This window comes from Ahaetulla prasina, chromosome 4, assembly GCF_028640845.1.
Source record: "Ahaetulla prasina isolate Xishuangbanna chromosome 4, ASM2864084v1, whole genome shotgun sequence".
Taxonomy (NCBI): domain Eukaryota; kingdom Metazoa; phylum Chordata; class Lepidosauria; order Squamata; family Colubridae; genus Ahaetulla; species Ahaetulla prasina.
The window spans coordinates 54,039,384-54,111,472 of record NC_080542.1 but is presented as its reverse complement, the minus strand read 5'-3'; the positions used below and the strand labels follow the sequence as shown (position 1 = coordinate 54,111,472).

At 40.9% G+C, this 72,089-nt stretch overlaps 2 protein-coding genes across 13 annotated transcripts in view; one reads left to right on the top strand and one right to left on the bottom strand.

The window, feature by feature from the left end:
• The window catches only part of EZH1 (enhancer of zeste 1 polycomb repressive complex 2 subunit), a 20,384-nt gene extending 8,339 nt beyond the window's left edge, over positions 1 to 12,045 (top strand). For all 12 annotated transcript variants that reach the window (XM_058181216.1, XM_058181219.1, XM_058181217.1 and 9 more), the window contains 13 exons: positions 294 to 460; positions 1,370 to 1,461; positions 3,331 to 3,514; positions 3,926 to 4,122; positions 4,216 to 4,307; positions 4,684 to 4,724; positions 5,197 to 5,322; positions 5,433 to 5,611; positions 6,093 to 6,188; positions 6,943 to 7,024; positions 7,212 to 7,292; positions 9,183 to 9,267; positions 9,389 to 12,045. In XM_058181216.1, the coding sequence (XP_058037199.1) occupies positions 294 to 460; positions 1,370 to 1,461; positions 3,331 to 3,514; positions 3,926 to 4,122; positions 4,216 to 4,307; positions 4,684 to 4,724; positions 5,197 to 5,322; positions 5,433 to 5,611; positions 6,093 to 6,188; positions 6,943 to 7,024; positions 7,212 to 7,292; positions 9,183 to 9,267; positions 9,389 to 9,449 (1,483 nt within the window). In that variant the 3' untranslated portion in view covers positions 9,450 to 12,045. The remainder of the gene's footprint in view (positions 1 to 293; positions 461 to 1,369; positions 1,462 to 3,330; positions 3,515 to 3,925; positions 4,123 to 4,215; positions 4,308 to 4,683; positions 4,725 to 5,196; positions 5,323 to 5,432; positions 5,612 to 6,092; positions 6,189 to 6,942; positions 7,025 to 7,211; positions 7,293 to 9,182; positions 9,268 to 9,388) is intronic.
• Positions 12,046 to 12,985: 940 nt separating this feature from the next.
• Positions 12,986 to 70,824, bottom strand: CNTNAP1 (contactin associated protein 1). The gene is made up of 24 exons (XM_058183813.1): positions 70,731 to 70,824; positions 68,800 to 68,901; positions 67,284 to 67,477; positions 53,518 to 53,665; positions 52,704 to 52,907; positions 44,091 to 44,275; positions 43,710 to 43,853; positions 41,602 to 41,875; positions 34,835 to 34,984; positions 33,883 to 34,054; positions 31,716 to 31,822; positions 31,513 to 31,632; positions 30,968 to 31,171; positions 29,705 to 29,861; positions 29,471 to 29,598; positions 28,044 to 28,211; positions 26,821 to 27,039; positions 23,344 to 23,583; positions 20,859 to 21,095; positions 19,002 to 19,129; positions 18,642 to 18,735; positions 15,947 to 16,183; positions 15,065 to 15,115; positions 12,986 to 14,886 (listed from the first exon to the last, which is right to left on the bottom strand). The coding sequence occupies exons 1-24, from the start codon at positions 70,804 to 70,806 to the stop codon at positions 14,630 to 14,632; spliced, it is 3,996 nt and encodes a 1,331-aa protein (XP_058039796.1). The 5' UTR covers positions 70,807 to 70,824; the 3' UTR covers positions 12,986 to 14,629.
• Positions 70,825 to 72,089: the final 1,265 nt, after the last annotated feature.

Sequence of the window (72,089 nt, the reverse complement as noted above, 5' to 3'; positions counted from 1 at the left end):
ATCTGATCTTCATAATACAGAATTCCTGTTCGTATTTTGCTATGTCAGTTTTGCTACCTCAAAAGTGTTCAGTTTTATTTGAGGTGGTTTTATTGCTTGAACAGTATGTTAGCTAACATATGCCAGTGGGCCTTCAGACTGTGAAATCACAAGTCATTCTCTGTAAAGTAACAATTTTAAGTACATAAGTACAAATTGTCAGAGTAGCTGCAGCCGGTCTTTCTATTCTTTGCAGCAACTTCGGAAGGTCTCTATATGACTTTAAATGACTCTTCCCCACCTCATTTCTTTAGATACAGGGAGCTGACAGAAGAAGAATCCGACATGAATGTGCTCCCACCCCAGTGCACACCAAATATTGATGGGCCGAATGCCAAATCTGTTCAGCGTGAGCAGGCTCTGCATTCCTTTCACACACTTTTTTGCAGGCGCTGTTTCAAGTATGACTGTTTCCTCCATCGTAAGTTCCTGATACAATACTCTACCTCTTTGCTGCTTATTCTGTACAACACTTTCATGGGAAATGTTAGCAGATTCTCCCTGCCTTCTGTAAAAGATGCATGCACAACAAAGTTAATTCCACTTTTCAAAGTTATCCTAGAATGTCTACCTCCATTTACCCTCCCCACTGCATTTTTTTAAAAAAATCATCTTACTTACCCTCCTATCTATCACACTAAAGTATCCAGAATGGCTTAGAACATTTGTATAACATCTATCATGATTTAAATCAGAGGTCTCCAACTTTGGCAACTTTAAGCCTGGCAGACTTCAGCTCCCAGAATTCAGAGCAAAGCAAAGCTGGCTGGAGAACTCTGGGAGTTGAAGTCCTCCAGGCTTAAAGTTGCCAAGGATGGAGACCCCTGATTTAAATTATACTCAGTTACAATATTAAAGCCCCATAGATATTCCAATTAAAATCCAGGTGGGTTAGCCATTGAAATGCCAATGTCTTCCTGAAATGAAGTCATAGCAAAAACCGGAGAACTACTTGTATGCCTGCCTAGTAATGCTAATTAATCTATAACGTATTATTATTACCTAACAAACTAAAGTTAAGCCTATTATAGATTAATTAGCATTACCAGGCAGGCATACAAGTAGTTCTCCGGTTTTTGCTATGACTTCATTTCCACTCTGAAAATTCTCCCTTCCCCGTCCCATCCACCCCTCACCCTTCTGTGTATCTGCATGTTTAATGCTCTGCTGACTTTAAAATAGGGTGAATCTAATCCTGGGTACAAATTCTTGCAAAAATTATTTGACTAGTAGAAATTATTGCCTCCCTGAGATTTGAGGTTTTTTTAAGAAAAGGGACATTTTTCTAGGTTCTTATTCTAACACAAGCAAGATGGTTATTCTTTTCCAGCTTTTCATGCAACTCCAAATGTTTATAAGCGGAAAACTGTGGAGACCAAAATTGAGACCGAACCTTGTGGATCAGACTGCTTTTTGTGGTTGGTATGTTGGATGGGGATTGCTGGGGGTGCAAAACCAATATTATAGCCATTCATTTAATATATAGTAAAAGGATTATTATGCATCCTCCACTTTTTGTTGTTATCAGATATTGTACATTCTCAGGTAAATGTTAATACCTTCTTTACTCACATTTCAAACCTGTTCACCTGATCTGATTGTGTGAGCTCCAGACCATTAAAACTTATGCTCTTTGCCTCCCAAAATGGCTGTGGGGGAGAAGCCTTTGCTTCCCAAAACAGCTGTGGGGGAATCCTCAAGATGTCTGGGGGAGCTTCCAAAATAGCCAGGAGGAAGCCTTTGCCTCCCAAAACAGCGGGGGGCGGGAAATCCTCCAAAATGGCTGTGTGTGTGGGGGGGGAAAGCCTTTGCCTCCCAAAATGGCTGTGGTGGTGGGGATCCTCCAAAACAGCTGTGTGTGGGAGGGAAGCCTTTGCCTCCCAAAACAGCTGTGGGGGGAGAATCCTCCAAGATGGCTGCTGGTGAGGAAAGCCTCCAAAACATCTGGGGGAGGAAAGCCTTTGCCTCCCAAAACGGCTGTGTGGGGAGGGAAGCCTTTGCCTCCCAAAACAGCTGGGGGGGGGGGAAATCCTCCAAGATGGCTGGTGGTGGGGAAAGCCTCCAAAACATCCTGGGGAGGAAAGCCTTTGCCTCCCAAAACGGCTGGGTTGGGGGAAGCGTCCAAAAGGGCTGGGGGTGGGAAGCATTTGCCTCCCAAAATGGCTGGGAGGTGCGGGAAAGCCTCACCTTCCAAAACAGTGCTGGGAAGGGAATCTCCGGAGATCTGGGCAGGCACAGGCAGCGGAAAGTGAGGAGAAAGGTAGGTCCCAGCACATGTCTCCCGCTTGCAGGGCAGACCCGAAAATCAGCTGGCTGGCGCGAAGCCTGCGTACATGCGCAGTGGAGCTGAGCTGGGAAATGGCTCAAGTGCCTGCAGAGGGGGCTCCACGTGTCACCTGTGGCACGTGTGCCATAGATTCGGTCCTAGGGCTTTCAGACCTGGAGTGCAAAACTTCAGATGACCAGCAGGTGGCAGAAATAAATTCATTTTCTGCATTAACTTGCCAGTTAATTGTGATCCAGATTTTGCAGTCTGGATCTAGGAAACCCTAAATTTCTACACACGCACTCCCTTGGGGGGGGGGGGACCTAAAAGGGCATTTAGTCAAAAGAAAATAAATGCAATTATGACATTGTAGGAAGGAAGGATAACTTGGTTTCATACCATTTCCCGTCTTTATAGTACATTTTTCACCGCATGATCCTCAACTTTTTCTATCAAACATAGATTTTGTTTCAAAAAAAGAATCTGCATCTGAAAGATACTTCAAAATGACCATTTTCCTATACTAGAAGACCACAGTAAAAAACACTGTATCTTAGACACCTTCAGTTTCTCATGTATTCAATTTTCCATATAATTGAGTACATTATAATCGATCTGTACTCTCTCTTGAAAACTGCTTCATATTTCCTAATGCTAAACAAAATGCAAAGGGTCATCTCTTGCCCATCTCTTCCTCCTATCCAGAGAACTTGTTAACATTTTAACTGTTCACTGTGATGCATCACTTTAGAAGGAAATGGGATAAGAGTTTGAATCTATGGTGAATTGTGTGAATGTTCCAAGGATTTTCAGCTTTATCAGTTTACAACTGGGCAAGTCTGGTTAAGTTAAGATACATCCTACTAAGATTATCTAGGAAGAGTTTGAGTCTTTTAGCCCCAGGGCAGTGGACAGTGTCCTCAACCCTACTAGTGCCACCACCGTCATATGGATCAATGTCTTTCCTGGTTAGTTGTAATATATGAACAAGGCTGTGTGCTTTCTAATCTGATCTTGCTTTTTAGGAGGGAGCCAAAGAGTTTGCCATGATGCATAACCCTCGGTCAAAATATGCTGGACGGCGTCGGCGCAGGAACCCCAATCCCAGTGCCACTGCCTCCACCAGTGCTGCAGCTTCTACAAGTGCCGAAGCAAGAGAAGGCGATAGTGATAGAGATACAGGCAACGACTGGGCATCCAGTTCCTCAGGTGGGTGCGGTTCCCCTGCTCATGGCTTACAGAAAACAGGTATGGAGAAATCATGGCCTCTTTCCTCTTAGAAAGTGATGTGCTCCAGCAGGCTCAAGTGCAAAGAAGAATCATTTCTTCTGCAGAATCTGTCCTGATTTAATTTATACCAGAGCTTGCTGGCAGTCTATTTTAGTGCCAAGCATAAGCTATCTATCACTGTGTTGAAGCACATGCAGAATGTCTCTTTGTCTTCATCACAAACAGTCCTTGCCCAGCTGAGATTAGTAATCCTGTGGCAAATGATGCCACTTGGCTGATAAACATTTTTGAGATGTCTTTAAGAAAACAAGATAGTTGTCCTGTTTTGGATTTGGTTTTTGAGTACATGCATACTTTCCATTCATCTATTCATTTCTTTTCTTGCTCCAGAGGCAAACTCACGTTGCCAAACTCCAACCAAGCCGAAGATGAGTCCATCCTCTTCTCAGCCCTTCATGTCTGATGTGCCTCTGGAGCCTGTGGAGTGGACAGGGGCAGAGGAGACTCTCTTCCGTGTTTTCCATGGAACTTACTTCAATAACTTCTGCTCCATTGCTCGACTTCTGGGAACCAAGACATGCAAGCAGGTATGAGCCTTGGTAGGCCAGGACGGGGCATGAGCATCTGGCTCCCTCACTTGGAACTCTCATCTTCAACAAGTTGCATTTCTTGCTTGGCAGGTCTTTCAGTTTGCTGTAAAGGAATCCTTGATTACAAAGCTACCAGTTAATGAGCTCCTGAATCCCTCCCAGAAGAAAAAGAGGAAGCACAGGTATGTGTTCAGGGGAATCTAGTGAACAAGAAGCCATGCAAGGAATAGTTCTTGGGGTACAGAAGTTCTTGGGGAAGGCTTAATGACGGGGGTTGCCGAAAACTGGCATAGTCTTATGGACTTCTTCACCCACCCACCCTCCATTCCGAAAAAGATCTGAAGTGTATAATAGTACCCTGCTCATCACTCTCAATTTTGTATTGGAAGAGCTCCTGCCTCTTGCCAGGTTATTCCTTCATCTATAAGGTCCATTTTTTATATGAGTGATCTAGAGAGGAGGCTAAGGAGAGTTAGAGAGAATGCGTATTTTAGAAATCCAGCATTTTTCTGCCTCCAAGATTAACATTCTTTTCTCTCTTCTGCTTACCCAACAAAGGCTCTGGGCTGCTCACTGCAGGAAGATCCAGCTTAAGAAAGGTAAGGCGCTTCCTGACGGGTTCTTCTTATTCCCATCTCCTTCTGGGAAAACAGAATGGAATATAGAAGGTTTGTCAAAGGCTAGTCGGGCCAGGCTAGGCCAAGAAACCTTAGCATTCCCTTTGTCTCTAAAATTTTCTCCAGAATATTCCGATCAGTAGATGAGACACTGTTTCCTTATTAGCTCTGATGTTTGTATTTAATTGGAGAGATATTCTTCTTTTAGTACTAAGTAGCAGAATTCAAAATTCTAAATGAGGAAATTCTGATTGCTGACTTTTGACATTTTGACAAGCAGCTTGAATAATCCATGCCAGCACTATTTTCTTGTCATATCCCAGTACTTACTAGACTGATAAACTTGAAGTGGCCTTCTGCACTAGAAACACTGCCTTGCACTGTTTTGGGACTATGATATATGCAGCATTCATGCTTTCTAGGCCCAACTCATAGATGTTCTTTCTTCCTGCAGACAATTCATCTACTCAAGTGTTCAACTACCAGCCCTGTGACCATCCAGACCATCCTTGTGACAGCTCCTGTCCTTGCATTATGACACAGAATTTCTGTGAGAAATTCTGCCAGTGCAATCCTGATTGTAAGAAATGAAGCTATCTACCAAGCTGCCAAATTATGACTAAGATTTCTAGCAATTTTTTTGTGTGTGGGGGGGCATCCTTTTAAGTATGTGTATGTTTCCTTTGCAAGGCCAGAACCGTTTCCCTGGCTGCCGATGCAAGACTCAGTGCAACACCAAGCAATGCCCCTGCTATCTGGCTGTGCGGGAATGTGATCCGGACCTCTGCCTGACCTGTGGGGCATCTGAGCACTGGGACTCCCAGGTGGTTTCCTGCAAGAACTGCAGCATCCAGAGGGGTCTGAAGAAGGTATGTTTCAGTCCTAAAACGGGAGGAGAGGAGATCAGAATTATGAGCCTAGTATGGGAAAGTGCTACTTGGGAATCGCATAGAACTGATTTAGCTTCGTGTTTTATTTTGCTTCTCTAGCTAATGGGAGAAGCTGTAGGAAGGACTCAGACCCAGGTAGCTCTTGATGAGGAGTGTTGCTTTTACACTACTCATTTTCTGAGATTTCAGCCATCTTTGCCCACCTCCGTAACTGAGGACTGATTTTTTTAAACTGGACCCTCTACGTATTGGAATAGATAGAAGATAAAGTTGGCTATAATATACCTTTATTTGGAGGTTTTGAAGATAGCCTTCAAAGAAAAAGGATACCTTCTTATGGCTGGTGGCTTAGAATACGGTATCCATTTGTTTGTCTCTTTTCTCTCCCCATCTTGTAACACTCTAGGTTTGTTCACTTCATCTACTTCATAAAATATGCTTCTGCCTCTTTTCTTCATAGCACTTGCTGCTGGCCCCATCAGAAGTTGCTGGATGGGGAACTTTCATTAAGGAGTCTGTGCAGAAGAATGAATTTATCTCTGAATACTGTGGAGAGGTGAGTTGGAAAAGTAAAGCAGGACTCTGCTGCAGGAGGGCAGGCTTACGGCAACTAACAAATGCAGGAGGGTAAAAATGCCCCCGTTTTTATGAAAAACGGGTCCGCTTTTGGCCTCCCAAACCCCTCACTCGTCAAGTTTTTGCCCTCCACAGCCCCCAAGAGCACGCTGCAGGCCTCCCAAACCCTCCGCAGGCCCTGTTTTTGCGAAAAATGGGCCGATTTTGGCGAAAACGGGACATGCGGGACAGGGTTTCAGGAGGCCAGAAATGGCTGTATTTGGTGTATAAGACACAACACCATTTCTACCCTCTTTTGGCAGGAGGGGAGAAAGTGTGTCATACTCCGAAAAGTATGGTATTTATGCTGCCATGGAGGAAAATTCCCCATAAAGCTGTTTTGTCTGAAAAATTTAGATCTATTTCCAGGAAGAAATTATTGCATTCATTGATTCCTGTTCAGAATTGAGCAATACTGGGACAGTCCCACATTCATTTATCATTGCATTGCCAGAAATCAGAGCAGTGTAGCATTTTTCCCTTTAACAACTATAAATGGTTTGTTAACAATGTAAATGAAACCGATGTTTTTCATTGAAAACAATTTCTACTTACGTTAATTACAAGACAGCTAAATGTTGTCTGCTTTGGAGGCACTATTTTCAGATCTCCCAATTCTCTTAAATTTTGATAAATGTCTGACTTGGTCATCTTACGGCAACTTAATTCTTGTCCATTGTGTTCCCTTTTCCCAGCTTATCTCTCAAGATGAGGCTGACCGTCGTGGCAAGGTCTATGACAAGTATATGTCCAGCTTCCTCTTCAATCTCAATAATGGTAATTGACTGCGGTGAAGTAGAGCCATTAGTTCTCTCTATGATATGATCTCCAGTAAGGGGTGATGAAACAACTTGGAGGGAGCAGGCTCTAGAATTCTGTCTTCCATGGCTTTCAAGGGTGGTTCTACATAAGTACTGTAAGTGAGCTTTTGCAGAGTCCTATGAGCTCTTTTTTTTCCTGACAGATTTTGTTGTTGACGCCACACGCAAAGGCAACAAAATCCGCTTTGCAAACCACTCCGTCAATCCTAACTGTTATGCCAAAGGTGAGTCTTTTTTAGAGCTCTGCTCTCATTCTGACACAATGGACTCCAATTTGGAATCTTTCTAGACAGATGTTTCCTTGCTATGTTTTTCATCCCAGAATGCAAACTTAAAACATAAGCATGACGGGAGTATGTCCTGGATCAAGTATATTCAGCTCCTTATAAAAAAAAAAAAGAGGGTATGTTCCAGGGATGGGTTCCAAATTTTTTTACTACTGGTTCTGTGGGCGTGGCTTATTTGGTGGTGGTCATGTAACTGAGTGGGTGTGGCCAACTTGAAGACACTCAGGGCAAGGTGGGACACCTGTGAGTGACATCAAGTTGGCCATGCCTATTCAGTCACATGACTGATGCTGCAGAGATAGGGCAATTTCTCCAGGGGGACAGCCAGGGCTTCGCCATCTCCTCTTTTCCTCAGAGGAGCTGCCTTCAAATCCTTGCGAAAGGGGACACACACACACACACACCCTGCCCTGTTGCCTCTTAAAGTCTATCATTAAGAGCTGGAAGACATTTTCTTAGATCTCTGACGCTGCACAATGACTTGGGGGAGAGCTAAGAAAACGTCTTCCAGCTCTTAACAATCGACTTTAAGAATGGCGAGAAGCAGCAGCAGAGGCAACAGGGGCTTGTGTGTGTGTGTGTGTGTGTGTGTGTGTGTGTGTGTGTGTGTGTGAGACATCTGGCCGCCCTCCCCCAGTACCGCTGCTGCTGCTTCTACAAGTCTCACTTCCAGCACAGCAGCTCTGTCTCCCCGAAGGGCGGCCTGCCCACCCCCTAGCCAGGCCGAAAGGCAGGCAAGCATGGCAGGGCCACGGGGAAGGGAGCTAGCTAGCCGGGTGGCCCCAACATGCTTGCCTGCGTTCCCGGTGGTCCCTGTGGCCAGGCCTGCTTGCCTGCCTTTCTCCCTCACCACCGCCTCTTACTTTCCACGGCGGCTGGTCCAGAGTTGGGAAGGCAAGCTGACCTGAATTTTCAGAGGCCCCCAGCCATCCACCGCTGCTGGAAAGCGGCTGGCCAGGAAGCTTCCAAAAAGGTTTTTTTGCCAGCTGCTTTCTCTACAGGCTGCCAGAAAGTAGTGACGTCATCCCCATGTCCTTTGCACATGTGCATACCATTGGACTTGCAAGGCAATGGGATGCACATGCGCAAAGAACATGGCAGTGACAAACATGGCAGCCGGGGGACTGGTTCGGGGGCGTGGCCAGCCAGCCATTACTCCTGGTTCTCCGAATGCCAACAGATTTTTTTCCCGAACTGGTACGAACCGGGAGCAACCCACCACTGGTATGTTGCCAGCCATTGTAATTACTGATTTTCTTTAAAATTAGAATATAAATATCTTCACCAGAAAATCTGGTCTCAGAGAAGAATTCTGTTCATAGAAGTGGTGCTTCTGTCACCCTTAATCATAAAAAAGGCAAGGGCAAAGAAACAGGCCCCTAAATGAGAGATTAGATGTGATAAATGCTTACACAAATAAGTTATTTCTTATTTTTCCTTAATTCAGCTCCTCAATTGCTAGTAGGCACTGCCGAGAATCACATTCACATTCTATAGAATTACTTTGTAGCGTGGAACTTGCAGTTTAAGAAGAATGTAACAGCAATAACCGTACTTGGTAGTAACAATCAATCCATTCACACATTTCTAACTTATTCCAGGATGCAAAAAGGGTTCTTTAGATCATGTAGCAACTGCATCTATGCTAGTTGAATACGTTTGCGTTCTCAAGTGTGAATATAATGCCCCCTCTAGTTTAGCAAATGACACAAATTTGAAGTTTTGTTTCCTGAAGGCTGGGAATGAGTGTGACAATGGGAGCTTTGATGGGGTGATTCTTGTGAAACTCTGGGCAATTGATTCAGTCTCTTTCTTGCCCCAATTCAGTTGTGATGGTGAATGGAGATCACCGCATTGGGATCTTTGCCAAGAGAGCAATCCAGGCAGGGGAAGAGCTCTTTTTTGATTACAGGTGAGTGCAATCTAAGTCGGTTTTCAAGGTTTCCAAGATATTGCTTGGTATGGTATCTCATATGGATATCTTCACAAAGACCACAATGCTCTTATTCACAGCAGTTTCATTTCTTTCCCAGGTATAGCCAAGCAGATGCTCTCAAGTACGTCGGCATTGAAAGAGAAACCGATGACAACTGATTGAAATTACTGGCCCTCGGGGCTCCGAGCCAGTATCACCACAACCTAGTTATGCTGCTTTCTTTGTTGCTATATATGTTAGAAAGGCTTCATTTCACCTGGATTCCTCTTTAGAGAAAAGAGAAGTCCAGCTTTTTCAATGGACTTGAGATGCTGATTCCAAGGTCACTTGACTGGTAGCTGAAGAGTTCTGCTGAATTACTATTAGGAGGAAGATGAGGAAGTGATGAAAAGGCAAAGTGGTTTAAGACCATTTTGTATACTGAACCTTGCTAATCAATTTGATTCATTGGTTTAAGAAATTATATGAGCTGAAGAAAGAGCAGAGATTATCTCAACACAAACATCACTTGCAGAGAAAATCATAAAGTATTATATAGAGGCCAGGGGAGGAGATCAATTAATGTTAATTGATTAATTATGGGTAGCATTTGCTCCCAAGCCTCTATAGTTCATTTCCTTCAGTTAGTGACCTGTTACATTATTTTCTAATCCTTTTCTGTTTCCCTCTTGGGCTTCATACTAGCACTTTCAGCAGTGAATTTTTTTTCTTAGTTAGTTGAAGAACTTGCACATATTTAGTTCTGCTCTTCTTTTAAAATATTCAATTGTTTTTGGGTTTTTTTGAAGCCACAAGAGGTATGCTTGGTTTATATATAAAAACAGAACAATTGGGTACATGTGACCCAGGAGAGTATAATAGTCTTTTTAAGAGCAATTTAATTCGTCATCCACTTTCAAAATATGTCCTCCCCTCCCCCTCCCCCATTTATGTCCAAAACAATCAATTAGCATGCACTTTAGAATGACTTGCTCAATGAAGACGGGGAGTTGGGCTCCCTGTGGGTTTATAGGGAGTGAAAATTGATTCCACCTCCAGTGTGAATTATTGTAGACACTGATTTTCTCATAGGTTGATATATGAGAGCTACCAATCAATTATAAAACTGGCTTATTATACTGATAAAATGTGTTTGTTGGTGCCAGCAGTAGTTTGGATTTTCTACATGGGTAAGTCCCCTTGTGTGACATAGTAACACCAATGTCAGTCTTGGATAAGAGAAGGGAGACAGAAATGTAGTTTATGGAACTTGGCAGGGTGTGTGTAGAATGAGGTATACACAATCATGTATTAGCTACGCAAATAGCATTATTTGGCCTAAGAGTATTCATTTGCTTCTGATTGTGCTAGCCATGTAATTGTGAAAGTGTTAGCACTTCTGTGTACAACATTCCACCTGTTCATTTCCTGGGCCGAAAGTGAGCCTGGAACAAATGAAACAATGCTAAATAGTATAGTTGAGCAGATGTAGAGTGCCTTTACTGCTGGCTTAGTACAGCCTGCTGCCTACCATAAGAGAAGGAGCTTCTGGGAATGAGTATACAAATATGGGGGAACATGGTGTTAGTACAGCCTGCTGCCTACCATAAGAGAAGGAGCTTCTGGGAATGAGTATACAAATATGGGGGAACATGGTGTTCATGGTCCCTTAGAAATCAAGGAATTGAGTGGCAGCAGCAAGACCTCCACTACCCTATTTACTACTGCTTCACCTTTTCTAGCTGCTTAATAATTGTGAGAAAAATATCTGCTTAGTGTAATTTGTATCTAGTATGAGTAAAACTTAATTGTTTAGAGCGCTTCTAAATACTATAGTGAATTTAATTTCGGTGTGAGAAAAGAATGCCATATAATTGCTAAGTTTAGCTTAATTTTTTTTAAAGTCATCTTTTTGTCACTTGCAGCTTCCTAGAAGAACGCATTCTGGAGACTCAGTTTAAAGTTGGAATGCTGTATTATTTTCTGGGAGAGCTGCCAGCCTAGTTTCTCAAAAAGCATCCTTAGGCACCTGGTTGGGTTAAAAACGTTAAAGTCTTCTCAAGGGAACCTAGTACTGTAAGAGACATTAATTTCTGGAAGAAAGTAATTTGAGGGACAATATGAAAAATGGTAGTGGACCTTTTGTTTGATTAAGAGTCATGTTCTTAGTTTATGTTTTTGAATTGGGAAGAAGAGGGAAAAACCAAGGTGCCTAGTTTTTAGCTACTGCGGTCATAGCACAGTGATGCAGCTTAACTGTTTCTGGCAAAGTTGTAACCAGGCTTATTGCTTAGCTGTTGTCTGGCATCCATACAGTGTAGATACAAGAAGAGGGAAAGGGAGTCCCATGCCTGCAGACCTGACTACCACCTGCAGGCCAGTAGATACTGCAACACTGTACTTGGTGTTCTGTACGATCTCGACTCACAAAAGCATTTGGTTGGTCTTTCAGCTGATGGATGTTTAGACTTCACCTCTGCATTGCATAACATATTTTATAACTCAAACATATATTGCTTAGTACTTCTGATATATTGCAGTTATTGAAGATTCCAGTTACTTATATAGCAGCAAAAACATGTATGCTTCCCCCATCTTGTACTTCATTGAACTGCTTTTCTTCTAGTCATGGTGGTTCAGGAGCCAGCGGCTGCATGGCACCTCCATCTTCTGATTGCTTATGACTCTTAGCTTTGCTGCTGGTAACTTATGTGCACTTTATATTATCGCTTGTAAAAGTTTGTCTTAATAAAGGTGTAGTGATAGCTAAATAAAGTCTGTCTCGTGTCAAATTTATTGGTACTGTTGGAGAATAAGCTAGATTGGCAAACTAATTCCCATACATTCAAGTAAAGGGGGGAGCAAGTTATACACAGCAGATCATGTACACAGTACTGTTGCAACGGCAAGGCTACAGGCTGTTCGAGAACATCCGTATCTAACTTTAATCCTTACAGGTTATAGTTGATTTTGACGATGTTCAGAATTCTTGAAAAACCTCACATAATAATACATATTTTTAAGGCTATCATAAATAGTGTGCAAAAGTCCAAACAAACACAAGCAACAATAACAGAAACTGCTGCAATCTAGGTGTCCAGATTTTTGCAGCCTGAATACTGCAGTCCTAGTCCATTTGTATAATTACAGTGGCATCAATTATTTTTGCATTTAAATTCCCTGTATATGAAATGCAGCTTTACTTTTGAACAAGGCTTTGGCTGCAAAATGAATTGTGTCCCATCCTAATGCACAGTTGATCACTGTTTTGAGTGGGGTGGTCCAAGCTGATGGTCTAAGTTCTTATTCCTTTATTAATTTAGAATACTCTTTCACAACTAATTTTCCAGAGGTAAGCCTTGCAGGAGGAGTGTGTCACTTCTATAACTTTAACTCAATAAATCCACTCAGCCGATAGCAACAGCATAAAAGGCATTCAAATGCTTTGCAAAATATTCTCAGAAAACTGAGTACAACAGTGACATTTTCTTTAATTCTCAGAAATGAATATTCCTCTAAAGAGCCATCACAAAAAAATGCCCAATCTTGCAAGGTTACCATGAAAAGTCATCTTTAGAAATTATCCTGCAGGCTCCCTGCCTACCCACACACCTACCCCAGAAAAAGCTAACCCTTCAAAGTAAGCACAAGCTTCTCCAGACAGTTGGCTCTCACTAGACATGGAGTAATCTTGACATGGGCGAATTTTTCTCCTTAATTATGAACAACCAGAAAAGTGAAACAGGGTTACCACAAGCTTGGGAGATGTTAGTTCATGTCCTCACTTAAGCAAAGTTAGTTTTAGACCAGTTACTCTCAGTCTAACTCTAGTGTTGGGAAGATACTCAGGAAGGACTATGTGCAAGTTAACTTGAACACACACAAAGGTTGCAGTATACTACGGTAGTAATAATTACTGTTAGTATGAAATATGATTGCTGTTATTTTTGTTGGTAAGTCTATTAAAATACATATGTTGCTTGGAGAAAAACGAATTCTAGCCATAACCATTCAAAATGCATTTTTCCCTCCCCAACCCACATCCATATATATATGGATAAATTATCCAGATAATTTATCACCCTGCTTTTTTCCTTTATTTTTACAAGTTAGTCTTTACTTTTCTCCCAAACAACTCTTTAGAAAAAATAAACTGCCCAGGAAGATGCCCAGGCTTTTGAATAAAATAAATACATTTGGCCATTGTTATAGAATCTTCTTATAATCCACAAGTAAACTTAGGGAAAGAAGAGGGCTGGATGTTATTGGTAATAATATCCCGCCCCCACCATACAACAGACTACAGAGCACAGACTATCACTTCACTTTTAACAGATCAGGATTTTGTGTTTTATACAAACAATACCATTAAAAAATTAGTCCTTCTAATAGCTCACAACTAAAACACAAACAAAATGTAGAAAGAATTTTAAATTCTCAAAACCCCTGATTTATGAAGCAGCAAGTGGTAGCAAAGTGCAAGTGATTCTTTTTTCATGCGCTATTGCTATACATACATACGCATTTTTATATATATCAGCAGGCAAATATACCTATATTGCACATTGTTTTCTTTCAGGGCACAATATAATGTGCCAGGCTCTAGATATGCTACATTACATGGCTTGACTAATGGCTTTTTTTTATGCTAAGCAATTAAGCAGGAAGACTATGTGCTAGCGCATCGCATATGAGAAGGCCAGCATGAATTTTGCATTGCATTTTCCCAAAAGAAGTGTATATTGACAGTCATGTCTCTCTTCGAATTGTGGAAGGAGCCCTGGAGTATAGCTATAAGTTGCTCTAACAAACTGGAGTTGAAACTGCAGGAAACGGTATGCTACCAGTCACCTTTGCCTTCCCATCCCATTGTAAGAAGAAACTGCAGGACCAAAATGGAGAAAGGGGATATGAAAAAAAAAATGGGCCCAGAGGTAGGGGAAGGGTTACTACTTGAGGAAAAATAGGTATCGTTTTGGCAGCTACCCAGGCACCAATTAAAACTTTTCAAAAGATACAAAACATATCCAGTTGGAATCAACTGAGGCATTATGGAAGTCCCATAAATGAATGAATAAACAGATAACTAAATACAATTCTGAATGAAATGGAGGGAGGCAGAAATATCTTTGATTAGAGACTTGCCAGTAAGGACTATGTCCAACTGGGAAATACAGAAACACCACAGGATGTGCAAGTTGAACAAGGCGAAGCACCAGGCAGTTCATCACGCCGTGAAGGGTGGAGGCAGAAATCAGTCTCCCAGCAAGTGGCACGATTGGCAGTTTGGGTTTGGTCTTGCCAAGAGGCTGCAGCCAGCACCAACGAGTAGAAGATGAATCCCTTAGGCTCCAGTTGGCTATTCTGTTTTGGACTCTTCCAGGATCTGTGGCAAGTTTTGATCTTTCCGAGATGCAACAGGCTTAGCTGCAGGGAGAGTGGCAGATTCAGCACTGCCACTGCCCCTGGTACTCCCCCCACCACTACTACTTCCACCACTGTTGTAGTCCTGGATAGCCTTTGGCTCATTGGTGTGGTAGGAGCCCTTGTAACGGTGATGGTGAAGGTACATCAAGAGAAGGGCTGCTGCCAACAGCAGAAGCAGGAAAAAGATAACTGGGGAAAGAAAGGCAGACGTAGGAAAAGAAAAGAAAGAATTAGAATAACTGGGGCGGGGGGGTGGGGGAAGAACCAGAAGTAGTTGCAGATGAAACCTAACAGGGCTTAATCTAGCCATCTCTGGGCTCTTCCCATAGCTTTCACTCCCTTTTCACCTTCCACCTTGATAACTCACCTCCAATAATAACTGCAACCCAGCCGTCGTCATGGATGTACAAGAAGTCCACTACAACAAGCATAAAAAACATACAATTAAAACTAGATTTGATACACTCCTCTACTTTCAGCTCTTCGATCTCATTGACTCAGTCCATCCATGGATGGTTTCCTCAGGCCAATCACTCTCTCTCTCTCAGCCTAACCCACCTCACAGGGTTGTTGCTGTGGGGAAAGTAGGAGGAGGGAGGTGTATGGGATGTAATTGCTACCTTGAATTATTCCCGGATTTTGAGAGCTATCTCATCTCCTCCTAGCTATCCCACATACTTTTCTGCCAAGGCATCTGGAGAGGGGCGGGGTGTGTGTAGCAGGTTCTTCTAGGAAGAAACTCTTTGCCTTCCACGTGCAGAATACTTTCCACCTTCAGTCATCCTGCCTGTTATCCCAAGATGATGCACATGCTTTGTTCCTTTTATTTGATGATTGCCACTATAGGAATCCCTCTCCCCTAGTGTGCAATATCATTGCATATGTTTGAACAAAGTTCCTCACTCAAAGGAAACAATAGATGTACCCTTTAGTAAAGTCCTTGCCTCAAAAAAAAAAAAATGCACACTCTTCATTTTGGGGATTATAGAGTTGGCACTCCAGGATAATCCCAAAGGTGCTTTTTCAGCAGGCAACTGGACTTTCTGGTTTTTCTTTGAAGAAGTTTTGCTTCTCATCCAAGTCGAAGAAGCTTCTTGGATGAGAAGCAACACATCTTCAAAGAAAAACCAGAAAGTCCAGTTAGCTCTTTAAAAAGCACCTTTGACCTGAATGATTGAGAATCACCATAGACACTCCAGGATAGGAACTCAGGCCCAGCTTTTTCATGTGTCATGTTAAGCTGCCTTACCTGGATCTATGTACCATGGGTCGAGCTCAGGAGGCACCTTAATGTAGGTGGAAGGCATAGAGGCGCAGTTGGATTCTACCAGCTTTCCATTGATGGTGTAAGGAGTGATGAGACTGTTGCCACTAGAGCGAAATATGGTTTTCAGGGGCACAATGCTGTTGAATTTCACCCCTGAGATGCAACCTGAAAAACCCGGCGTATTGTATTTCTGGATTTCAGGATCAATCACTCCTGTCTCTGTGGACAATGACAGAGAAGAGGACCAGATTAAAACGACTTGCTTCATTCTTCTCTTTCACTTTTAATACACAGAAAATGCCTGACTTGAAACCAAAGGATGAGGACGGTGAGATAGAAAAAAATACTTCTACTCTTATAATGAGCACTATCTATTCCAAAACAAAAGGACTATGATAAGGGCTGTGAAGACAGTGGGGGAAGCTAGGATCCTAATTGAAGAGTACAGGGAAATTATATGATTCTCTCTTGGAAGGTAAAGAGAGTGTGCATTGTGCAGATTATCCACATGTGCAAAAAACAAGATTCAATTCAGAATCAGGGGTGGGGGCGGAAATAAGGTCCTAGAACTTGATTTCATTTTTTTCTTTTCCTCTTCTCACAAAATTCTTCAAAGCTTTAGCAAGCTTCTTTTATAAATCCAATATAACAAAAATTATCCAGGTCATTCTCTTGGTTTGTTATTTCTGTATCCCTTTTAATTGTTGAGATGTCAGACTTAATATTTACAATAATGAGGCATCAGGAAAACAGGATACCCCTTTTTCTGAGCACTTTCCACAGCTTAATGTGACTGACGCAATCAATGAAGCATATACTGAGGGGGTGTTTTTTTTTTAAAATGTTCTTTGGCTTTCTCAATTATCCAGAGGGCATCAGCAATAATGTCTTCTGTTGCTTAACATTTTCTAAAGCCAGCTTAAACATCTAGTATCTCTTTTCCCATTAATCCTTGGAAGTTCTAATTTGTATGGCTATGCCTGTATTGCATGTGTGGGTGTGAAGATCTAACCAGGTCAGGTGTATATTTCTTGTGTATGTGCATGTTCTCTCCCTCCTATTATATCTGGGGGATGACAACGTGTATTGTGAAGCATCATATAACCAGGAAGTCAGTTGTTAGGTGTCAGATCCTTTCAAAACTATCACTGCATTCTACAGGCTCACTCTTTAGCTGCTAGAACCATGATGGTGAACCTATGGCCTGTGTGACACAGCTACCAAGCAGAGCCCTGTCTGGGGCACGAAACCAGTCACCCAGCTCAGCTCCATCGCGCATGCATGTGCACGTCCTGCTGGCCAGCTGATTTTCGGATGTGTGGAGGGCGGGGCACATGTGGAAGACACACGTGCATGCGCAGGGGGAGGTCATGCCTGTTTGTGCGAGGGGTAGGGGGGAGTGTTGGGGGTGTGGCACACCCCGCCATGGCCCAGGAGAATGCAGAGAGATCTGCTAGGCCCAGGGCAGGGGTTGCGTGCACATGCACAGGGAGTGGGGGGAGCAGGGGGGTTGCATGCACATGTGCGGGGGGTTGGGGGGAGTGTGGGGAGTTTATGAGCACATGCACGGGGGGCACATTGCATTATGGGTGCCGGCACATGTGCGTGCTTTCAGCACATGACGAGAAAAAGGTTAGCCATCACTGTGCTAGATCATTTTGGTTTCTTTATATTTTTAATTCATACTTTTAATCTGCCCAATAACAAGTTATCCTAGCAACAGATAACAAACATCATCATCATAATAGTATTAGTATGTCATAGTGTGACAGAGAAAGAGAATGTGTGTTACAAACCTTTCTAGACGTGGAAATCTTGGGGGAAAAGCTAAATAGGATCAAAACCAGTTAGCATCTGGATGGGAAATGCCCAAAAAATCTCAGGTTTATCGGCTAAATTAGAAAAATGCTAGGAAATTGCAAACATATCCCAGAAGAAGGCAGTAGCAAAGCATTTCTGGGCAATTATCAATAAAACCACTATTGTCACAAGGTCTGTGTGGACACAATAATATTGTCACCATGTACATAAGTAGCCCTCAACTTACAACCAGTCGCTTAAAGTTTGAAGTTACAACAACATTCAAAAGGATGACTTGATCCTTTTTCACACTTATGACTGTTGCCGCATCTCCGTGGTCATGTGATCAAAATTCAGATGCTTGGTAGTTGACTCATATTTACGACGGTTGCAGTATCCCAGGGTCATGTGACAGCAAAGTCAATGGGAAAGTTACTTAACAACTATGTTACTAACTTACCAAATGCAGTGATTCATTTAACAACTGTAGCAAGAAAGGTCACTTGACAGCAGTCTTGCTTAGCAACTAAAATGTTTGGCTCAATTGTGGTTGTAAGACAAGGACTACCTGTGTGGAATCACTTTGTTTGTTTGTTTGTTTTCTCCGTTCTGTTTTGGATCTGAGATTGCTTTGCTAAGGGGACATTGCTATCCTGCAAAGAAGATAGGATAGGAAACAATAGAAAGAAAACAGAAAAATGAAAGGAAGATAATAATTCAAATTCGAAGTTGAAGATAAGGATGCATTGTCCTTTAGAAACATAAAAATGGCTTGTAATATGAGATAGAGATGCCATGAGGGATGGATAGAAATCCTAAAAAATAGCAACAGGCCAAGGGGAATCAAGAATGGGCAAGGCCTATTGTTCTTACTCACCCATAAAACGGCCAAGATAGAGTGCCTTTGGAGAATCAAGTTTGCTGTCCACAAAAACAGAGAACTGACTTATCATGAGAGGATAATAATCCAACTAGTTGAGAGAGAGAGAGAGAGAGAGAGAGAGAGAGAGAGAGAGAGAGAGAGAGAGAGAGAAAAGATGAAAGATATTAAGAGCATTCTCTAAAATCTAAAAGAGAATTATACGGACTTGTACATAAATGCTTTCAGTTCAAAGATAATCTATTTTCCACTAAAAAGAGAACTTTTTACTGCCCTCTTAGGTATTTAATCAAGAACTGTAAACCTAGCCCATCCTTTTTTATCACGCCCACGTGATGGATAAAAATCTGTAGATACCTGTGTGTACAAAGTCCGATTGACACGAGTAATGTTGATTCTATGTGGCTGCCCATCAGCCACTGAGCGTGTGCTCAGGGTCAAGCTGAAAGGGAAGATCCCCAGTTGATAACGTAGCTGCAGGGTACCTATGAGAAAAGCATTGATAGTACAAGGTGACCAAGAGTTCAGTTCCTGCACCCTTAAACAATAGAGTAAGAAGAAAATCACCACCATTGAGAACACCTGAGCAGACTGAACATAGTTTCAGTTTATTAAATGGAATTCTTCCACATTTAAGAAGCCAAGAACTCTACTGAATCTGGACAAAAGATCTACCAATTACTCTGTTTTGCGTCCAACATTTCCCTCAGATACTTTTGGAAAATTGACAACAGGACAGAACTACAATATCCACACAATTTTTAAAATTATCACCAATCACCACCAATAATTTCTTTCTTAAGCTTGAAAAAAAACCTCTCTCTAAATGACCATCATTTTATCGTATAGCACTGATTTCTACCATAGTGCAAAAATAGCAATGGCATATTTTGCATTGTTGGTTAACAGTAAAATCCACTTGAGTGGGATGGACGGGGGGAAGATAATATGTCCAATGCATCAAAGCCTTTAACAATTTGATAAATATTTGCCACGTCAAAAATTGAGCCATTTTTATGAAAATAATGTCCATGTTTTAAGGCTCACATTTTTATTCAGATGTTCAACCTTCTGTTCACTTAAGAGTATCGTGTTTTCTAACTTTCCAACACTCTTTAAGATAAAATGACCAGAGGAACACATCACTGGAGGACCAGAATACTACTGCACAGTTTCGTCCATTTAATTTTCAATCTATTTCTTAATGTTTCCTAGGGTGGACACTGCCTTTTTATTGTTTTCATTTACTCAACTCAGAAAGCTGTTTTAGTAAGAGAAATCTGCGAAAAGTTCCCCAAGGAAAGCCATCATAAAAATAAAACAAAAAGTAAACGTAAGTTTTGGGATGATATTTTTATTACACAAAACCACATTTCTTTGGGAATATTATAAGAAATGCAGATTTTTTTCAAATTTTTTTTTTTCAGAGAAAATCCATTAAGAAGCTGGTGAAACAGTCATATGTCAAATAGTCTTAGTGTTAAAGGTTGATCATTGGGAGTATCCTGATGAAATGTTCTTCTCACTAAGTAGGATAATCTGACATTTTTAATTGACCTCTCTAAATCATCATGTGAAAACATTCTGAAAGGTTTCGGGAGAGGCACTGGGGATAGTGTCTCTTTCCCAAGATCCTGGAAGGTGAGAAAGGGCTCCCATCCTTACTACTGAGATGTTGCTACCGAATACCTCTCACCGACCCGTGCGCTCTCACAGAGAGGGACTCCTCAGAGTGCCGTCAGCTAGGCAGTGCCGTCTGGCGACACCCAGGGGAAGGGCCTTCTCTGTGGGGGCTCCCACCCTCTGGAACGAACTCCCTCCAGGACTTCGTCAACTTCCGGACCTCTGAACCTTTCGTCGCAAGCTTAAAACACACTTATTCATCTGCGCGGGACTGGATTAGATTTTAAATTTATTGGTTTTAACGGGTTTTTATTATTTATACTGTTTTTTAATAATTTGGCTATAGAATAAGTTTTTTAATTGTCGTTTTAGTTTGTATTTATATGTATTTTAACTGCCTGTGAACCGCCCTGAGTCCCTAGGGAGATAGGGCGGTATATAAATATGAAAAATAATAATAATAATAATAATAATAATAATAATAATAATAATAATAATAATAATAATAATGGAAAGTAAGGAGTTGTGAACCTCAGAAGGAGGAGGTGTCAACTCCACAAAGCATCTGGACGCTATCCAAGTCATGCTTACCATCCTCACGGATCAAAATGGCCATGAAGTCACGAACAAAAGTGCTGACGTAGAGAAGGACTGCAGGGGCTGAAGTGGTACGGAAGTTGAGCCCCACTTCCTCCCCTGTCACATTGTAGCCAGGGAGCGGCTGAATTGGTTGATGGAGTATGTTGGCAAACTCCTGTACCACAGACATGGGTGTTGTTAGGATATTGTAGCGCACCCACATGCCTTGTTCAAAATAGGCACCAATGTCTGCCAAGAAACAACAAAATAAGGCAACTGTTAAGGGAGGACAAAATCCAAGCCAGGAAAAAAATGCCTGGAATGCACTACCTGACTCTGTGGTTACTTCCCCAAACCCCCAAAACTTTAATCTTAGACTGTCTACTGTTGTCCTCACCCCATTCCTAAGAGGTCTGTAAGGGGTGTGCATAAGTGCACCAACATGCCTACTGTCCCTGTCCTAATATCCCCATTTATTCGTATTCTTTTTTTTTTTATTGAAAAAGTTTTAAAAAACAAAAACATTTTTCCCCCTTTTTTCCCCCCTCCCTCCCAAAAAACCCCCTTCCCCCCCCCCGGCTTCCCGGGTCAATCACAAGGTATTGTTATACATAAACCAAACATAGAATAAAATTTTCCCTTCCAATCCAAATAACCACATCCAAAGCTTTTCATCTCCCAACCCCCTCCCCATTACATAAAATAACCTTCTAATTATTCAAAGGCAATCTGATATTTCTTAATCTGATATCTGTTTTGTAGATAATCAATCCATTTTTTCCATTCAATTAAATATCTTTCCTGCGTATTGTCTTTTAAAAACGCTGAGATTTTAGCCATCTCAGCCAAATTAATAACTTTCAATATCCATTCTTCTATTGTAGGTATCTCTTCTTTCTTCCAGTATTGTCCAATCAACAGTCTTGCTGCTGTTATTAAATTCAGAATCAATTTAGTCTCAATCCCTGTACAATCCGTTATAATTCCCAAAAGGAAAAATTGTGGCAGGAACTTTATCTTCTTCTTCAGTACATTTTGAATAATCCACCAAATTCTTATCCAAAAGACCTTAATTTTCTTGCAAGTCCACCAAATATGAAAATATGTAGCATCATCACAATCACACCTCCAACATTTCGCTTGGATATTAGGATACATACATGATAATTTTTTGGGATCTAAGTGCCATCTATAAAACATCTTATAAAAATTTTCCCTTAAATTCTGTGCTTGTGTAAACTTAACATTTCTAACCCAAATTTTCTCCCATGTTTCCAACATTATTGGTTCCTGAATATTCTGTGCCCATTTTATCATACAATCCTTTACCAAATCCTTTTCCGAATCTATTTCAAGCAACACATTATACAATCTCTTTATATGCTCCTGGGTCTGATTTCTAATTTGCTTTATTAAATTTTCCTCCCTTTGCATTATCCAATTTTTTGATCTTCTTTCCATCTAGCACTTATTTGCCCATATTGAAACCAAGTATAATTCCTCCCTTCTTCATTTAATACCTGTAATGATTTTAATTGCAATCTACCTCCTTCAGCATACAAAAGTTCTTTATAAGTAATCATTTCCTGTTTCTGTTCTATATTTATATTCTCTATTGCATGTCTAGGGCTCGCCCATATAGGAATCTTGTAATCTAATTTATAGGAATATTTTTCCAGACCATAAAGAGCACTTCTCAACACATGATTCTTAAAAGCCCTATCCACTTTTTTTTCATAAAATAAATACGCATGCCATCCATATAACAAGTCATAACCTTCTATATTCAAAATTCTTTCCTCTGTTAAGTTAAACCAGTCACTTATTACTGAAAGGGCTACTGCTTCATAATATAGTTTAAAGTTAGGCATTCTTAAACCACCTCTTTCCCGTGAGTCCTGTATTATTTTCATTTTAACCCTCGCCTTTTTACCCTGCCATATATTTACCCTGCCATATATCCATTTATTCGTATTCTTATCTTGTAGTCATAATCATGTTTATACTTATATCTGTAACCTTATACGTGTTTGACAAATAAATAAATACATTATTTCTTTCTACTTTCCTTGCTACTCAAGCTCTTCCCTTTCTTTCTGGCCTTGATGCAGGGGTGAAATCCAGCAGGTTCTGACAGGTTCTGGAGATCTGGTAGCGGAAATTTTGAGCAGTTCGAAGAACCAGTAAATAGCACCTCTGGCTGGTCCCAGAGTGGGGTGGGAATGGAGATTTTGCAATACCCTTCCCCCAGGGGGGTGGGAATGGAGATTTTGCAGTATCCTTTGCCTGCCACGTCCACCAACGCCCTCCACCACCACGCCCTCCAAGCCATGCCCACAAAACCGGTAGTAAAAAAAAAGTGGATTTCACCATTGCCTTGGTGGCTCTTGGGTTACTTTCCTGCTAGCATAGCCTACTATATCCAAAAGATATCAGCCCAGGAAAGGCTGCTGAGACAAATTATGCCAGCTCTCCTGCCCTTAGTCCCAGCTCTCACCATGATTGCAGAAAGGTCCTTCAAATGCAGAGACTGTGCAGTTGCATGTGTAATGGCTGTAGTGCTCCCAGCAGAGGCCATGATTCTGGCATGGTACCAAGGGGTTTCGGCAATGCCCAGTGCAATTTACCAGAACCCCTTCTGTTTCATTGGCTTTCCCCTCCAAGTTTAGGGTCTCCCCATTCATGTGCAAACCTCGCAAACACCCCAAGAATGGATGCAAGTTGTATTCAGCAGATCCTACAGAAGGAGAAATAAATAGCTGTATTTAAAAACATAGACGTTAGCTAGCTTAATCAAGTCTATCTTGCATTGCAAACTGTTGCAACAGGTTTTAACCAAGTATTTTTGAAAAATCATCGGGTTGGATCCTAGAAGTTTCAAAAAGACGTGTTTTCTTCTATATAATCTAGTAGCTCTTCATGCTTCACATTTCAATCACAATTGAAGAATATGTTTTTGTATTTCTCTTTTCCTACTGTCACCAAATACATGGGATGATTCAAATTCTAAGAACAATGATAGGACATTGGGTTTGCTTTTAAAATGTTCCATCTTTCCCAAATTAAGAAAATGTTTCTGTCCAAAATCCTGTTAAGCATCTGTTATTTTGTTGATAAAAGGTGGATCTGGACCAACTCGAAGGGGTTTTTGTGTCTGATTTACAGAAATGATTTCTGATTCACTGTTGTTTAAACACTAATAAGCAGAACAAAATGAAATAACTCTTGCCCTAAATATACTGTTGAAATAGAACTATGCAGGACTAATTAGATTTTTAAAAAAATAAACGCTACACTGTTCACACATTAGAAAGAAATTCCAAGATTCAAAATTCTACACGCAGTATGCCTTGCTTTGCATCAGGTTCTGCATGTGAATCCCTGAATATCATTGGCTCTGCCTATAATATGCCTAAAAGTTCCTCTCACCACCCTAAGCAAAACTGAGGTAAATTAATGGTCCAGTTATATTTCTCTAATAGGAAACAGAAAAAAACTTATCTTTTTAAACAAGTTACCTAACAAGCCTAAGCCCTTATAGATCTAGATGCTAATTACTGTATCCTCTGCAAAGAAGACCCATGTGCTTTAGTTTAGCTCAAGCATATTTTGTTTGCTAGACATTGGATTCCCCCCCACACCCCTATTTCATGGACAATTAAAAGGATAATAGGTTGTGTTCAGTTTTATATTGCTTTCAGAGGATTTGGGCTTTGTTAAAAAGTGAACTAAAAATAGCCATTTTGGTTCAACTAGAAACTTGGCAAAGCTATTTTACTCACTGTTTTAGTACTGTAATCTATTTAGGAGGGGTAGAGGCAGGGGTGAAATGTTCCTGGTTCAGACCGGATCAGCCAATCCAGTAGCAATGGCAGTGGGTGGTTTGGAGAACTGGTAGCAAAAATCCCTGCCCCCCAACCAGCCCATGCTCACCCAATCGCCCAGTCGCCTGCTTGTCACTTCTTTTAAAAAATGCTTTTTTAAAAAAAAAAAAGGCTCTGACAATCACAGCTAAGCAGCGCAATCGTCAGAGCTTCTTTTTTTTTCTTTTAAAAGAATTTTTTACAACTTATTCGGCCAAATAGGTTGTAAAAAAAAAATGCTTTTAAAAGAAAAAAAAGATTGCGTGCCACAGTTGATCACACACACTCTGCGTGTTGTTCTACTTTCCCCATGCCTCCTTTTGATGTGCACTGCACCTGCATGCACCTCGAATTTGTTGCGTGGTGCACACTGTGCATGTGTGCACAGCACACATTCACAGCCAGTGAACCAGTAGTAAACCGGTTCAGATTTCACCACTGGGTGGAGCACTTATTTATCTAAATGCTGCCTAGCCTGCTTTAGTTTCTCATAATCCATAGCCTTGGTTCTTCTGCCCTCTACTGCTTTATCGTGAGCTAGTTCCTTCAGTCTTTTTAGTTGGATGACCAAAGATTATGCATTTTATTTATTTAATCCAGTTAAAGTATTCGTATGATCACCTGTCTTAAAGCACAGCTTTGGGTGGTTCACAACAAAACCCCTGAACTACCTTGTTTTAAAAAAATGATAAACTGTAAAACAAAAACCTGGCGTCTCAGTCATTTCCTTGGGATGTCTTAACAACTTATCCACTCTATCCCAGTGCCTGGATAAAAATCCAAGTCCTGATAGTCTTCCGGAAGACAAAGGAAGTGGGACTTCTAGTTCACCTGTAGAAGGATCTTCCGTAAGGAAGGGGCAGCAACAGGAAAGGCAGCTCCCAAGGTTCCACTATACGGGGCGAAATACTCCCGGTTTGGACCGGTTTGCCCGATCCGGTAGCGATGGCAGTGGGTGGTTCGGAAAACCGGTAGCAAAAATCCCTGCCCCCACCCCCATGCCCAGCTGAGCTGCACAACCATCAGAGGGTTTTTTGTTTTTTTTTTAATTTTAAAAGCATTTTTTCCTTTGGCTGAAAAAATGCTTTTAAAAGTAAAAAAAACAAACCTCTGATGATTGCGCGGCTCAGCTGGGATCACCAGAGGCTTTTAAAAGCATTTTTTAACAACCTCTCTGGCTGAAGAGATTTTAGAAAAAATGCTTTTAAAAGGGTCCTCTGGCGACCCCAGCTGAGTTGCCTGATCATCAGAGGCTTTTTTTTTAAAGGCCAAAAAAAATTGCTTTTAAAAGAAAAGAAAAGCCTCTGATGATCAGGCAACTCAGCTGGGATCCTCAGAGGAGCCTTTTAAAAGCATTTTTTTCTACAACCTCTTCGGCCGAAGAGGTTGTAGAAAAAATACTTTTAATAGAAAAAAAAAGTTGGCCAAGCACACCCAGTCACATTATCCACCCCCCAGCCAAGCCATGCCCACAGAACCGGTAGAAACAAATTTTACATTTCAGCCCGGCCCCATGTAGGGCCGCAGCCTGTTCAAGACTGGGCTGCATAAGTAGCAAACAAATGTGCTTGCATTCCATTTGTGTAAGTGCCTGTGCCCTCTATTTATGCAGAAATATTCTCTCCCCCCACGCCCCCTGCCACTGCCAGCTCACAAAGCTGTAAAGGTTGGGGACCACTGCACTAGATGGAAAAATGTATAACCTATCCTATCCTATCCTATCCTATTGTATCCTAGTGAGGTGGGCAATTATTAATAGAGAGAGGCAGTCTTGCAAATAACCTGAATCCATGCCATGTAGGGCTTTAAAGGTGATAGCCAGCTATTTGAAATGCACCCAAAAGAAAAACTGAGAACTAATGCAGCTTATGCAAGAGAGCTGTACATTCAAATTATTTGCTCGATGACCCACAGATTTGTATAATGACGTATAATTCATTTACTGAGTAATAAATACTGTCTCTTAGGAAACTGGACACAATCTGAAATGTGATGCTCTATTAATCAAAAAGTTTTTTATCAAGTTATTATTTTGATTAATCTTCATAACTATTTCATGGGGGTGCTTATTTTTCTCTCATATACATACACACGTGAACATTCTTACTCACCCACATAGAGAGGTTTAGTGAGGTTTAGATGGATAAAACTCTGGGACGGAGCTGCCCGCGTCACCCAAGGAAACCGGTCAACTTGTAGCCGAGCAACTTTGACATTGATCTCTGCTTTCACCTCATGCCACTCATTATCATTGAATGGCATCTCTGAATGCACTGTTAAATTCTCATCCCCATTTCCAATGTTATAAGCAAAGACCAAGTCTTGAGAAGCTATGAAGAAGTGAGAGAATTGAAGAGTTACAGAAACATTTCAGGTCTGCCCAAAAAGAAATCTCTGCTGATTCAGATATTTATGCCAATACGTGAAAGCCAGCATATTGAGGAGTATCTTAGAGGTCTATAGAGAAATGTCTTAGGACATTCCATAAGTGCAACTCCCCTTGTTCCTATAGTTTTTGGCTAGGCCTTAGGGCTGTAATAAAATTGAATTGGATTGTTCCTATATCCATAATCTCTCCCACTGCATAACCCACCACTAAGAACCTTACAGAGAATCTCCTATTTCAGCAATTGATCTTATTATCAATGTCATTAACCCTCACTGAGGCCAAAGAAACCAACAAGAGCCAGCTCTACCAGCCTTTACATTACCGTATTTTTTGGAGTATAAGATGTACTTTCCCCACCCCCCCTAAAAGAAGGTGAAAATTTGGGTACATCTTATACACCGAATGTAGCCCCACCCAGCCTCTCAAACAGAGTTTTCCAAGGCTGAAAACAGCCTCTCAAACGGAGGTTTCAGAGGCCAAAAAAACAAGGCGCAGAGCTCACAACCAACGAACCTGTTGCTAAAGTTCACCTCTGGGAACAGCTGATTGGGATATTCTGGGAGGCTGATCCACCAGCCAATCAGCTGCTCATGCTAAATCAGGCTAATATACCTGTCCCAGGCTGTTTGCTAAGGATGCTAGCCAGATGGATGCTGGTAAGCAAACAAAAATTTTCTTATTTTCCTCCCCAAAAACTAAGATGTGTCTTATACTCCGGTGCATCTTATAGTCCGAAAAATACGGTAAATACAAGTTGGAGAGGCTTGCTCTTTGATTTCCTGCCAGCCCACATGGCTAGCAACACTATTATAAATATGTTAGCAAGACTCTTGGGAAGTGCAGTCTCAATGACCTAGTCAATTAAGTCCATGGATTAATAAAAAAAAAGATGCTACATTGTGTTAAAAGCAAAATGTATGTCCCATTGGATCCTAAATTCCATACTGTTGAGCTCCATGCGGATATAGTTCCTTGGGCCCACATTCTCTAGGAAAGTGCCCGTTGGTGCAGAAGTCTTGAAGAAGAAACTGATATCCAGGCTGTAATTGACCTTGAAGGTAGGAAAAAGCAAAGCTGTTCCCCTGATGAAGGATACTGTATTCCAGGAGTTTCCTGCAAATCATGAAATAAAGATAGTGAGAAAACTGAATGAATGAATGAATGAATGAATGAATGAATTGAATGAATGAATGAATGAATGAATGAATGAATGAAGATTTATATAGCCGCTCAGCTCACTCTGTGACTCCAGGTGGCTTACAGGGATAAAAGCCTAATACAAAATAAAAAAGCAATACACACATACGCACCCCATCTGCCTTCATAATAACAATCAGATGAGCTTTATGATGGGCTCCATCCTACTTTGATGTTCCCAGGTCTGTTGGTAAAACCAGATTTTCAGGGCCTTGCAAAAGAGTATCAAAATGAACACCAATTTTTTTCTCTGCAGGGATGATGTTCAACAAGGAGGGAGCCACCATGGAGAAGGTCCTTTTTGATCCTACTACATGAACCTCCTTAGGAGAGGGGGCCCATAATATTCCTTTCCTCCCCACTCTGATGGATCGGGTAGATGTGACTGAGAAAAGACAATCTTTAAATAACTTGGTCCCAAGGCATTTAGGACTTTGGAGGTGACAACCAGCACTTTGAATTGGACCAAAAAGCAAATTGGCAGACAATGCAGCTCCTGCAGGAGAGATGACACATATGCACATTTAGGCCTGCATAAAACCATGCAGGCCACTGCATTTTGAACCAATTGAAGTTCCTGGATACTTTTCAAGGGCAGTCCCATATAGAGCATGTTACAATAGTCAAAAAGGGAGCAGGGTGACTATGAGCAGGGTTGGAGCAGAAACATTTTTTGGGTGGTTGTTTGTACACCTTGGTTGGGGAGCTGTGATATAATGATGTTACTGTTGATTTTTCTTCTTTTAAAGGGATAGGGCGATTTAAAAAAAAAAGGTTTACACACTTTTGTTTCCCATCAAAAAGCAATAAGAAATATCAACTTTGTTTTTTAAAACATTTGTTGTTGAATTTCATCAGCATAATCTTAAAGGTTTCTGGGGGCTACAAAAATGGGGTGGAGAATAATATACAACCAGTGGTGGGTTGCCCCCGGTTTGGACCGGTTCTATAGAACCGATAGTAAAACCGGCGGGAGGCTCCACCCACTGACCCGAATGTCATCAAAAGTGATCTGCGCATGCGCAGGTCGCTACACGGACACAATACGAACTGGTAGTAAAGATAAGTAGAACCCACTCCTGTATACAACCCATAAACTTGAGAACTCCTACTCCAGTCTAAGAGATCCACAGAAAAAGACCATTACATCATATCCCACTCTGTCCACTACTCACGGTCTCCATAGCAACGCAATGGACCCACATAGAACTGAGCCTCTGATCCAGTACGGTTTGTATCGCTCACTACAACCTGTGTGACTGGAAGATGGTCAACAAAATTCAGCAGCCCTTTATCTGCTCGCCTGGAATAGGGAATGATAAACGGACTCCCATCATTTATTAGAAATACACAGTTCACAATATATCATCACCCAGAACCCTTTGAGAAAAGATGGAATCAGATCTCACCACATCAAGTGTTCAGCATCACAGTTGCAATAGAAGAGGGGATTGGCACAACTCTTCTCCATGCCACATGCACAGCGCCCAAGGCCTGGAGGAGAGCCTCCCCAGTAATAATGACGTTCTTCATTTCGTCCCATCCAGAAACTTAACGGCATCCCAGCTAAGAGAAAATAAGGCAAAATACAAATTGAAGAGGAAAATCCCCTGCTGATTCAGACCAAAAGCTGCACCTAAATTCTACAGTAGTCATCAAGTTGTTTTTAAGATAATCACAAATTAGTTGCAAAAAAACATGCTGTCTCCTTCATTTGGTAAATCACATAGTTCACATTGCTTTTCTCAATACCACAACTGATTTCATTGCACATTTATTATGTTCCCTAACTCACCCTTTTCCCCTACATTAAAAAACTTTCAACACTTAGGCCTAGCTGTTCAGATACGATGGGGACTCTCACTCCCAGAATTCCTAGCACATCTAGAGGGTGGGAAGGTTTTTTAGTAGAGAAAGATCCAGCGCTTTAATGAGTTTTTTCATTGACTTTCAGCTTTAGTCATTTATGTTTACAATAGGGCAAACGGAATTGCATAGGGCATTCGAACACAATTTTTAGCTGATTAAAAATAGATGAAACATTAATATACCCATTATTTTGTTTCAATCTCATTCTTAGTAATTTCTAGCATGGAATATATTTCATTTTTTCTTCTCTTCATACTGTGATAATTGAGCTATTCATCAGAATTCCAAGTTCTCTTTCCAATTTGATCCTTTCTTACCCACATGGCCAAATTTTGTGACTTACACTGCATATATATGAGATATATACATATGCTTTGAATGGCTCCTCAACTTTCTCTCAGCTGAAAAGCAAAGTAAGTTGTCCAAAATAAACAGCTGTAATCACTTCTCAATATATATTCTTAGCTCCAACAGGAGATAATATATGTACCTCAGGGTTGAACTGTGGAGTCTTTGATGCTCTCTTATCTGGCTTGTAGGCTTCTAGATGTTTGCTTGATACCAACTAGATAACATCATCAGTGCTACTGAATGTTAGATTTGCTCCCTAGTGAGTTTCTTAGCTCCCCAAAGAGTAAGGGAGCAAACTCCGCACTTACTAGAACTGATGATGTTATCTAGTTGACTAATAAAATGCCAAGTGGAGAGCAGCAAGGAATCCAAATATATTCCCAGCTCTTGGCTCATAGCATGTGTGCAAATCCAGACCATCCATAGAATGAAAGAATATCATACATACTCACTCTGGGTGTTGAGTAGGCGAGAGAAATAACAGTGGAATTCAATTTGCTGCTCACAGTACTCAGAGGCGTTTGCCAGGGCTGATACTTCCCCCCATGAGGCATTCCAGTAGTCAACTGTGCCCAGGAAAGGCCTTTCTGGGCTATAGCCTGCTACTTTTGTGAGCCAATGACGATTGTGACGAACAATGGTCCATGCACGGTCCTCTGGAAAGTACAAGTAGACAGGCAACAGTTCAAACTAAAGATCAACTCCATCTAGTTGAAAAATTTCTAGATGTGCTTACTTCAAATCCCAGAATTCCCAGACAGAATGGGCTTTACTGAAAAATCTGGGAGTTGATGTCCATACATCTAAAGATTGTCTGAAAATTGGGCATCTACCAGATACAACTGCCTCTTTACTCTTTCATGTTTCTGGTGGCAGCTGAATAACTTTCCCAAATTTAATTAGAGCCAAACTCCAAATATCTAGGAGAGAAGCTTCTAGAACATTTCAATGTCCCTGACACAAGGGGAAAGACTGAATTCCCATCCATTACCCATACCTCTCATGTCACAATACACAGTAAAAGGTTTGAGGGGTCCGCTGCCATCTGGATCAATGGTGTAGTTCCCAGATACTTTTCCCCTGATGCGATAAGCTTCACAGCTTTCCTTGTAAACAGCTAAAAGAGAAAGAAGGAAGTGAAAAAGCTATCCATGTTCAGAAGCCCTTTAAATCCTCCCTCACTCGCCCCAACAGGCTCACGAGTATGGCAGGTCTCCCCCATGTAACCCGTCAAGTCACAGATACAAGTGAAGTCATCCCAGGATTGGATGCATCTACTGCCATGTTCACACATGTTGGGGGTACACCTGGACAAAAGAAAAAAACAAGTTATCACAGGAACTCTTCTGCCAGCACAGATCTACGTTTTTGAGAAATGTAGCTCTTTTTTTTCTGATCCGTGTGCAGGACAAATTTTCAAATGTTATAAAACGTCCAGCTGTCTGTGTTACAAACTTAAAATTGCCCCTATCTTACTGATTTTCAACTTTCTCTTCCCTTGAAGATTTAACAGTAACCATTATGTAGATCCTGTCTATTACTTCTAGTTGATTAATCATGGCATTATTAACTATATTTTTCTTGTTCTTTCTTTATTACTGAATTTAGCATCTTATTGGAAAAGACAGTTATTGATTTATCTTTTAACATATCAATTTGTTTTCCATAACATTCTATTATTAGTTAGAACTATGTAAGATCTTTGTTTTTCATGCTTTCGATTAGCTGAACAAGTCTCTCTATCCATTTTATCTTAGGACCGGGCTCTCTACGGGACCGTCTACTGCCGGCCTCTATCTCCCATCGTCCGGTGCGTTCCCACAGAGAGGGACTCCTCAGGGTGCCGTCAGCCAAACAGTGTCAACTGGCGGCCCCCAGGGGGAGGGCCTTCTCTGTGGGGGCTCCGACCCTGTGGAACGAACTTCCCCTCGGACTTCGACAACTACCTGACCTTAGGACCTTTCGCCGCGAACTTAAAACCTATTCATTTCGTATGGCTGGACTAGCTTGATTTTTATCTTTAAATTTTAATTGAATTGGATGGGTTTTAAATTTTTGTAATTTTATGGGGGTGTATGTTATTTTAATATTTGGGCAAATTTAAATCAGTTTTTTAAGGGTTGTTTTAACTATTGTGTATATCTGTATTTTATCTGCCTGTTCACCGCCCTGAGTCCTTCGGGAGAAGGGCGGTATACAAATTAAAATATTCATTCATTCATTCATTCATTCATTCATATTCATCTCATGTGTCAAAAGGAAGCCAAGTTGTGCAACCCTCGATTTACTAATCATCTTTCCCTTTTTTGTCTTAACTGCACTTATATCCACTCATAACAATTTTGAAATCCTCTTAATAGTAATCTTGTTTGAAATATTATCTCATTAGCAACTGAGCTGATGACCTATTACCAAATCCAAAAGCATTCTGCTTTGGACAATGCAGGTGCCCTCTGTAACTATCTGCCTTGAGAGCAACTATTATCCTAACACCCTAGGTGGGGAACTCCATGGAGCATCTAAGTACTACATGAAGAAATTATTTAGGATTTCTGCAAAACTGATACTTATTTGTCCCTTACATTTAGTTCACCTAACTCACAGCAGCATAGAGAAGGCTCCTAATTTTATTTATATTTTTTGGTCATTATTACATCTACATGCTCCTGACATACTTGGCTATGTGGACATTGGCAAGATTGAAATTTGCTTAGATTCAGCAACCTCCTTCTGACACTTGAAGTGGACAGAGAGACTTTTCAATTAACAATGACCTACAGCCTATAACAGTGATGGTGAACCTTTTTGGCACTGAGTGCCCAAACCGAAACGTGGGTGCTTGCGTGCCCATCAGAGCCCTGGAAACCCAAAGACCAACTGGCGGGCACACGCATGCCTTTTTGGGGGGCTGTATTTGGGTCATTTTCAGGCCATTTTCCAGCTGTTTTAAGGCCATTTTTCAGCTGTTTTAGGGCCATTTTTGACCCAAAAAATGGCCTGAAAACAGTTCAAAAATGCCCAGAAAATGGCCCAGAAAACAGTCTGGAAAATGCCCTAAAACATTCCAAAACATGACCTGAAAATGGCCCAACAAAGGCCCCAAAATGGCCTGCTTTTGGGCCGCAAAGACCAGCTGACCGCTGCACATGTGCACATCAGAAACCAGAAAAGCAGCTGGCAACAGTACATGTGCCCACAGAGAGGCTCTTTGTGCCATCTCTGGCACGCGTGCCATAAATTTGCCATCATGGGCCTATAAGATCACCATACTAATGCTACAAATTAGAAGAGCTTCTTGGATCTCTCATTTACACCATCATTTAAGACTCAGTTATGCCCACCCAGACTTTGCTTCTCACAGACATACCTGTCCGTGATGCCACACACGTTGAAGTACACCTCAAAGTACTTGCCAAGCCGATGCTGACGAACCATGTCCAACTCTATCGGCTGGCGATCCACACTGACCATCTGCATACAGCCATGAAAAGCTGTCTGATTGGACAGGCAGCCAGTTCGTAGTGCTGGTTTGGGGCACCCTACAGAACATCAACCCAGCCATACACACACAAGAAAGAGATACAAAGATTATATTTACTTCAGTGGATTAGGTCCATATTAATTTGTATGTAACAAACAATGGACCTCAGGGGACACTGGTTATTATGGTTCTCCTCTAATCCCAAATCCAAACAATGAAACCAAACGATGTTTTGCAGAAGTGAAACGTCACAATTTTAAATTAATCATTAGGGTTGTGCAGGGCAACTTTGTCTTGAATGCAGAAGGGTGCTTTAGAGTATGTGCGAATGCACATACCTATTTGCAACTCTTTAAAGAGATGTGCTTTTTCCTAGGAACAAATAATAGAATCATTTATCCTGCTCAGTTCACAATCCTGCTTTCCATCACCCTGAAATTATTCAAATACTGTACCTTCAGGCTTAACCATCCAGTCATTCCAGTTTACAGCTTTAAATTAAAATCAAATGAAGTACTCGGTCTGAAAATCCAAATGCTAAATTGTGCAAAATTGACATGTCCACGTAGTGTGGTTGCTCTCTATATCTGGAAAGCTGTGCATCCCAAGCTTTGCAGATGCTTTATTATTTTTTTAAGGCTTATTTTTTAAATCACTGTATCTACAAAACCCACTCTGAAACAGAGAGAAGTACTACAAATTGTAGCACATCTTAAACTAGTCTTCCCCATTTGAATGTTCAGCAGATGTATTAGATTTCAGGTCTCACAGTCAAACGCATCTAAAAGTCACATGGAAGTTCATCTGAGCACTTTTCCCATAACAGTTTAATACCTACCTCCAAAAAAGTACTGGTTCCCAGTACGCAACTGAATGTCTCGGTCAACACGGAAGCTGGCATCATTCTGGTCATCGATAGTGATAACAGCCGAGGATTCTCGTACTATCAAGGACACTGAGTGCCAGAATCCATCATTAAGACGATATCCTAAGGATGATAGAACACAAGAAATTAAGAACAAGTAATAGGATTATGAATAAACTGGCCAGACCTTAAGATTTCACCTCCGTGAAGCCACAAACTTTAAGATCCATAAAGCCTCCCCCCCACACACAAAAAAACCTGGCTTCCTTGAGTTTGCTCGACATTTTTTGTCTATTATAAGAAATATATATTTTAAAGATTAGCTACAATGCACTATCTCCGCTGTATTTGTAAGCCATCATTTTATACTTTCATTTCACAAGAACTGCAAAGTTTATAAAGAGTTTTCCATGCCTAGAAGAGTATCCAAGAGCTGTCTGCCTAATGAGTTTAATCATAGAGAGCTAGTATCCCATTTAAACACCCTAATCCAGTCAATAGCAAGATCAAAAGAGATACATCTTGGATCCAAACAGATCTGATCTGGGTGGTGAAATTAATACTACAAGCCAATTATACCTGAGTTTCTTTGAGAACGTCATCTCAATAGTTATTTTATATTACACTTCCTGTGGCCACATAGGATATATAGATATGGGGTGGTAAAAGTCAAAGTGAGTAAGATTCTCCAATTTCATCTGTATGGGTAACTTCCAGTAGACACCACAGATTTTTACACACATACACACACGTTTATTCTTGTATAAAATTAAAGAAAATTTTAAAAGAATAGAAACAAATCTCTGTTTGAAAAAGAAAAGTAGGGAAAAGTAAGGAAAAGTAGTAAGTGAAAAAAGTACAAAGAAATAAATAGAAGAAAGGATGGGGAGGAGTTTATGTGTATATAAAATTAAAGAAAAATTTAAGAGAATAGAAACAAATCTCTGCTTGAAAGAGAAAAGTAAGGAAAGTAAGAAAAAGTAGTAAGTGAAAAAAATGCAAAGAAATAAATAGAAGAGAGGACGGGGAGGGGATGGGATGGGAGGAGTGGGGAGGAGAGGAGAGGAGAGGAGAGGAGAGGAGAGGAGAGGAGAGGAGAGGAGAGGAGAGGAGAGGAGAGGAGAGGAGAGGAGGAAAACAGTTTCTGGTCTTCAACATAGTTTCCATAGCCTATTTTTTCTAAACATTAAAGCCATAAAACATTTTTATTTTTATATTATTTTTTCAATCAAAAATCCAAAAGGGGTTTCTAATCATTACTAAATGTATTTATTGGCTTGGAATTACTACTAAATCTAGTTAGGTTCTATCTTAGACCTAGTACTCTTCAACATTTTCATAAATGATTCAGAGGAGGGGCTAGGAGAACTCATCAGATTTGCAGATGATACCAAGCAGTTGGGAATAGCCCACACTTTAGGAGATAAGCTCAAGATCCAGAGGGATCTTGACAGATTTAAACAGTGGACTCTAATCAACAAAACATAATTCATTGGTGAATTACAGGCAAGAAAACCAAACACAAAGAAAACCAAATGCAAGAAAACCAAATGCAAAGGTATAGAATAAGTGGTACTTGGCTCAACAGCAGTATCTGTGAGAGAGATCTAGTCGTCCTGGTGGATAACCACTTAAATATGGGCCAGCCATGTGCACCAGCTGCCAAAAAACCCAATGCAGTCCTAAGCTGCATTAACAAAGGGATAGAATCAAGTTCACATGAAATGCTAGTATCACTTTATATTGCTTTGGAAAGACCACACTTGGAATACTGCATCCAGTTTTGGCACGATACAAAAAAGATGTTGAGACTCTAGAAAAAGTGCAAAGATGATTAGGAGCCTGGAGACTTAAACATACTATGAACAGTTGCAGGAACTAGGCAAGTTTAGTCTAAATCAGGTATCGGCAACCTGTGGCTCCCAAGCCGCATGCAGCTCTTTGACCATTCTCCTGCAACTCCCTGCTAAGCCAGTCAAATGACCTGCTCTCCGCCCTGAGGTACTGGCCCAATCCAGCTGTGGCTGACACCAACCTCACTAACATGAGGGTTGGTGGGGTGAAAATGGGATCCAGGAGGAGAGTACGTGGAAAGGGGAACAGCCCCATAGATGAGAAGCGAGCATGAGCCACAGCAGTGGCTTCCTTCTCAAGTGATCACCTGGCTGAGAGTTGCGGTCCGAGAGGTCACACACAAGAGGGGATACCATCCTCAAGCGAGCAGCTGGACTCGGCCAAAGTACAGCCGCTCTCTTGGAGAGGGCACTACGGCTTTCTCCGAGCTTGATTCCTGGGGTGGGCGTGCGAGGATCGGTAGGACCAGCCTTCTTTTCCCACTGCCCTGCTCGGAGAAAGCCATAGCACCCTCACCAAAGACGCTCGCTCCTCAGCTAGCCTGGATTTCTGAAAAGTTGCCAAGAAGAAAGAAAAGGAGTAGCAAAGAGCCCCAAGAAGAGTTCACCGGGTTGGCCCAACCTTGGCTTTCTGAGAGAGAGAGAGAACAGAGAGAGAGAGAAGGGAGAGAGAGAGAGGAAAAAGAGAGAGAAACAAATGAGAGAGAGAAGGGGAGAGAAAAAGAGAGAGAGGAGGGGGAGATTGGGAGAGAAAAAAGGAGAGAAAACAGAAATGAGAGGGAGAGAAAGAAAAAAGAGAGAGAGAAATGAGAGAGAGAAAAGGGGAAAGAGAAAGAGAGAGAGAAATGAGAAAATGATGGAGGGAGAGAATGATAGGCAGAGAAAAAGAAAGAAAATGAGAGGGAGGGAAGGAGGGAGAGAGGATCAACTCTCTCTATCACAGAGAAGAGAGGATCAACTTATTTTCCAAAACACCTGACAGCAGGATAAGAAGATAAGCAGGGAGATGGAAATTTATGAAGCAGAGATCCAACCTAGAACTAAGGAGAACTTTCCTGACAATGAGAACAATAAACAAGAGAAACTGCTTGGTTTCAAAAGTTGTGGGCGCTCCATCACTGGAGGTTTTTAAAGAAAGACTGGGCAGCCATTTGTCTAAAATGATGTAGGGTATCCTGTCTGAGCAGGGGGTTGGATTAGAAGACTTCCACAGTTCTTTCCAACTCTGTTGTTCTTTCTTTCTTTATTTATTTATCACAACAGTATATATAAGCATAAGCATGAAATAACTATACAATATATAAGCATAAATATAACCCTAAGTATGTAATAACTATATGAAATTGGATACAATCAAAGGGAACATTAGGACAGGAACAGTAGGCACGTTGGTGCTCTTATGCACACCCCTTACAGACCTCTTAGGAATGGGGTGAGGTCAATAGTAGATAGTTTCTGGTTAAAGCTTTGGGGATTTTGGGGAAAGACCACAGAGTCAGGTAGTGCATTCCAGGCATTAACAATTCTGTTAGTGAAGTCATATTTTCTGCAATCAAGATTGGAGCGGTTAACATTAAGCTTAAGTCTATTGCGTGCTCGTGCATTGTTGCAATTGAAGCTGAAGTAGTCTTCAACAGGAAGGACGTTGTAACAGATGATTCTATGAGTTAAACTTAGGTCATGTCAAAGGCAGCGGAGTTCTAAATTTTCTAAACCCAGGGTTTCAAGTCTGGTGGCATAAGGTATTTTGTTGTAATCAGAGGACTGGAGAACTCTTCTTGTAAAATATTTCTGGACACGCTCAATTGTATTAATATCCGAAATGAGGTATGGGTTCCAGACAGTTGAGCTGTATTCAAGAATTGATCTAGCAAATGTTTTATATGCTCTGGTTAGTAGTGTAGTGTTTCTGGAGAAGAAGCTATGCAAGATTAAGTTTACAACTCTTAAAGCCTTTTTTGCGATGTAGTTGCAGTGAGCTTTCGCACTTAGATCATTTGATATGAAAACTCCAAAGTCTTTAACGGGGTGGGGGTCATCTACAAGGTAATGTCCATCAAGCTTGTATTTAGTGTTCAGATTCTTTTTTCCAATGTGTATGTAATTAATATAATTCCAATATGGTGAATTCTAATCAAACAAATCAGTTGTACAATCTTTGCTAATTCTGTCATCTACACCAGCCATTCCTCTATTGTGGGTCTTTCAGAACCTTTTCATTTTTGTACACATAATAATCTTGCAGCAGTTATTTGATAAAGCAGAAATTTTGAAGCTATTTTTTTCAAAGTGGAAAAAATATCAGGAAATGGCAGTCACTTTCTGCCATATCAGTATAAGTAACTTGTGGCATTGTGTGAACCAGGTCAATATATCTGAGGGAGAATGGGTACTCTCTCTCTCTCTCTCTCTCTCTCTCTCTGTGTGTGTGTGTGTGTGTGTGTGTGTGTGTGTGTGTGTGTGTGTACATCTATACACACAAAATCAATTCAAAATCTATTTGGAGAAATCTGTTTTCTAATTTCTAATTCAAGCAGCATTAATTTAAAAATATGCACGTAACTGAACTTCTGTTTTTGTAATTTATTAAAACATACAGCAGATTAAAGATTGTAATTTTTCCAGGAGAAATTATATTAATCATTTTGTAGCTTTTTGTGCTGTAGCTCTGTGGTGACAATAACTTCCTGAACTTCCAGTCTGCACAGCCATTTTAAGAGTGCTCTAGAAATAAGGAGAAATGTTGAGAAAATGGTTGTCTAAAATATATTGATCTTTCTTTGTCATATAACTTCATTTCCATTGCACACAGCAATAAGAAAGGGCCAGTTTGGAATATACAAATAATGGCTCAAGGCTAGATTGTGAAACTCTTTTTTAAAAAAAGCAGAAGACATGAATTACACTCAAATTTATTTACAAAAACCTACATGGACATATTAATAAAATCCTCAGGATATCAATCTGACTTGAAAGTTACTTTACTTAATAGCTTCAAGTTTCTCCCATAAGATAACAAATGGCAGAAACCAAAGACCTGATTAGAATTAAATGCTAAAATCAGTCATAAGCTGGTAAGCAATTACAGAATTGCCCACAATTTCTTGCCAACCCAGACTCTTCAAAATGCTTGAGCTATTAATTGTAAAGTTATCACATTTTGTTGGCTTCAAAATCTGGGCAAGGGATATTACCCAAAAGAACCAAGTGATTTATTTTCATATTATGTTTATATATAGAAAAATCAGAATCTCCCTTGCAGTGAATCATACCACTGATTCATTAAGCCAAACACTGAGGTTGGATTTGGATATCATCCTATGCCATAAAATTTTAGACTGATTTTGAGCTTTGGGTCCTAATGGAATGGGTGAGCCCATTTCTTAGTTGTATTAAATGAGATGATTGTTAGTATTCTTTTAGGTTGTTCAGCAATTATTTGTATTAATCTCATTTATATTTTTGTGGGTTATTTTATTCTGTCTTTAATTATTAGCCCCCAAGGATCATGTATCTTAAACAAACAAACAAATAAATAAATAAATCACCTGCACAAAGAAACTACTTGTTCTACAATCCATCTATGAAATGATGGATGATGATCCAGTTATACATTTTAGTCAATATTTCATATTATTCACTAATGTTGGCTAAAAGCCTTAATTCAAATTCAATGGAAATATTAGGAGCTTAAAATAAAGAGAGATTTGTTTCTTTTTTGAACTGTGTCATGAAGCTAATTTTGAATGTGTATTTATTATTTGTATCTTTCTTCTGGAGACATTACTGTTCACTGCAGTATAATTGTTCTGCTATAAAAATGTTATTAATTGGTAAATAAAAATTTGACCATATTGTCACTCAATCTCTATTTGGCAGTTTAGAAATTGTTATATTTTCCATATGGAGATGTAGCACACCACGTTCCATTCTTATATTGGTATTTTCATACTACAAAATGCTAGAGTTGGCCAAAGTTTGGGTGGCACCATCCTGACCTAAATCTATATGGAAACTTGGAAGTGCTTGAGAATGTCTTATTACTGCAGGAGCAAATAATTAACTTTTTAATAAGCTTAACATTATTTATACATGCCCATCTTTTAATGTTCTGCTTTTAAATTTTATCCACACCAAAGAAGCCTTTATTTCGAGATAACTCATCAACACCCAGACCTCAGAGATTCTTCCTCATTCTAGTTGACTCTGTCACCAGAGATCTCCCCACTCACACACTCTCAATAACTCTTTATTAATTACAATTAACAACCAGGGGAAGCTTCTTCACATAAAGCACTGCTGGCAGCCACCACCTCTCCTCTTTCAAAGCATAGCCTGTCCAGCCACTGATATACAAATTAGTTGGGTAGCAGACATCCATTTGTGAGAAGGTGAAATTAACATGGAAACACTTGAGACCAGCAAATAACTTTGGACAGGAGGGGAGACAAGATTTCAACATCCTTAACAGCCTCTCTGCTGAAAGCTAGCATAAATACCAAGAAGGCAACGTTGCAACTTAAGCGTTCCCTATCATTAGCCGTATACTACCACCAAATCCAACTGTGAGGGTGAATTGGAGAATCTGCCCAACCAAGAAAGCTTACCTGCACCAAGGAGAGTTATAGTTTCTTATTGAACTGGAAAAGAAAAATATCTGCCTTAGATCCCTAATTTCTCCAGTCTTTGGGCAAGAAGGAAACAATCCAACAAGCTGTTTTCCACCTTTAAGTGGACCCAGCACCACCAACCTTCCTTTTCCCCTCTCCCACAGGGCACCTTTCCAACATTAGGAACATATTATGTAACATGCTTTGGAGTCTTACCTTGGAGCCCTTTTACTAACTGAAACCCTAACCATCTTTACCTTACTTACTTACTGCCTACCTGCTGCAAATTCCAGCTTCTTGGTTTTGGTTTTGGTTTTTGGCTGAGCAATTGTGACATTGACTTGTCCATCACTCAGGACCATCTCAAGCCATCCTAGGTCATCAGCAAAGGAAGTGTACATAAGCAGCCCTACAACATCCCATGTGCGGAAACTGAAGCTGACTGCCAACATATTGCGCCGAGGATATCCAGGGACCTGCAAGAAGTTGTTGACCCCAGCAAAGGTAAAAGGGAACAAGAGGTTGTCTCGACAGAAATAGCCCACATGACCCTGCAACAAAGAGAGAAAACACAGTGATATTCACATAGGAAAGTAAAAGCAAAGGGAGAAAGCGAGTCCATTAAGGAAGGGCCACATGCATTTGGTCCCATATCCACATGCCTTCTACATGGTGACACAATCTGCTGCCTTGGCCACCCTAGAAACATTCTTGAGACTCCACATGACACAGTTAGTAAGGAATATTTATTTTACATTAAGGAAGAAGACATTAAAACAAAAGATATTACTGTCTTATCGCCTTCTGGAAGATGAGCTTTCAGTCCCTTCCTTACTTTCTTGTTCATGTTTAGCATTAAACATGAACATGAACAGATGCCTATTGAAATATTCAGCAATCTTGCCCAAGGAAAGTATAGTTCTCAATATATCCATCCGACAGGCCTTGGAATGACAGACAGCCCCATCCACTTTTCTCACTAGCCAGCTGGATCATCCTGATCATCTAACCAATAGGAGCTGCTGGATTGTTTGACTGATTGCTGCTGCAGTTAATAACAAAAGAGGAAGCAGTCTGGTCCCCATCTGCCCACTCACTAGATCACTGATTTTGCTAACAGCAGCAGGAATTCATCAATTTACAGCAAGTTGCTGGGAGGGAAGAGGGAGGGAGGGAGATAAGAAAGGTTATGAGCAAGTGTGAAAGTGTATGGGGCCACACACAGAGACACATACACACTTCTACACATGCAAAATTCATCAGACTGTAAAAAAGTTACTCCACAGGTGAGCGATGTTATGAGGCATTCAATTCTGCACATCATAATATCTTTCCTTTATGTTCAAATAGAGGGACTTATCCCAACAGAACTATTACTGCATGCTGAGAACATGGAAGGCCTTGGAAATAGAGGAGCTTAGTAAACAGGCCAAGAAAAATTTCCCAGAGTTGGGAAGCAATTTCAGGTCTTTCAAAACATTTAGGTTTAGCACGGATCCACAGCAGAACTCAAATAATGCATGCAAAACACATACATTTCTGCCAGTAACTGGATCCATCAGACTCTTCCTTGAATTGTCATCTGGCAGTAACTATTCCATCAAGGTACAGCAAACAAGGCTGGGAAGTAGGACCACTTTATCATCCTGAGCTGTTGGTTAGTAAATGTTAGAAAAACTACTATTTAACTATAAGAATTGATGCCTGAATTTGCTTTTTTTTCCTTTTTATTATATTTTATATAATAGGTTTTAGACTGTAAGTCTGCAGACACATCCTTTCACTTTAAAGGATTATATATGGTACTTTAGAAGTCTTGTTCATTAAAAATTGGAATAAGAATACTTTACAGAAAAATAATATGATTCCAATCTCTCCAAAACATGAACCATTTGATATATTGCTAGTTTTCTTCACATATATTTTCAAGCCAATCTGAATATTCCAATTGTGTTTCCCCTTCCTTACCAAGTGGAAATATCAGGACTGCTTTCATAACATCAGTTTTCCTAGAGGAGATTATACTGGAGTTTCCTTTCCAGGAACAGCTATGAAAAATCAATTCACTTACAGTGAAATCAGAAAGGAAAAACAGGTGGCAGGCAGCAGCAGGATCAATTACAGGACAAAAGCAACATCAGCTTACGCATCAGACTCAGCAGAGATTAACAACCACAGGCCAAGAGCCTGCCTCCAACTACAATAGAGCCAGTTTTTATCTTCATTGTCACTGACCAGCTTTTCCCAAACACATCCTCCAGACGTGTGGAGTTCAACTTTCCACAGTGGTTGAGGAAGTCTAAAAGCTGAAGTCCAGATAACTGCAGGGTTTCTAAGTTTGTAAGGCTGCCATAGATCCTAGACCCAACCTATGTTAATTCTTACCTCAACCCGGATGGTGGGATGCCGACGTCTTACTAAATTAGTAATATAAACCAGGTTGTAGGCAATGTTTTCCATACAGCCACGAAAGTTTGGCCTATAGACAAGACGCTGTTTCTCGTAGTTTCTCACTCCTCCAAAAAAGATCTGCAGAAAACAAGGAGGACACAACTCAGCTGGGAGCCAATTAGGTTCCTGATTTTTAGTGGCTGCACATAGATCATGTGGCCACAATGAAAGACAGAGAATGTAGGGTTAAAGGTCATTAAAGTTCCCAGCAGGTATCAACTCTATGGAGAAGTGGAGAGGTACATTTCAGTTGGTTTCAAATTCCACATCCCAAATGAGCATTAGCACAGTGTCAATTCTTCCAACGCATATCACCTCTGTGTCTAAGTCAAGCTGCTCAAATTCCCCATTGAGGCGGAATTGCAGAATCTCCCCATCCAAGCTGAAGTTGACATATTTTCTATAGCGATCGAGGCGAAATTGGTGCCAATGTTGGTCATCCAAGAGGCTCCCCAGCTTCATTGTTGTCTCCCCTCCGCTCATATTTAATGAGCTGTTACCTGATGAGAGAAACCCATATGAAAAAAAAACCTTAGAAATAATGTCAACGAATACTAGATTCTGTCTGATTCATTGTAAGGACATACTCAGATAACCATTTATTCTGATCGATTATTTTTACCATATGGGCTGCATTTGCTAACTACCAAATGTTGATTTTAATAATATTTTAAAATATTAAATTGATATAAGATCATACTTATATGGAGTACTAACTGAATCGCTTGCAAGTCTTCTGCTACTTTTTTTAATTCCCTTTCCCCCCCATTTTGCTCGGTGCCATTTTCAAATAGCTGTACGAACAAAAGAAAAGAAAAGAAATCCTGGGGCATTTCATTTCTAGGACTTTGCATTTCTGTCTAAAAAATTCATTAAACAAATCTAGCCTTCAGTGAAAGAGTACTTAGGGATAAGTGCATCATTTCACAACTTTAGGCAGCGCTATCTAGCTCACTAAAAAAAAAAAAGGTGTATGCTTATTCAATGCCAATTTTCTTTAAATAGACTTTGCAAAATTTCAGCATTTTGTCCTTATATGAAACAGGAGGTGGTTTAGAGCAGATCTAGTCAAGGTCATTATATCTATTTACCTTACTGTAGTACCAAAAAGCACTCACATTTTTGCTGTCTATATGCATAACTTTGACTGATTGGAACGTTGCGAATGAGACTATTAATATTTCTGCTTGACTAATCTGACCGACGTTCAAAGATTAAACGAAGTCTAAATGGCAGTGTAAGAAAAAATAAAGTTGCACACAGTGCATATTGGTAACAATAAAAGGAAAAGACAAAGAGTTTCAATATGCACTGGCTGAGGAAAAGTGCAAAAGTTCTAAAGGTTCTCAACACAATTTCCTTGTCCCTTATATTTCGGTAATACATCACTCCCACATTCCGTTCCTGCATGTAATGACATTGGCACATGCTGATTGTATGTAGGGAGGCTTCCTTCCATTATTTGATTAACACTTACTTAAAGTTATTTTCACCCTCTCCACCCTGCCTTTTGGCCTTCCCCCAGCACAACACCAACATTAAAAATTTTGGTAAATCATGTCTTTAAATAGGTTGTTTACACAATTAAACGGCTTGAACACACTGAGTTCATACTGCCTGATTCCACTGTTACAAAGAAGCAGGCAATAAGTTACGTTAGCATGGAATATTATATTCACCTTAACCTGAACACTTCTGCTGGACCGAATAGATGCTTTATCCCTCAACTTAAGCAATAGCCTTAGACTAAGTAGCCAAAAACAGATTCAGTTCTATTCCTTCATTCATGGTGTGGATGACATATTCAAAGGAGGTAAAGGGCTAAATTAACCTGGCATCTTTTTCCCTGGAGAAACAGCTAGCCTTTGAGGGAATTCTCAAATGTCCTTTGCACCTTGGGATGAAACCAGTGGTGGGTTGCACCCGGTTCGCAAGAAACCAGCAAGAGGCTCCGCCCACTGACCCAGACATCATCAGGAAGTTTCTGCGCATACGCAAAAGTGTGCACATGCACAAGTGAAGCACACGCATGAACACAGCACCATTGGGAACTGGTAGTAAAGATACATAGAAGTCACCCCTGGATGAAACCAATTATAAACTCTACACTTAGCTAAACTCAGGTCAAGCCCCTTCTTTACCCTATTTCCTTCAAATACTACCAATAAAATCATAGTCTGCCTTCTACTTATTCAGACATTTAACTCTTGTTCTGAGTATTGATTTCAGTGGATTGACAAAAAGTGAAATGTGCTTTGAGGTCTATCTAGTCTTTACTTTGAACCTTTACACTGAATCTTCTCAACATGGGTCTTTCAGGTGTATTGGTACTCCCCTAAATACCAAAGTTTCCGAATTACACTGGAAATTCTGGAAATCACAATCCTGATACAGCTCCAGTAGTGCATGAGACCAGAAAAAAGATACAAATGTGTTTAAGAGGAAGAAAATATATTATATATATATATTATATTATATATTATATTATATTTATTATATTTGTATACCGCCCATCTCCCGAAGGACTCAGGGCGGTTCACAGACAAAAAACAACAGAAAACATATAATAGATAAAAAACAGCTAAAGAATAGATAGTTAAATTCAATTGATGCTCTAACTTTTAAATACAAATTTAAAACCGCATTTAAACCCCTTTTTTTAAAAGTCCCAATTTAAAACTACATTCAGGCTAGTCCTGCTCTTCGAAACAGCAGTGTCTTCAGCTCGCGGCGGAAGGACTTGAGATCGGGGAGTTGACGAAGCCCCAGAGGGAGCTCGTTCCAGAGGGTAGGGGCCCCCACAGAGAAGGCCCTCCCCCTAGAGGTCGCCAGCCGACATTGTTTAGCTGACGGTATCCGGAGGAGGCCCTCTGTGAGAGCGCACTGGTCGGTGAGAGGCTAATGGTGGCAGTAGGCGGTCCCGTAAATATCCCGGCCCTAGGCCATGGAGCGTTTTAAAGGTGATGACAAGTACCTTAAAGTGAACCCGGAAGACCACTGGGAGCCAGTGCAGATTACGCAGGAGGGGTGTTACATGGGAGCCAAAAGGTGCTCCCTCTATCACCCGCGCAGCCGCATTCTGGACCAGTTGGAGTCTCCGGGCACACTTCAAGGGGAGCCCCATGTAGAGAGCATTACAGTAGTCCAGGCGGGATGTAACAAGGGCATGAGCGACCGTGCATAAGGAAGCCCGATCCAGAAAGGGGCATAACTGGCGTATCAGGCGAACCTGATGAAAGGCTCCCCTGGTGACGGCTATCATATGATCTTCTAAAGACAGCCGTGCATCCAGGAGGACGCCCAGATTACAAGCCCTTTCCATGGGGGCCAATAGTTCGCCCCCAATGGTCAGTGATGGAATTAGCTGACTGTACCGGGCCGCCGGCATCCACAGCCACTCGGTCTTGGTGGGATTGAGTCTGAGTTTGTTCCTCCCCATCCAGACCCGTACGGCCTCCAGGCACTGGGACATCACTTCAACAACCTCGTTGGGGTGGTTAGGGGTGGAAATATAGAGCTGAGTATCATCAGCGTATAGATGACAACTCACCCCAAGACCACGGATGATCTCACCCAGCGGCTTCATATAGATGTTGAACAGAAGAGGCGAGAGAACCGACCCTTGCGGCACCCCACATAAGAGGCGCCTTGGGGTCGATCTCTGTCCCCCCGTCAACACCGTCTGCGATCGGCCGGAGAGGTAGGAGGAGAACCACCGATGAACAGTGCCCCTCACTCCAAGTCCCTCGAGTCGGCGCAGCAGGATACCATGATCGATGGTATCAAAAGCCGCTGAGAGATCTAATAGGACCAAGACAGAGGAACAACCTCTGTCCCGAGCCCTCAAGAGATCATCAACCAGCGACCAAGGCTGTTTCCGTGCTGTGACCAGGCGGAAACCGGACTGGAATGGATCAAGATAGACAGTTTCATCCAGGTACTGGGGCAACTGTCGTGCAACCACTCTCGACAACCTTTGCCAAAAGCGAAGGTTGGAGACCGACGATAATTTGCTAAACTAGCTGGGTCAAGGGAAGGCTTCTTGAGGAGGGCCTCACCACCGCCTCTTTCAAGGCGGCAGGAAAACACCTCCATCAAAGAAGCGTTCACGATTTTCTGGAGCCAGCCTTGTGTCACCTCCCGGTGGCCAATACCAACCAGGAGGGACACGGGTCCAATAAACATGTGGTCGCATTCAATCTCCCCATTAACCTGTCCATGTCCTCAGGGATCACAGGATCAAACTCATGCCAGATGATAACATCAAGACCTGCCTCCCCACCCGTCCGGATCCACCCAGTCTGTGTCCAACCCTTCCCGAATCTGAGCGATTTTATCAAACAGATATTGTCCAAATTCCTCAGCTCGACCCTTTAAGGGATCCTCTACCGCTCCCTGATGGAGGAGCGAGCGGGTCACCCTAAACAGGGCGGCTGGGCGGTTATCTGCTGATGCAATGAGGTTGGAAAAATACTCCCGTTTTGCCAGCCTCATCGCCACTAGATAGGTCTGAATTTGAGACCTAACTAGTGTCCGGTCAGATTCGGATCGGCTGGCCCTCCAGATACTCTCTAGGCGTCTTTTCCGGCGCTTCATCTCCCTCAGCCCCTCGGAGTACCAAGGGGCTAAACGAGATCGGCACCGGGTCAGAGGCCGCAAAGGCACAACTCGATCTAGAGCGCCAGCCGCCGCCCGATCCCAGGCGGCAACCAGAGCTCCAGCCGAGTCGTGGGCTAAATCCTCAGGGAATAGCCCAAGCTCCGTCTGGAACCTTTCAGGGTCCATCAGGCGCCTGGGACGGAACCAGCGAGTCGGTTCCGTCTCCCTGCGGCGGGGATCGGCGGTTCGAAAGTCTAGCTGAAGGAGCGAATGATCTGACCATGACAAGGGTCTAATAACTAACTCCCCTAATTCCAGATCATTCAACCACTGTCCAGAGACAAAAATCAAATCCAGAGTGTTTCCCCCGATGTGAGTGGGGTCGTTCACTAATTGGGTCAGGTTCAAGGCCGTCATGGAAGCCATGAACTCCCGAGCTGATGTGGATGCTATCCCCACCGACGGCAAATTGAAATCCCCCATGACCATAAGCCTGGGGATCTCCATTGCCGTCCCAGCGACCACATCCAACAGCTCAGGCAGGGATTCTGTCACGTAGCAAGGAGCTAGGTACGTGATCAGTACACCCACCTGCAACCCACGGCCCCACTTAACAAGGAGGGACTCACATCCGGTTATCTGTGGTACAGTGATCTCCCTCGGCTCAAGACTCCCGTTGATAATAACCGCCACTCCCCCACCCCTACCCTGGGCCCTGGCCTGATGAAACGCACGGAAACCCGGTGGGCACATCTCTATCAGGGGAACCCCCCCTTCCGTGCCCAACCAGGTCTCCGAAATGCCAATCAGGTCCGCACCCCCCTCCTGTATAAGATCGGAGATGAGGGGGGCTTTATTTATAACGGACCTGGCGTTGCATAACATCAGGCGAAGGTCCAGCTTCTGAGGATTTAAGCCACTCGGGGAACGGGAAACTATCGGGGGACTGGAGTGCGCGATCGTCAGAATAGCGAGGGCGCACTCCCCGAACCCGATATGGGCCCCCGCGTCCGCCATACCTGCCCCTCCCACCTACCGTGCAGATAGAGTTATCCCCAAGACCATGAGCTCCACCCTCCTCTTCCACCTCAGAATCGATGATATTTATGCCGCGAGCCGGCACAGGATCTAGCAAAGGCTCAGATAGGTATCCCCCTGAACCTAAGTTCGCCGTCCCACCCTTCCCCTTGGATAACTTAAATAAGAATTTATTATAACACCTAGTTAAAAAACCCCTAAGCCTTCTCTTAGAAGCATGCCATGAGTTTTTAAAAGTACTAAAATCTTAATTTAGAAACTGACATACTGTAAAACAGAGAATTAGCATTAAAAATATATAGTTGGGATGTAGTCCTAGCCTGATTTTTTGGGATGGGCCTAATATAAGCCTACCACAAAATAAACCTTAGTGAAGTGGGTTAGGGGTGGCCAGTACAGAAGCAGTTCTTCCCCGGTCACCTCAAAGAGGCTCGGCCACTTAATCGCAGCCGGCAGATCAGCTGAGCCAGCAAGGGTGAGGAGCTGCCTTTCATTTTGTCTCTCTGGGACCTGGAGGTGTTTCCAGGCATTCTTGCTAGCCTATCTGTGGTGCAAGGCACCCTCGCAACCGAGGGCCTCTCTCTTCCGCAGCTCACCTTGTGGCTTTGGAGCAGGAGGCGGACCAGAGTTTGTTCTCTGCTAGGCCTGGAGCTCAGGTCTTGCTCAAGCTGCTGCTACAACGAGGCAGAAAGCCATATGGCAGGCTGGAATTGGCTCCCCTCCCTCCCCCACCCCAATCTCTACCGGCTGCTGGACCTGCTGCACCTGCTACTGCTGGCCTTGCAGGGCCTCTCTGCCCTCCTGGCTGTGCTGCTCTCAGCAGCCCTAGTGGGCTGCTCCTGTTGGGCATGGGGCAACTTCCCAGATTGTTGCTGGTATCCTTAAAATTTATATTGACTGTTTCCCTATTGCTATCATTAAGTGTTGTACCTTATGATTCTTGATGAATATATCTTTTCTTTTATGTACTTCGAAAGTGTATGCACCAATACAAATTCTTTGTGTGTCCAATTATACTTGGTCAATAAAGAATTATATTATATTATATCTCTGGAACACATCCTCTGCTGCCGGCCTGCCAGGGTCCTCTTCACCAGTGGTTGCACTGCCCTGCACAAGCTCCATGGCGGACCTGCAGCAAGATGGAGGAGGGAGGGGGAGGTTTCCCCTTCCTCCTTTGGCACCCCAAAACCTGATCTTCCCTGGCTGCCAAGCCCGCGCCCTGCACCCTTCTCACCTGAGCAAGATGCGCAACTCAATGTTACCTGTGAAGGCCTCCCAGTCCAACGCTCTGCCACAGTTTTGGAGCAAACCTCCACCTTCCCTGTGCAGGACTGCAAGTCTGAAGGCTTAAGATGGATCTTAAGATGGGTCTTATTACAGGTGGAGATGAAACAGCGTACAAGGGGGAGGTTCAAAAACTATCCACATGGTGCTTAAAAAACAACCTGCACCTGAACATTAGCAAGACCAAGGAAATGGTGTTGGACTTCTGGAGGAAGAGAGAGAAACCCACCCCACTTTATATTGAGGGGAGTTGTGTAGAGAGAGTCTCCTCCTTTAAATTCCTGGGAGTCCATCTCAGTGAAGACCTCACCTGGAAAAACAACACAATCCAGGTGGCCAGGAAGGCCCAACAGAGACTCCATTTTCTTAGGGTCTTGTGTAAAAACAGGGTGGAACAACAACTGATGACCTCCTTTTACCGGTCCACAATAGAAAGCGTCCTCACTTATTGCATCACGGTATGGCATGCCGGCCTGACAGCCGCGGATAGAAAAACATTACAGAGGGTGGTGAGCACAGCACAAACATCATGGCTGTTCCCTGACACCACTAGATGAGTTTGCTAGCGCTTGCTGCCTTAGAAGAGTGAGGAAAATCCTCAGGGACAACTCACATCCTGGTCAGCACTCCTTTACCCTCCTACTATCCCGAAGGCGACATACAAGCATAGCCATCCACACAAACAGGCTGAAGAACAGTTTTTATCCATGAGCTGTCAGACTCCTGAATGTGAAATAACATCATAACTACGTAATACAATGGACTTGCAGGGCCGGCGCAACATGTAACATGTTCACACTGGTGTAATAGGACTCTGTATTTATTAATACGATTTATTGGGTTTATTGTTAATATGATTTATTGGGTTAGGGATTTTCTGCTTCCACTGTGAGTTGTATTGTGTTGGGAGCGTGCACTGAGGGAGCTCCACCAATCTCATTGTACATATGTTGTGCAGTGACAATAAAGGTTATTAAGCATTAACCATTAAGCATGGAGCATTTTTGGGATGTGTGTCTATGCAGGGCTCCTCAAGGAAAGGACGATTGGCAAGAAAATCCCTCCCCCCCCCCAATTTCCTGCCGATTGTCCTTTCCTTGAGGAGCCCTGCATAGACGCACATCCCAAAAAATGTTATCTCTGAAGCTTCCAGCCTTGCAATCCTGCACAGGAAGTTTGCTCTGAAGCTGCGGCAGAGCGTAGTATCTGCAGGTAATATTTCTGAAATGTTAACTTTAACATCTCCCTCCACGCATCTTTGGCAGAAGGAAAGGATAATCGGCAGGAAAATGTGGAGGCGGGGGCTATGGGGAGTTCTGGGAGTTGAAATCCACAAGTTTTAGTGGCTAAGCGGCTGCCCTTGCTTCTGCTGGCCTCGCTTGGGCTCTTCACTCTTCTGGCAGTGCTGCTCTTGATCACCCTGCTGGGCTGCTCCTGCCTGACGTAGTGAAGGCTGGGGCATGTCAAGAGCTTGGCCCATTGCAGCAGGCAAACAGGGAGTGGGATGGAGAGGGCAGGGCCAGCGGAAGCTGCACTCCCGCTCCCATCAGCCCCCATTCTCGTCGCCTCCTGCACGTCAAAAAAGATAAAGACCTCCCTGAAAACAAACCTAAATGCTTAGTTTCAAGCCCAAAAGAAAATAAGACCAAGTCTTATTTTCGGGAAAACAGAGTAGTTTTGGTGAGTGTGCTCACTGGTTTTGAAGTCTACTTGACTGCGATCTGCAGCTGATGTAATAAAATAATGCACAGTTCTCATGATTTCACCCATCCCCCCCAAAAAAATCCCCCAGAAATGTTGCTCCAAAACTCCTTATTGCTTAGGATAGAGATATACCCCACAATTCAGAAGTACATTTAGCTTCAATTCAAACTTGAAAGAAAGGTGACTGCTTCTCGTCTGACTTGCTTATCAATTGTATCAACAATTTTCCTCCTCCTCTGGTATATCAACAGAGAATCCTGGCATCTAGCTAAGCTCAATGTTTCTTCCTTCTGATCTCACCAAGACTTATGCTTAGAACCAACTGGGCTTGCTGAAGTTCCACACTGATGTAATCTCCCTGAGATCCTGCCGCATACATTAAGATGCCCTCACGCTCCATTGTTTTGAAGTTGAACCCAATGATGTCTTCAGTGGAACGAACTTTTTTGCTGCGAAACTGGTAAGAAATGGCATCATCTCCATCAAAATATAAGATTTCAGAATCTGCAGGAAAGAATGAATATATAGTCATCACAAGTCAAATCCTTTCCCCAAGATCATCATAATAATCCCAAATGAGATTATTTAAATCCCGGCCAATGCTAAATTTGCATGTCTGAAACTTCTGAAGAGGCTGAAGTCAGGGATCAGATTCTCTCTCTTCTCCATGATGCAACATAATTTCCTGAGTCCCATTTGCTCCCCATATTACTATGTCTCGCTCTGATCAAAACACCCTACCTGGAAAAATACAACTTGAAAAAAAAGTTTTTTCCATCCTCTTTTTTCACTCTCAAAGCTTAAGAAGAAAAATGGAAAAATAAATCTGGCTATCATAGTTCTGCCTCAAAACAAAAGGCTGAAAAGGTGCCTCCATAATTTACCCACATATATTTTCTGCCATAAAAGACTGATCTGTTTCATGTATTATCTTAGCTACTTCCTTCTAAATGGTATAAACAGAAAGACAAGCACTTCAAGTTCCACTTGCATCCCTCCCACTCCATTTTTTATGAAAAGTGTGTGGGAGGGGTTGAGAATAAATTTTGCCTTACATCTTCCATTTCTTGTGTCTATACTTCAGCTAAAGGACATTATTCTCAGAATCACTTACCATAGTAGCATCCATAAAGGCCAACTCGTAAGCCAATAGTGCCCTGCGGGTTCCAAGCCACAGGGATGATCCGGAGATAGCGAGCCAAAATGGGGTAATGTAGGTCATGACTGACCACGCCACTAGAATTTACATTGCCAAAAAATGTCTAGGTCAGAAAGAAGAAAAGCAAAAGTTGGAAATGCTACTTGGGATGTAACTAAGAATGCTTGGGCTTTTAATGTTGCATAATTACAGCCGTGGTGAGTTAAGTGATGCAGTGTCCTCACAGTGCCTAGAGGCTGTTAGGGGCTGGATGGAGAGCAAAGGGTTGAAACTAAACCCTTGCAAGGCCAAGTGGCTCTGGGTTTGGGGTTCATTGGCTCAGGGAGAATTGCTATCTTTGGTCTTGGATGGGGTGGCACTACCCCAAACAAACCCTGTGCGTAATATAGGGGTTTTCCTGGACTCACAACTCCTGCTCAAAGAGCAGGTGGCAGTCGTGGCCAAGAGGGCCTTTGCGCAACTGTGGGTTGTGCACCAGTTATGCCCTTTCCTGGACCAAGAGTCCCTACTCACAGTCACTCATGCCCTAGTCACTTCTGGTCTTGACTATTACAACACATTCTACATGGGGCTGCCCTTGACGCTCCAGTTGGTGCAAAATGCAGCGTCCCGCATGGTTTTGTACAAACCCCAGTGTGCACATGTATCACCTCTCCTGCGGGAGCTCCACTGGTTGCCAATTTGCTTCCAGGTGCAATTCAAGGTGCTGGTTGTCACCTTTAAAGCCCTTCATGGCTTGGAACCAGGTTATCTGAAGAACCGTCTCTTGCTGGTCACATTTACCCGACCCATCCAAGTGGGGAGGCAGGGAATGTTGCAGGCCCCATCCCCAAGGGAGATACACTTGGTGGGACCCAGAAGAAGGCCTTCTCCATGGTGGCTCCCTCTCTCTGGAACATCATTCTCCCAGAGATTAGAATGGCCCCCACTCTGACACTCTTCTGGAAGGCGCTAAAGACCTGGTTCTGCCAGTGGGCCTGGGAAACCCAGAGCGGGATGGAATCCATTAAAGGGCTCATGTGATCTGATGTCACTGGGGCGGGGAGTGGGAGGTGGAGGGCTATTTTGTTCTATTGTACTATATTAATTTATTTGTTTATTTTTGTTAGTTTTTATTGTTTTAAATGTGGATTTAAATTCTGTAAGTTGACTTGAGTCGCCATGGGCAAATAGGCGGCAATAATAATAATAATAATAATAATAATAATAATAATAATAATAATAATAATAATAATAATAATAATAATATCATCATCATCATCATCATCATCTTGGTTTTCACAAATGGGGGTGGGGTGGGGAAATCTGAGACCAATAAGAGATAAGAAACAACACATATATTTCACATTCAGCCTCTATCATCCCACTTATAAAAGATATGTATAGTCAGTTGGGGAAGGGCTTGTGCCACCTTTTATAGCCATACACAATTTAATACAATGAACTAGAAGAACTAAAATTCTCACTTTACATTATCTCCTTGTATAATTCATTCCCATCACAAAAGTCTTTCACTGGTTCTAAAATAAGTTTTCAATATGTATTAAATTTATTATAGCAAAGGAATTAAATGTGTTTTGGGTTGAATAACTTATTTTAATAGATACTGGGAAAAGTAAAAAAGGTAAGGAAGATCTATCTTTAATCATTGCCTCTTTCTTCTGAAAACTATCAAACAGCAAATTAATATTAATCATTTACTTTGAGTTCAAATGAAAGTTGAATTTTTTAGAATTAATCCTCTCTGTTAGTCTCTTCACACACAAACCAACAAAAAATCTGTTTCAACATGGGAAATATAGGAATGCACATACATACATGTGTGTATATATGTATGTATGTGTGTGTTGTACACATATATATGTATATGTACATATACATAAACATATAATATAAGAATGCAAGCCATCATCCGTAGTTAAAATTCTAGACTACACTTATATATATAATATTATATAAGGATTTTTAAAATTATAGCTTTCTGAACCACCTACAATGGACTGACTCATAATTACATTAAACTACACCATGTTAGGGACCTATGCAATTTGAAAACTGGATTGCATAGTCTTTAATTTGTAATTATCCACCTCCCATTCTGAAGACCAAAATCAGGGATGATGATCTAACTGTACTCCTCTCCTTTTTTCCACTGTCCCTCGCCTATCATTTCTTTTCTTCCTTGCCCAGTTATCTATCAGAATATAGTTAATTTAATTGCTTTAATGCAGGGGTGAAATCCAGGAAGTTCTGACAGGTTCTGGAGAGCCAGTAGCAGAAATTTTGAGTAGTTCAGAGAACTGGCAAATACCACCTCTGGCTGGCCCCAGAGTGGGGTGGGAATGGAGATTTTGCAGTATCCTTCCCCTGCCATGCCCACCAAGCTACACCATGCCCACCAAGCCACACCTACAGAAGCAAAAAAAATTGGATTTCACCATTGCTTTAATGATAAAATTAGTTCATCATTTCAATTTATGATAGTTTTCCTGATGTATTGTTCACTCATAAATAAGTATATTTTTAACAGCTTAGCACTATACATTGTTTTTCAATCTTTGCAACTTTAAGGTATGACAGGGTGGGGAATTCTGGAAGTTGATATCCATCCACCTTAAAGTTGCTAAGGTTGAGAAACACTGGCTTAGTATGTTGCATCACTAAGAAGTATTCAACAAACCATGATTCAAAATTCCAATCAAAATGATCTTGACTCTTCAAAAAGCAGATGTAAACATTTCCAACACTTTTTCTTGCCTGCACAGAGTAATGCAGTAGGAAGCACATGAGTCTGAACCAACTGTAGATTATTTTTGCTAAAACAGGAGAATCAAAGGTTTCTTTCCCATAAGAATATGGATTTCATCCTGGGCAATTATTGGCAGAATGAAGGGGAACAAAATGTTGTTCTTTTCTTTCTTTTCCAAGTCTTGTATCAAATAAGTCATAGAGTTTATCATGTTTTGCTGAATAAGTCAGGTTTGGCTGGCTTCATATAACACCAAGCTACAAACCATGACTGAGAAACTTCAACTGCTGCTTCATACAAAATTCTAAGCTAATATTAATGCATGCCTGGGATTTATAGCTAGAATAGCAGAGGGCACGTGCTAAATATGTTAACTGATAGGTCCATGAACATTTTTTTCCCTAAGTTTTTCAGGAAGGTTTAGGAGTTCTTTTAAACACACACAAACAAGTCTATGGAGATCCTCAGTCACGCAGGTCATGGTTGTCCCAAAGGTGCTTTTTCAAGAGGCAACTGGACTTTATGATTTTTTCTTCAGAAGCTGAAGAAGCTTCTTGGATGAGAAGCAAAACGTCGTCAAAGAAAAACCAGAAAGTCTAGTTGTCTCTTGAAAAAAGCACCTTTGGGACACACACAAACAATACACACAAACCATGGTGTTAAGGCTGTTTTACAACTTGAATCACAGTTTCTATATGTTTTCTATTTCAAAGTGATTGGAAATTATATCATTATTTTGGGATAATTATAGCTAGAAAGCTTAGTCTGAAGTGACATACAGGTAGCTCTCGACTTATAACCATTCATTTAGTGACTATTTGAAGTTATAATGACACTGAAAAAATTGACTTACAACCAGTCCTCACACTTACAACCACTGCAGCATCCCCATAATTACATGATCAAAGTTTGGGCACATGCTACCTGTGTATTTATAACAGCTGCAACCAGCTGGGAACATGTAATCGCCATTTGCGACTTTCCCAGCTGTCTTCCAACAACAAATTCAATGGATGAAGCCAGATTCACTTAATGATTTCATGATTCTCTTAACAACTGCATTTAACAATTATATCAAGAAAAAGTCATAAAATCAGGCAGGACTCACTTAATAACTGCCTTGCTTAACAATAGAAAAACTGGTCTCAATTGTGATCATAAGTTGAGGACTGCCTGTATAGTTCTGAGGTCTTGATTTGCCCACCCTCGTACTTAATAAAATAAACTGAGGATGAGGGATTTGTGTAATGAAATTTGACCCTAACCAGCGAAGAATTGTCTGTACATCTTGCCAGAAAGAACTAGAAAACCAAAACCAAAAAGAGTTATCTAGGTTTCCATATAGGGAGAGGAGACTATGATTACTTCACTCAGGCAGAAGCATGCCAATTTCTTGTTGCATCCTTATTTATTTTATTTGTGTACCTTATTATTTCTCTTCTTTTCTTTTCATTTTTCTTTTCCTTTCTTTTCTTTTTTTCTTTCTCTCTTTTTCTTTCTTTCTTTCTCTCTTTTTCTTTCTTTCTTTCTTTTCTTCTTTTCTTTCTCTTTTTATTATGCTTTCATTTGATTCCCAAGCAACATCAGAAGCAACTGTAAGTCATCCTTAAGAGTACATATTACAGTATTTTCACTCTTATTTTGACACAGGATACAATCTGCTATCTGTCAGTGGCATATTCAGATGATCCCAAAAGGAGTCCATCACTTATTCACACACACAGAGACACACACATACAGAGACAGACATACATGGACACACACCGCAGGCCCTGAATACTGTCTTCCATATTCAATGCACTTAGACAAGCATGAGAATGTTTTCTTTTCCCCCCAAATTGGACTTACTACCCTGTACATTCCTGATCTCTGAAACAATCCCCAGCTCAGAGAGCTGTGGGCAGCCTAAATAGTAATTAATTGATGGTGGGAGCAGGTAAGGGAGGAAGGCTACACAGGAAGTGGGAGATGGAGGGACATCCCTATAGCCAACACCTGTGGTCCAGCATGTTTTTGAATGTTTATTGGTTTACACTCTTGTAAAAATAACTCATATAGAATCTGTATTCTTCTGTATGCTGTATACAGAAGTATACAGTATGTAGCATCATATGCCAACATTCTGCCTATGGCAAAATAGGGATATGCATCAACTGTTATTTATTTATTTGATTATTAAATTTGTTTTGCCACTCATCTTGTTTCAGAGGGACTCTGGGTAGCTGACAACATAAAAAGCAATAAAACCAGAAAAGATATTTCTAAATATAATACAAATAGAAGTATTTAATAATATTATAAATAAACTACCGGTACATTCCTTTTTATTATTACTTTTACTAGATTTTTGTCCACATAAAAAAATATTAAAATTAAGAGAAAAATAAGTAAAACAGATTTGTCCCTGACTAAACTAGCCAATTTTGCCTTTCTTATTAACTCCCTCAATTTTATAATCCTATCTTCCACTGTGGATATTTCATTATTCTTCCAATAAAAAATTGCATTCTCATTGTTCAAATGACAATCTGAGGCCACCTTACAAAGAAAAAAAACATGGTATCAGGCATCTAGAGCAGAATTTATAGCAGAATTCCCTTATGAAACCTGAAGGTCTGCAGTTTTGAGATTTAGCAAGATAAACATTTTCCACTCCAAAGGTTTGCTAATTTAGCAGACTTATTGATGGCCTGAATGGAAGCAGAGGTTCTCCTCCTGCAACACTGCTACCAGACTGAATGCAAAAATAAAAATCCGGCTTTGTTTATTATTTAATTTGAAAATCATCTGACTCCAAATTACCATGGATGGTTTACATGCTTGAAAAGCAAGAACTAAACAAATTAAGAAACAAATCATAGACATTCAGAAGAGAACAGAAACCAAATCAAAACTAAAACCACATCCAACCCATCAGTTACTCTGTCCCACAGCCAGGTTTTCAAAGATTTTTAGAACATCACTTGGTAGAAGCCATAGAGATCTATGGGGAGTTGGGGGAGAGGAGCAGGTATCACAACAGAGAAAGCACATTTCTTGGGCCCAAGGAAACACATTATTTGAGTGCTCTCCTTTCTGCCATGGGGCCAGAAAAGCAGAACGTATTTTGACGTTTCCACTTTTATGATGATGCTCCTCAAGACAAAATTAAATCATGAGTAACTTTGCTTCCATCAAAGAATTCTGCAACTGGGGAACCTACTATGCCTGCCTAAGATAGCTGAATGAGAAAGATATGACTAGATTTCTATGACTTTACAGAAATGAAACTATCCAGGACATGGTGAATGTAGATATCCCAAAGAAATCAACCTGGAAGAAGTTATGTAGATGATAACAAAGCTTGGGGTGGTCAGGGGCAACCCAGGGCTAAGATTGAGAAATTTTAATCGAGGACTAGCCACCCAAATTAATTTGAAAAAAAGGAGTGCTAGTAAGAACCCAGGCAAGAAAAACTTTACCTCATGATTAAGGCACTATATTCATCCAATTTAAGGGCATGAGGGATACTTATTGGGCAAAAGATACATAAATGGAGCAAGGTATTTTGATAAGATTGCTATAAATGTAAGAATATGTGACATAAATGTAAGAATATGGAACAAGTTATGTTGCATTTGAACAGTGAGAGAAAGTGCAGAAAAAAATAGATCCAATGATCACTTATTTGAGTGAGTAATTGTACGGATGTATGTTTTTGCCAACTCACAGGAAGCCTCTTTGTAAATCAATGTCTGAGTGGTAAGTATTAAAAACTAAGTCAGAAATTCATAAAGTTGTGTGTAGAGGAAGAGATACCCAGGTGGTTTACTTCTAGGCAAAAGGGGCTGAAACCATTTTTAAATCCATAAGAAGACGAATACTGCATTTGAAAATGACTCGGGCAGATACCACTAATTCATTACATTATAAAGAGAAGGAAAAGGAGGTACAGCACAATCAGACTTGCAAGATTCTGCTCTAACTAGCCAGTCTTATTTAAAAAGTAAGCTTAGCTTCCTGTAGAGTTGATTTCCTGCCCTGATCCACCTAGTGAGGCTGACAAGAATGGATTTAGAAATCATCTATAAATATTTCTAGGGCTTGCTTCATCTCCTATTACACTGCCTGCAGATCAAGCGGCAAAGCTGGATATTGCCAGTAGTACTTTAGAGGCAGTATTCAAAAAATATTAAAAATACATGCTACTAACAGTTAAGCAATCTTATGGGCTAAGAGGCATCTATTGCAGTGTCCTAGTGTGTCATGAGGAAGTAACTCTCCATGGTGCTTGCCTAACCATAAGTTTCCCTCCAATAAATGGCTCCCTATACATTATATACAGCTAGAATGTCATTGCTGTTCTTGACAAAGTCACACTAGAGTAGATGTACTAAGAGTGTCAGAAGGAGAGTCTTTTCTACTATGATACCATCTTATGGAACATAATTCCATCTTTCCACTTGAAATTAGACTACTCCTTCCTGGCCTTTCACAAGGCCCTAAAAGCTTGGGTTTATGCCTGTGTCTGGTGCTTCAAAAGTTTGATTGAGAATATATATTTTATTTTGTTTATGGTTATTTTCCAATGCTCAGCTTTTATGTGTGTGTATGTATGTATGTATGTATGTATGTATGTATGTGTGAGCTGTTTGTGGTCGTGCTACATCTTCATAGTGGGTGTCTGTCTGCTGTATATATGGATTGGAGGGGTTTGACATGGCTAATGTTGCAGCTGCAGTCTGGCTTCTGGTCCTTGGTCGTGCTTCCTGATCAGTGTGGGTTTGGGTCTGTTTTCTGGGTGGATGTGTGGTGGTGACATCCTGTGTGGACCTCGTGAGTGTGGGTCTGGTGTCATTCCTCGTGTTAGGGACTCATTTGTCAATAAGGGCGGGTTTCCAAATGGCTGGTAGGCGGGAGGTATCATCTCGTTTGTTCATGCCATTTCAAACCCCTCCAATCCATACATTTCAAACCCCTCCAATCCATACATACAGCAGACAGACACCCACTATGAAGATGTAGCACGACCACAAACACGAAGCCAAACAACAGCAATGCAGCTCACCAGCTCAAATCCCCCTGCAACTCAGACTAATCTGAGCACAACCAAGCCCCCACCCAAACAGGACACAACCAGCCAATCAGAGCACAAAAAACCCCCATCCAATCAGAGCACAGCCAAGCTCCCACCCAATCAATTCAAACCCGCACTAGCAGTTAAAAAGGAAGAAACAGCTGCAATTGCACATTGCTCCCAGAAGCACGAAGCTGAAGCCTGAAGATGATGAATGAGACTTCGTTGAAACGTCGCCAAGACACTTCCAATTTTACGCGGGAGAAAACCCGAATAACCAAAGACCTACATACAAACACCCAGAAAACCTCAGAAAACATATATATATATATATATATATGTATGTATGTATGTATGTATGTATGTATGTATGTATGTATGTATGTATATATATATATGTATGTATGTATATATATATGTATATGTATGTATATATTATTATTTTTATTAATTGATTCAATTTCTATAGCTGCCCATTTTTTTTTAATTAATTGATTCAATTTCTATAGCTGCCCATTTTAGTCAAGTGACTCTGGGTGGCTTGGCTTACAATTCTAAAACTATAGAACAGTTAAAACAATAAAACAAATATTCATTTTTATCTATTTTATTGTAAGCTGCCCAGAGTCACATACATGAGATAGGTGGCTATAGAAATCAAATTAATAAATAGGAATAGTCGAAACACAATTACAGAACACAAACTGATGGCCACAAATAGCATCAATGCTAAAAAATGTGATACATATATTCATAGACCTATAAAAGGAGAAAGATATGCTGGTAAATTGGAGATGCTCAGGTGTTTTACTACTTGATGCTTCTTGTGGACTCTGGTAGATTAGAAAGATCCAGACTTTTCTACATGGATTATGTTCATTAACTCATATTGAAAGCTTTCATTTGAAGTATTATAATTTGGAATTTCTACCACTATCTAGTTGTCCAAAAGAAAATGTCTGCACTCCTTTAACACTAGGAGGGAATTTCAGTTTTCACGGATTATACGTTCATCTATAGTCTTACTGAGGATTAACATGACCACAGATTGTTTGAAGCAACAATTCTCTAGGATGAAATATAATCTTCATGCAAAATATCATCCAGACAAAACACGCTTAGTTTTTAAAAGAAGCAGAGATGTTTGGTCCAGAGAAGCAAACAATATTAAATTGAATATAAAATTATTAGCCCTCACGTGCACACAGCGCTGAATTCTTTGCCTATCACAGGCAAAGTCTAGTTCTTGATGGTATCCAAATTGTTATCTCTACTAGGATATTATAACTACCAGAAAAAAATGACATGAGGCCAGATCATTAAAACAGAGAGCATGTAACACTAGAGTTTTGATAGTCAAATCAAAGTTTTAAAGTATTTGTAATTGGTCATGATTTTTGCCCCCCAAAATAAGTCTTATTTGAAAAAAACACTGATAATCACACATATGCCAAATAGATCCTACATAACAAATGAAATAGTTATTTATGAATTTGAAAGTCATAGTTATTATACATTATTTTTCCAGGCATCTCCATTCCAGTTTTGCAAGCATGGACAATCTTACAAGCTATATAATATCATCATCATCATTTTAGCCATTGTCTGTCCACTGCAGGATGAAGACCTCTGTCGCATGTTTCCAACCAATATGGCCCTGAGCTTCCTTTTGCCAATTGGTCCCACAATACTTGCTGATGTCATCAATCCATCTTGTTTTACGTCTCTTTCGTGGACGCTTTTAATCAAGTGGGATCCATTCTATGACTGCCTTTGTCTACCTACCATCAGTTCTTCTTGCTATGTGACCATCCACACAAGCCCCTTCACCTTATTAAGGCCCCAATCATAGAAGGAGACACTACATATTGACTATATAACTGTTTAAATAAAATAAAATAAAATATAGCTATGATATGTTTTTAGAATACAGTAGCTAAATGGAGAAGTTTTGATAATCTCTTAACAAGTAATACTCTACATGAAAAGCATTTGCAATTTGCAGTGAAGCATCATTTTACTTCCATTACAACCAACACCCAATATTCACAATCTTCAAAGTTTCTTCTCTCACAGGAAGATCCATTCTTAGTTCTATTCCATGCTATAAGTGCAGCTTGCTACCACTAATGATTGACAACTATAAATCTGAGTTATAACTTTTGAAAGAATATATTACTAGATTCATTTTAAGAAACTCTATCTAAATCTGAGTAATAACTTTTGAAAGAATGTGTTACTAGACTGATTTTAAGAAACTCTATGTCAGGTCTTGCCAATTCCTGCCAGTTCTCACCATCAAAGGCTGGAGGGGGGAGAGGGGGGACAAATGGTCAGTATAATTATGTGTGTGTGATGGAAAATAGGGAGGGGGTAATGACAGGTGATAAAGACCAGAGAAGCCCGGAACTGGTTTGTACCAGAGACACCAAGGCCATGCATCCCAAGAAAGGAATGTGAATTGCCCACAACATCTCAGTGTTCTCATAACGTCTTGGTGAGCTCTGATTGGCAAAGCATGGATTGCTCAAAGGGAGAAGGGGAGAAGGGAACCTTTTTTGTATTTTTTGAATGCGGGGGAAACTTTAGAGTTAGCCTGATTTTACTGCAACCAACTTTTTTAGTAAAAGAACCTTTTGTTTCAACCTAATGGAGTGGAGGGTCTTTCTTTCCTGAGGGACCATATTGGGGCAGATCTGATACTCTACACCAAGACAATCCAATGATTCCACTTCAGTAACAATCGTGGAGTATTTAATTTGCAAAATTGTACTCAAGAACCCAAATGCAAATTAAATTAGATGATCAGAAGGATTTGTCATAATCAGTAACTAAAAGAAACAGTAGCAAAAAAAACTATTGTGAAGACTAACACAAGCTCTCTCAGGAAGACCAAAAGAAATTTGCAATTTCAGTTAAGTAACAGCCCTCACATTTATAGAAAAATCCAGAATGAACTGAGATACACTAGCCAACAGATCAAGTTAGTATCATCCAAAGAAAACAACATTTGATCTCCTGAATCAGATTAATATTCTGTTGGGTAATGCAAAGCTAAGAATGGATCATGAGAAGCACTGGGAGGGAAGAGAGAATGGCAAGTGACACAGGAATGTAAACATAAGCAATAAAAGTTCCAATGTTAACATTACATGATAAAAATATCTGTAGAATAGATGGCATTAGAAATGTGTGTACAATTTTAGTATTGCAATACTAAATATCGCAATATCGCCCAGATATTGTCACTAGCTTCAACCTAGTGGTAACATGTCATATAAAATAATTGTATGAAGTATAAGCTTCCTTTTTTCAAGCTGATAGGCTGATGTCTAAATCAAAGCGTCAAATTTTACCCATTAAAAATAGGGCTATGGATCCTCTAATGTTCCAAATATACTGAGGGAGGAAATATATATGCAAAAGGGAGGTTAACCCAACCTTACAGTGACATTACCTCAGCTCCATGTCTTTGCACTCTTCAGAGGATGAAAAAAAATACATTTTTTTTGAAACTTGCAGTCTGACTAGGACTGAATGATGAAGCCTTAAATATTTGTTTATAGATAAGATAGGGGAAAAACAAAGCTTTGTATTTTTGATGAAATTGATAAACAATGATATCATAATTGAGAAAAGATTAAGAATGATGGCAAGATATTAATTTGTGGGACATCATTTGAAGGGATTAAAGATTAATATTTTCAATTTGTTACTTCTACCATAGTAGTTCTTGATCCAATTTTTCTTAATTAAGTTTCAATAATGAAGATTTAAAAATTGTTTATAATGGATTTTTTCCTTTCTATTTTTAGAAAAAAATTACAAGATATTGTGTAAAGAATTATGAAATGGATTTACTGGTTTATAGTATGTATAGGTAGTTCTTGCTTTACAAAACAGTCACTTAACAACCATTGAAGTTACAACAAAATTTAAAAAATGGTACTTATGACTCAGATTCAAAGTTCCAATATTCCTCCCAGTCACATGATCATATTTTAGGTACTTAGCAACTGGACCAAATTTTCAGCTATTGGCAGCATCCCAAGTCACATGATTATAATTTATGACATCTTCTTTTTTGCTAGAAAACTGGCATTTAGCTCCAATTTACAGTAAAAAGCACAAAACACAAGACAATAGGTCACTTATCAACCCTACCATTCACTTAACAATTGTCACCAAAAGTCATAAAATTGGTCACAGCCACATGTTGACCAGCTTAATGAACAGCATAAGTATAATTTGGGGCATAAGTCAAGGACTACCAGTATATAATTATTGTTATAGTTATTTCTAGTAGTTATTAATGTGTTTTATTGATTAAGATTAAAAGATGAAGTTTTATTATTTGTAATAGATAAAAGATGAGATATGTGATAAGGAAACGCCTTCTCAACTTTCTTTCTTTTTTTCCTTTTTGCGGTTTGTGTTTTCTTGTTTATATTTTCCTTAGTTTGCATTAGATTTTTATCTAATTTTAATTAGATTTAATTTAGTTAAATTTAATTAATTAATTAATTAATTAAATTATTTATCTATCTTTCAATTTTAATCCAAAATATTTTGAAAACAAAATAAAACATGCAATCTCAATCCCCAAAAAACTGTCTACTATTGTTCTGTGTGGTATTAAGCCAGATTCTAGAATCTCATTCTGGAAAAAAGAAAGGCAGTTACAGTCAGTCTGGTACAGCCATTTTATTGAATAGAATCTGGAAGGAGAACATGAAACAAAATAAAAATGTTAAGCCTAACTGTCTCAAATTGTGTATCACTTGATATATATATCAACAAGTGGTATGGATAGTGCTTCCTCTTCCAATTTGTTCACATAACAATCCTGTGAGAAAATTGGCTAAGAAATATAGACTTCTGTGATGGAATCTCAACTTGAACCTAGGTCTCTCTTATTTTAGGTTCATAACCTAACCACAATATTACACTGTAGTGTGACTTGCTAGAAGAGCACTGGATTGATTATAAACTATAGCTCAGATTAACAGGCAAATTAAGTGATCTTTTTCTTGAATTAATTTTAAATGCTTGTACAATTTGCATGCCACTTTCTGCAAAAAATTTAAATTATACTACATGGTTCCCCAACTGACTAAGTTTTGCACAGTCACTATAAGTGGCTTTTCTAGTAATCCGGACTTATGGCATCCAGCTGCGCTGTGTAAAAGAAATAAAGGAAATTGTAATCTCAAACATAGGCAGGTTATTAGCTTTCATATCTTCAGGTAGATAAAAAACAAAATGTTTCATAATATACACATTTTATCACAATATAATGTCTGCAAGTGTCAACTTATATTAATACCTCATCAGAAACTAAATATTTGACCCATCTGCCACAAAAAGACCCCAATGAGCCAGCTTGATAAATATGATTATAATAAAATTGCTAACATTTTTAAAAAGCAGAACAAAGCAGAATAGAAAAATGTTATAATATGGTTTTTAAAAAGCACCTTAAGATAAGCCTAGGAAGAAAACAAGACAGGAAAGTGACACTCCCAAACAAAGCAGACAAACAGATAGCAGACACAATAAATGAAAGGTACAATAAGTAAAAGATTTTTAAGAAAAGGGCTAAAAGATGGAATACAAATTTATGTGAGGATAAGAAATTAGAAGGGTATAAAAAAACAAAAACATTACTGCTCCTTAAGCTTTAGTCCAATCCAGATTCATTTTCAGCCAAACATGATGGAATATCATTTTACCCTGGAGTGCCACAGAATACCTCTGAAGGCATCCAGTTCATAATAGGATTGCATCTTTGCTTGGAACAGATGATAAATAAATGCATATGTAAATATATGCGGGAATATCTGGAAGCGGTCAGTTATACTGCATACTAGCACCTCTTTCTCCATCTGAGGGCAGAAGCCACAAATTGTCTCTTACCCAGTTGCTCCCCTGTTGAAAATAAGGCTTCCAATTACTGGGATGATCACCATAGAGGACAATGTAGCGTGTCACCCAATTGTAGGTATTGAAGGTCCCTTGAGTAGCAATGGTTTTTATGTGTGCTTTCCTTGTCAAATCAATCTGGAGCCATGGATGCTTGTCTTGAGGATCTGGCGACCAACCACCAGCACCTGCACAACATAATATAAATACAGAAGAAACAGCTTGGAATAGAAATAGAGGAAGCTATATTCCTGATACAGATATGCTGCCATTCAAAACTCTCTGCCATGTTTGTGCACTCCGAAGAATTACCCAGCAACACAATATCCCCCTTACCTAAAAGACCTCAGAGCAAACACTAAATTCTACTTCCCTGTTTAGCAGCACAAATAATTCATGAGAGATCAATGAAAATATATAATATATTTCTTTTCCTCTAAAAAAATAATAATCAGATAATTGTGCCCACCCAACCCAGCAAGCAAACGGAGGATGGGGAAAAGTTTGAAAGGACCTCCGGGATTTCTACCAGGTGCCATGGAAGTATGGTGTATAGTAAAGTGCCAGATTCATCATTATCCACAAATGAATGATGTCAAATACACCATTGTCTTAACCCCATCAGGTTCTGGAAAAGAGTGTCATGGCCACAAAGTGATTCAGTTGTTGTCTGGAGGTTCTGGGTCAACAGCAGGCAATCACAATATAATGACTGATCAAGTATGCTGGCATCTTCTGCTTGGCTGCTCCTGCTGTAAGCAAAGCAACTAACGAAACCAGGGAACCTTTGTCCATGGCTTTTCATTAATTCCAGACCATGAGGCCAGGTTCACATCTCTTCGCAAGGCAGATTTGCAAAAGATTTGTCCTCGGTTCCCAAATCAGGCTCTCTAGGAAAACAATGGAGCCAGTTTAGTATCGTGGTTAAGGCATCAGGCTAGAAACTGGGAGATCGTGAGTTCTAGTCCTGCCTTAGATACAAAGCAAGCTGGGTGACCTTGGGTCAGTCACTCTATCTCTCTCTCCTCTAGGAAGGAGGCAATAGCAAACCACTTCTGAAATCTTGCCAAAAAAAGCAGCAGGGATTTATATGGGCAGCTGCCAGAAGTTCACACTGATCAGAAGGCACAAAAAAAAAAAAAAAAAGAATAGCCATACATCTCAATCTAGACATAATGCTAAAAAATTGTAACTCAAAGATGGAGGCTTCCTGATTTGTTTAGCTAGTTCCACTGTCAGAAGAAGCAAAGCAAAAGAAAACCACTGCTAGGAAATTGTTATTGGAAACCCTCAACCCTAAAAGGCTATATTTTTGTCTTATTATCATGCTTCATTAGCCCTATGTGAATTTTGACTTTTGCACATATGTGAAATTAAAAGGATAGATTATGTCATCATACTCTGCTTGTGAACGTCCTTTGAACTTTCTGAAATTTGTAATATGAAATTAATTTAGCTATAGTTAAATGTTAAACTAGAGAGAAACAGGAATTCTGCCTGTTGGACTTACCATAAATCCGACCAAATGTAGCAGCACGGAAGATGCTGGACTGAGAGGATGCACCGAGGTTCCAAACATAGAGAGGCCCAACCAATTCATAATCACAGCGACCTACAGAGGAAAGTGGGAAGAAGTCATCCTTCTGGCCAAGCCAGGAGCCAACTAGGTTGGAGTGGTGAAAAAAAACAGGCAAGCTCCCAGAAAAAAAAATCCCAGAAAGTGGCCATGTGTTCCACTCCCATATTGCTGCCAAGCAAACTACAGAAATGGGTCCATGAAATCAGTAGGTGTCAAGCTCAATTTGAAGGAGACTTTACTTTTTAGTCTGTCATTACATTGCATTAGGGTATAGATTTCCACAAGAAAGAAACCTGCCCCATATAATACTTTTTGAAGAAATAAGTAGGAAAAAAACCAAACTAATTGGTGTAAAAGCAAGGGTTTACGACAGTGTGAAACAACACAAATATAACAGCAGGCTGAAATTCCATCCGGCTATTCAGTACTGATGCTGTCCCTCCCTCCCTCCCTCCCTCCCTCCTCTTCCCCTAGTTGTTTTCCCTCATCCTCTCCCACTGCAGAGAGGGAGGGAGGGAGAGAGAGAGAGAGAGAGAGAGAGAGAGAGAGAGAGAGAGAGAGAGAGAGAGAGAGGCTGACACGCCCTTGCAGGTTCTGCTCTTGCCTTTATCTGCAGGAGAGCAAAATGAGGAACTATTTTCTCATCCCTCTCTCCTGCTCATCTATGAGACACCAAACAAGGAGGCAACAAGGCGTTATCATGGAGAGAGAAAGAGAATAATGGGAGAGGGACACATGTGAGGGGTTCAAGCAAAATGTGCAGTAAATGAAGGACACAAGTAGGTGGCCATCTGATCTTTCTCCCATACTTTAGAAATTCACTTTAACTGCGTAGAATTGAGTCCTCTTCTCAAAAATGGACACAGAACTCTCCTTCTTCCATCAAATCCCTTGAAAGTGAAGTAATGCAAAGTCAACAGATGCTTGGTATAGGGAAGAAAAGAAATGGTCCAAGAATGTTTACCATTTTGCAGAGCTTGGGGAAATGAAAAGAGGATGGAAAAGGAGAGCTGCCAACCAAGGCTCCAGAATAGGCCTAATACTTTAAAAGGTCCTTTGTAACCAATACTGTTAAAGAATTCACAGCCCCTTTTACCAAACCAAGTTGTTTTGGGATTACACCTAACCCTACAAGTACCACCCTCCATAACTAGCGCAGGTGATGGAAATTATAGCCCCAGGCATTTGACAGACGTCACTTGCTGCAAAAGACCTGGAGTCGAATAGAAACCGACCGATAAAAGGTGTGCCCCAATGTTCCAGGGATGATTTGCAGGAGACCAGGATCTTGTAAAAAGCAGAATCTTTATATCTTGTAAAAGAGAAGGAAGAGTGAGTGCAAGGCATTATAAACCCTGATCTCCAGCAAATTATCCCTGAAATGTTGGGGAACACCTTTTATCGGTTTCTATTGGCAAAGTGAGGAGGCAGCATTACTGGAAAAGCCTCCAGGCCTTTCCTAATGTTTGACTAGAATGTATCAACCTCATCCCTGAGTCCCACTCAGTCAGCAATCAGGAATCCTCCCCCCATTCCCCCCCTCCTCCCCAGATCAGGCTCCTTGCCTAACACTTTAGCAGAAGAGAGAGGAAGCCAGGCATTCTTCAAGGTGAGCCTCAACCGTATTTAGGGTCCGTTCAGCAACATAGCTGAGTAAGGTCTCTGAAGAGCATCCCTCCAGCTGGCGCAAAGGCAGCATCCCCACCTGCTTCAAATGCGCCACAGTCACCCCTGCGCTAGGGAGAGATGCCCGAGGCTCATACCCTTCCACATCGCAACATTTCTACCTTCCCGCCCGGCCCGATCCTTGCTACCGCCGCAATGCAGCTAAAAGCAGACGCGCCTCGTCCCGGGACACTCACGCTTGAACCAGCTGCAGTTGTAGAGATGCAGGGAAGCCGCGAAGAGCAGCACGAAAAACTGCCGGCTGCCACCCATGGTGAAGCTGCAGAGCCGCACGACTTGCTGAGCTCTCAGACGCCCGGCCGCCTGGCCACCGGCCCACGTGTGCTCCGCCAGCCGCCGCCTGCTGCCCTGACCAGCCAGACGCGCACTCCACTGCGGTGGTGCGCCTGCGTATACCTACCAAGAGATATGTAGGGAAGTAGGCTAGATGACGATCGAAGAGCACTCTGCGGTGGCTCAGAGGCGCTCTTCGCGAGCATTATCTTCCAACCAGATTGTAAGGGCTTATTCATAATATTTATTTCATGTACTATTTTTCTCTACAAAATTAAACTTTCCCAGCTTCTGTGTAAGGTGCTGAGTTTAATGCCCTCCCAGTAAAATTGCATTTTAACTGTCATCAGTCCAATCAATACAATATTATATTTGGAAGCAGAGTATTATGTGGAAAACGGAAAACATTCTATATATTTTTGTCCCTGACTTTCAAAGAACTGCCCAAGACGCTTTATAGAGCCAGTTTGGTCTAGTTGTTAAGGTACCAGGCTAGAAAGCAGGAGACTACCAATTCAAATCCCACTTTAAACGTTAGCCAAAAGTCAGCTGGGTGACTCTGGACCACTCTTAGCCCAACCCACCTCACAGGATCGTTGTGGGAACAATATGAGGAGGCAGGTATGTGGGGAATGTTCACACCTTGGGTTTATTTGTAAAAATAATAAAGGTTGGGTACAAATTAAATTAATAAAATAAGTTGTGCATCTGCCACCCATTTGTCTCACAATCCCTGCGGGAGAGAATGAGAGTGATCCAAAATCATTTGGTGAACTTCTATGGATGCATTAGGATCTGATGCCAGTCCAAAAGCTCAACTATTATCTGGTGTACCTTCACCTGTCAACTTAACTCATTATTAATTCATTGAAAATGATAATATAAACATGGACCATCCCTCCTGCCATGAATAGTTTTAAGCCAAATAAAGTGTCCAATCATATTCTAGCTTATCAACTACATTTCTGGGTCTCTTTCTATATATATTATCTATTTGGGGAGGAAGCCCCCATTTGCTGACATAGTTTTTTTAAAACCTTCTTTTCTCTCTGGATATCTTGGGAGAGTATTTCAAAGACTAATAAAGCCTGTCCAATCCACCTGGGCATTTTGAAAACATATTGATATCCCTTCTGTTAAATTACTGAAGTTCGCAGATGACACAACAGTGATCAGTCTCATTCGAGACAATGATGAATCCGCATACAGACGGGAGGTTGAACAACTAGCCTCGTGGTGCGACTGCAACAGTCTGGAACTGA

What these genes read in the sequence shown, in the direction of transcription:
- CNTNAP1 (XM_058183813.1), bottom strand. Translation starts at nt 70,806, where the DNA reads ATGGGTGGCAGCCGGCAGTTTTTCGTGCTGCTCTTCGCGGCTTCCCTG. An exon ending in GTGTGTGGCATCACGGACAG is followed by an intron (nt 31,823 to 33,882) that starts GTATGTCTGTGA and finishes TCTTTTGTCCAG; the next exon opens with GTGTACCCCCAACATGTGTG. An exon ending in CCCATGGTACATAGATCCAG is followed by an intron (nt 15,116 to 15,946) that starts GTAAGGCAGCTT and finishes TGCTTGTTGTAG; the next exon opens with TGGACTTCTTGTACATCCAT.